Raw genomic sequence first — 60,948 nt, 5'->3', positions numbered from 1 at the left:
GCAAATTGGAGAAAGAGGGAGTGATATGATTGAGACTTACAAACTGCTGAAAGGTTCACAAAAGATTTCAATTCATGGGATTTTTCAATTTATGGAGGGTGGGGAAAGGATGAGAAGGCATCCTTGGAAGCTGAGAATGAAGGCTGCCAAGAAGGGTGTAAGCGACAGATTTTTCTCTCAGAGGGTGGTGCGTGGTTGGAATTGATTTCCCTTGGATGTTCTGAGTGCAAGCAGTGTGAATGAATACAAGAATAATTATGATAGCTGGTGTGTGTGTAGTATGTGGCCTCCCTAGATGAGTCTCTGACTCCCTGGAGGTCTCTGTTAACTATAATAATAATAATAATAATTTTAACGAAACAACAAACAAGTTTCAATGTACTGTGTGTTGTTCGGTTTTTTTTTTTCAGTTGAACATGGAGGTCGTTCTGATATAAAACAGCATTTGACGAAGCCAAAACATTAGAATGATGCAAGAATTAGAAGGTCTCAGTTTAAAAAAAAAAAAATTAGTGTTATCCGGATTAAACTTTCCCATATTTTTGACATGGATATACAATCATTTTGATTCACGTTAGAGCGTTGAAATAACGCCTCAGCACTCTCTTTGAATAGACGTTCGAATTTATAGCGACGTCTTAGTATAGAAGGCGAGTCTTGTACCAGAGAATGTTGTGGCTCGTGTCCCCATGTTACGCCAATCCGGACTTATCGGATTTGTTGTGAAGAATATCGGAAAGTTTAATCCGGATAACACACTAAGTTTTGTTGTTTTTTTTTAATTGAGACCTTCTAATTCTTACATTAGTCTAATGTTATGTTTAATTGAATTTATAAATTAAGATTGTTATATGAAATTGTGAATTAATACCTATAATTTATTCATCACTCTGATGAAATTTACCTCTCTTTAATGCTTAGCAATGTAACATCACGCGGCTCGTTCTACTTTTGAATGATCAATTGTTTGTATTCAATCTTGTAAAAACTGTTCCTACCAAGCCACTGAGGATAGTCTGTTAGTTTCAGACTGAAATATTTGGCAAACATTAAAATATTCTTGTGCTAACGTGTTTATAATTCCTAATTTCATGTCACAAGTGTCTCTGAATAATCAACAAAGGGTTTGAAATGAACATTAGTGCTATTGGCTGTGCTGCTCAGAAGTGTCCCTTTTTTTAATTACTAATTCAAAATGATCCTCCCCCCCCCTTTTTTTTTTGTTTTGAAAATCTGGTCACCCTGCTGTATAATATTAATGATAATAAATGTAGGTGTCATGACGTTTTCTGAATCACGAATCGAAAATTGAATGTGCTTGGTTTTCATAATGCAAGGCGGCGCGATCGTCGGTTTTAGAAAGATGTTTTTGAAATCTCAAAAAAGCAAAACATTTTAACTAAAACATCATAATATGTATTTCTTGTAGAATAGTAAGTTGTATGTTAAATGTGTCTTCAAAACATTTCCTTGAATATGCTCGTTTTGGATGATTATAATGACCGTTGAATGTTGCGAATTTGGAATGGTACGAGGATTACTGAGATATCATTGCAAGAGGTTAAGCAAAGAAGTTAGTTCTGAGCATTGCAGCCATTTGGAAGTAAGAGAATACATAACCAGTAAGAAATACTGCGAATACTGATGTTCCTTAAAACCTACCGAACTGCAAAATGTTGGGTCTCTCTGAGGCAGCAGTATTTATGATACTGATACCCTGAACAAGTAAAATTTTCCTATCACGCAATCCCATCATCAAATTCCTGCCATGTACCTTCAAGGGGTGTACAGGATATGATAGTACTACGTGAAAAATTTACAGCATTACTAACTTCCTATCTACAATTTCCCTCCAAATCAGTCTGTCACTTGTCAAGACTTCGTATCAATCCATCTATATCTTGGTCTTCCTCTGGGTCATTTTCCTGCCAACCTGGTGGAGAACACTTGTTTTACTAATCTTCCCTCGCCCATTCTGTTTAAGTGACCATACCACCTGAGATTAGCTCTGCTAATGCATTCCAGGATGCTGACAATGTCAAGTTCTTTTCTAATATTCTTTTTTAACATGATATTGCCATTGATGCCATCTGTTCATGCCTCTAATCTTTCGCGGGACTCTCATATCTGCAGTCTCTAGTCTTTGGTTAAGTGCTTTACTTCTGACCCAGCTCTCAGATCCATAAGTTAAAACTGATTTGAACACTGTCTTGTATACAGCTCAGCTAATTTAGTGTTCTGATTAATTTCTCTCTTATTCTATATGAATTTATTCAGTTGACTTCCTACTTACCAGCTTTGTTGATTCATGCAATCCCTTACCTCCATTTTTTGAAGGAATGAACTCAAGTAATCCTCCTACCATTTCAAACTCAAAACAATCAGTGCTAATTTTAGTATGATAATAAAATGTAATTAATCGATACAATATATGTTGTCAGTTGTGCAACACATAGTTTGGAGAGACAGGAAATTGAAGTCATGTAACTACTTTCCACAGAGATTTTAATCTCAAACAGGTATGGATTCTAAAACATTTGCTATCACATCAGTTACTTATGTGCCTGCCAGTATGCCATCTTAATCTTCCCCAAACACTAAATTTCTCCTTCATGAAAAACCGATTACAGATGTGTCTTTTCTCTCGAAAATTCAGGTTAAAACTTAGCGTAGTTTCTTTTCTCATGAAGCATTGCTCACACAGCCACTCTTGACATCATGATGTCTGGGATCAAAATAATACCAAGTAGGATGTTCTTGATATTTGCAATTTATTCTCTTGAGTGATTTTTTTCATGTCTTCTGATTGAAACCTTTGCACCAAATTTCTGCATGATATTTAAGTAAATTATGTATTCCTGTCAGCAAACCTTTTTTGTTGTTGATGTGCTTGATAAATCGGGTTAGAAGAACCTAGTCAGTGATTATAAGACTAGGTTGAAAGAACTACTTTGTAGTTCTTTCAACCTAGAGTAGTTCTTTCAACTTGGGAACAATTTGAAGTTTGGAGGTCTTATGTGAGGATTATATGAGGAGTGGGGCTCATTATCCATATTTTCCCATAACAAAATACTTCACCTGAATGCAATGATGTTGGATTTGCATGAATTAATCATAAATTGTGTTTATACTCCATCTGACTTATGAGTGATGTAAAGTTCTATTATATCATTCCACTTTAAATTTTCTTTCTCAGTCTTGGCTCTCCAAAGGGTAGATTCTTGATTCAGCAGTCTATTGCTTGCATTTTGTGGTGAGCTGACTAATATGTTGCATAAGGGAGACTCATATACAGTGATATTCTTGGACTTTTCAAAAGGCTTTTGATAGATGACCAAATAACTTGTACAAACTATGAGGAAGATGATGATGGATAATAGATTGGTTAGATTGCAATATCAGCAAGTTATGTATGATGGGACACCAGAAATTATAGGTGTCCCATCATACATAGGTGTTCTCATTCTCCTTACCATTTCAGTTATTTGTTAACAATATTTCATGTGGATTGACAAATGATCTTCAGTTTTTTGCTGTGATGCAGCATGTTGCAGAGGCAAAATATACAGTATGATGCTGATGTTACTCCGTTAATTTAAATAGACTTTTAGCATGGACAGATGAGTGGGGTTACAGTTTTAATTTTAATGTGTGCTGGGTGTTGCACATTGGCATGTAAATGTATACTGCATTTGTGGAAGATATTTGAGATCTAGGATTGTTTGATAGTGTTTCTTTTATTTTTTATGTAGCTCCCTACCCTCAAGATGTTTTTCATAAATTTTGAAAACTTATAGTATGTTCATACCGTGGGTGAGCTATAATTTTTTTTTTATTGAGTTTACTTATATTTTTGTATTTTTATTCATTTTTCACTTGGTCCAGAAATCCTCCTCTAGAGACCAAACATGGAACTTTCAAGTTACTTCAGGCTTCTAATAAGCAGAGTGGTGGTCTTGAATTTCATTGCACCAGGGGCAATGAAATTCAGCCACCACCTAAAAAGAAATCACAAACATCCATGCCCACAACCTATTGGTTGTAACCACCCAGTCAACCAGGCCAGCTTGAAATTCAGAGGGTGCATTACAAGCACTACAAAGACTGTAAATGCATTGCTGCTGAATAAGAAACATGCACTAACAAGTAGGGATAAGGAAGTGGTTGTGCCACTGTAAAAAAAACACTGATCAGACCACACATAAAATTACTGTGCTTTAATTTGGTTACCTAATTTCTGTTGTGATATGCACATCCTGAAGTGGTCCAGAAGTTACTTTGGTGATTTCGATACTCTGAAATGTTGATTATGGGGAGATTGTGGAGTTTACTGGCAAGGCAAGAAAGATATTATATGATAGAAAAATTTAATTTAATGGGAATATTTTAACCAAATAATACATACTGGAATAATAGATCCATAGACATTTTTTTGAAGTTTTATAAAGGTGATAAAGGGAGTGAAGAGTAGATTTTTACTTGAACAGGGTGAATGAGTAGAATGCATGGCTGGAATGTGTTTGACATTCCAGCCATGTTGCTTCCTGAGTGAGACTTTGTGATGAGTCTGAGTCCATGGAGGTTTGTTGTAATAATGACCAGTATTGAAGGTAAGGCCATTGCTTCCGCATATATATGTCATCCTGCTAAATTATTATTATTATTATTATTACTACAGGCATCTCCAAGGAGTTCTTAGACTCATCAAAGAAGGCCCTAAACATCATGTTAAGAACTTCCAACATTTGTGCAGTATCTATCATAATTTGCTTTGAAGTCATTCACAGTCATGGCAACCATAACAGACTCTTGCAACCTATTCCACTGTTCATATTAGTTAATCATTTGGTTATGCTGACAGAGTGGATTATCTAATATTGAAAATGATTCAATTCATAGAATTTTAATGATTGTTAAAGATTGTCAGACTGTTGTTACTTTGTTAATAATAAAGGTTTCATGAAATGTACTCCAAAATGTCAACACTGTTCAGGCTACCAATCAAAAACACATGATTGATTGGAACATTGATTGCAACTTACTAGATATATTTGATCATTAAAGAAAAGAGATGATCATTTGCAAATGATCATCTCTTTTCTTTAATGTTACACCTCCATATAGAGACTCATTGTAGATACCAGTGAATCTCATTTTTCTAATTTGAATGTTTGTACCTTTGATTGTGCAGTTAAGAACAATACAAACATTGAAGTTGTTATTGATGCAATTAATTATATTTAAGTTATTTCATCATGGGATGAGTTAGATGTGAAATCTTTGACCAGGTTTGAATTATAATCATGCGAGGTTTAGAAATAGTGAGATAAGAAGTTCAAAATCATTCAAAAGAGAACCTGAATTTATAGTTGTCTGAAAGATACATCAAGTTGTATATGCGAGACAACATCTCTGAAAAAGGAAATAAACAGGCAAGCTTGAAATGGAATTAAAGGGATGATAACCAGTGGTTTGCTTCTTACCGTCTGATCTTGGGCCACTACTTTTCAACTTCCTAATACTGCTAACGAATTAACAAGGGATATTTAGTTAATCAGTTATAATTTAAATATAGAGAGTGATGTTGGTATCAAGTGCCAGATTTCATTAGACTTTTATTTTGGCTGTATGAATGTGTTTGCTATGTTATGTTGATACGTACAAGGTTTCTCACTTCAGTGTGTAGAAACACGAGGCTTTGTATGTTATACTGTATTGTTGAGACTCAACTCTGGATAATGGTTGAGATTTCTGATCTCAACCACCACTCAGAGCATGAATTAACAGAGACCTGAAATTCAAAGAGAATAATAATTGAGAAGACCACATGGTGCACTGTTACAAGGATAAAGAGGACACTGACAAGTAAATATAAGGTTATGGTTGTACTGTACAGTGTTCTATCAAGCTATATCTGGTGTGTTGCATTCAAATTTATCATCTGATTTCTGTTGTGATTGGGAAATACTGGCAGGTTCAGAGACAAGTTACTAAGAAAATATTTGGCAACTCTGGAATGCTAAAGAAAACATAAATTATAGAGTTTAGTGGATAGGCAAAGAATAGATAATGTGATAGAGAGTTAAGTTGGTGAGAGATTTTTCTATATTAATACTGTGGTGATTATACATAAACTGGGGGGGGAAATTAAGATGGGGGTAATCCTTGGAAGTTGTGTAAGAGCATGGTAAACAAGGGAGTGAGTAAATTTTATATATGGAGAGGGGTGGGTAAATTGAATGCATTGCAGGAGCCATGAATGGTAATAGTTTGACTAGAATTGCCAGGTTTTGGAAAAACCAAATACGGGACATGGGTGACCCATGTCCAGTATTTGGTTTTCCAAATATGGGACAATTTTGGTGCATCTGAAAATATTATAGGAAAAGTTTGCTGCTGCAATCATTTGAATTAAAAGAATGATGATGCTTTATGCCATAAAATGCCATAATTATTTCAGCAGCAATAATCTTTTTTTTTCATTGCCAGTATTTGGTTTCACAAAATAAGTTTCAATACTTTTGGAACTCAAAATGTTCAATTTGTGTTTCTGAGCATAATATCTGATTGTACCCCATGTGCAATATTAAACATTCCTCTCCAGATTTTGTATTCATCTTCATCATTATGTTTTCCTTTTGCAACAAAATTCCATTCTTTCGGATAATTATCATTAAAAACACACTTTCGTTTTGGCATTGTTAAGGGCTTGCTTAAGAAAAGAAACAAATTTTAATTTACCTTTGTATAATTAATAAAGAAAATTAATTTACCTTTAATTATGTTTTATGTATTAACCAAATATTGCACATTTGAATAAAAGTGAAATATTATTTTTTAATAGTTATTGAAATAACATCCCTGTACCGATACCACACTGCACAATGTCAACATAAAAACTGTTTGTAAATAAGCACATGCAATATCTGTACAGAATTATAAATAAAATGCTTATGCTAAATAAAAAGTGACTGATTAAAGAGGCCTCTGTAAACTCAATTAATTTCCTTGAATTGTCAGTTTTTATGGCTTAGAAATCAATTTAAGTTGGATTATTCGAAAAGAATATTGAAAATTATAATTGCTTAACGTAATATTCATAATTTTATCTTTTCATTAAAGTATGGGACATTAGGCTGTCCCTACAAGTAAAATTACTAGAATCAGATCGACAATGTGAGATGGATAATAGAAAGAGCACAGGAATATCAAAATATCTACCTTTGTTTCCTTGACTATAGTAAGACTTTTGACTCATATGAAACTGTGGAATGTGTTAAGAACAATGGGAGTACCAGAGCATTTCATTATCCTTTTGAGGAATCTTTATTATGAACAAGAAGCTACTGTCCGAACAGATCTTGGAAAAACTGAATATTTCACAATAGGTAAAGGAGTGCGACAAGGATGTATTTTATCTCCATACCTGTTTAACTTGTACAGCAAATACATTTTAAGAATGGCAGGGCTGGAGGAGTCTTCAGTTGAAATTAAACTTGGTGGAGGAAATATTAATAATTTGAGGTATGTTGATGGTACCACTTTGCTAACAGAATATAAAGAAGATTTGGAGGAATTTTTATGAAAGTTAAAGAAGAAAGTGCTAAATATGGCCTTAAACTTAACCTCAAAAAAAAGAAAGATAAAGTTATGGCAACATGTGAACTTAACGATTTTGAAGTAGACGGGGAGAAAAAGGAAGTAGTTAACAATTTTGTGCTCCTAGGATCCCGAATTGATAAAGATGGGTATTGTACTGAAGAAGATTGTTACTCAGAAAGAAAGCAATGACAAATTTAAACAAGATCTCTAAAGATAAAGATATTAGCCTCGCAACAAAAATCAGAATCGTGAAAGCAATGGTATTCTCTGTGGTACTGTATGAATGTGAAATTTGGATCCTGAGAAAGAGTGAAAGTAGGAAGATAGATGCATTTTAATTATGAGTTTGGAGATGCTTACTAAGAATACCATGGACTGCAACAATAAATCAGTGATAGACAAAATAAAGCCAGATTGCTTCCTCGAAGCTATGATCACCAAGCAAAAATTGTCATACTTTGGACATATTATGCAAGCAAATAACAGTCTAGAGAAGATGATGATGATGATGCTTGCTAAAGTTGATGGAAGTAGGAGAAGAGGAAGTCCAAGAATTAGATGGGTGGATGGAGTTAAAGAAGCAACTGGAATGCACCAGGAAATTCTGAACGATATGGCTTGGGACAAATCTGAATGGAAAGTGTATGTTCCTCGAATGGCTCAATGGAACATAACAACAAATAAGTACAATAAGGGACAGCAAAATTTGACATAAAATACGGGACAGTCCCATATATATGGGACATCTATCAAGCCTATAATATACTGATGGTTGAGTATGACTTCCCTCACTGCATTTGGTGGTTCCATGATAACCAGATACAAGTAATAGAACAAGAATATAATTTCTTAGCATTTTAATTTAAATCAGATACAAGTAAATTGTTAATAATAATTAATTTGATATTATCATAATGAGGAGTGATGTTGGATACTATGGAGAAAATTTTTCATAGGTAATTATTATTATTTTTACCTGACACCTCCAAGGAGTCCAAAGACTCATTGAGGGTGGGCACCTTCTCTACACCTCTCCATCTCCACCACTCAATCCACCAACTACAGCGAACTGCATCATCTACTACCCACCACCACTAATATTTTCACAGACAATCACAAATTCATGTCCATGGCAGGATTTGAACCCACAGCCTTTTGACTGGAGAGTGGATATGCTAACCATTTGGTCAACCAGGCCAGCTGGATGGTTGGGGGAGCTGAATGTCAACTTATTAGAGAGAGAGATAACAACAAAATAAGCTTGGTCTGTTATTTGATTTGCAATATGCATAAGATTGTTTGCCACATCGATGTGATTTGTTCTTCGTTGTATTTTTTGTAATTTTCATTATTTTCAGAATTAATAAGAGAAATTGCTTCTAAAGCATTTGATATTCATTGTGTGTCTGTCATTAGGTGTAAAGAACTGGGCATTAATTGAGTTATACTATATTAAGTTTCAGCCTACTTACTTATATATTGAATAAGGATTAAATGCAGCAAATAACAGTAATCTCTAAACATTGGAACAAAATATGAGTTTCATCCATTCTCATTAATAAGCATAATCAGTTGGATGAACACAGAACTAATGAATTTTTCTCTTTTACAGATTTCTTGATGTAAATTCTACATAGCTGTCATCAGAATTTTATTATTGAATGTTGCCAGCATACTGTGAAGCCAGTAATTTCTCTGCATGATGGAATTGTAATATAAAGAAACCTCTGAAGGAAGTGTTAACTGCAAATTCGATTTCTTCTTTTGAGATTATAAAACAAAGTTCATTTCACAATCATGGGAAACAGTTAATGTCCAAAACGTCTGGAAATTCAGTCATGCCAGGAATCTGCAGAGCATCCTGGATTACTTTCTACTATTGAGAAAACTTTTGTCAGATTTGTGGTAAATTATTTTTGCAATTTTGTTATCTTATATATCGCACAAGGGTTCACACTAATATGAAGCATCATCTTTGTAAAACTTGTGGAAAATCATTTTCTCAAGTTGGTATTCTTAAAACACACATGCGAATTCACACTAATGAGAAACCTTTTGTCTGTGAAATGTGTGGGAAATCATTTTCAGACATTTCAAATTTTTATAAACACACAAGAGTTCATAGTAATGAGAAACCTTTTGTTTGTGAAACATGTGGTAAATCTTTTTCGCATCCCAATAATCTTAAAATACATGCAAAACTTCACACCAATGAGACCCCCTTTATGTGTGAAACTTGTGGTAAGTCATTTGCACAAGCTCGCGTTTTTAGAAAACATATAAGAGCTCACACTGCTGAGAAGCATCATACGTGTGAGATTTGTAGTAAATCATTTTCTCAAGTTTCAGATCTTAGACGACACTTAAGGATTCACACCAAAGAAAAACCTTACTGTTGTGAAGTATGTGGTAATTCATTTTCACAAGTGTCAGATCTTAAGAAACACTTAAGGGTTCACACTAAAGAGAAACCTTACACTTGTGAAACTTGTGGCAGATCCTTTTCAGCAGCATCAAATCTTTATCAGCACATAAAAGTTCATACTAAAGAGAAATCTTTTATCTGTGAAACTTGTGGTAAACATTTTTCACGTGCTTACACTCTTAGAATACATATAAGGCTTCACACCAATGAGACATCTTTTATGTGTGAAACTTGTGGGAAATCATTTTCACAAGCATATAGTCTTAAAATACATACAAGAATTCATACTAATGAGAAACCCTTTATTTGTGAAAGTTGTGGTAAATCATTTTCACAACCTTGCAATCTTCAGAAGCACACAAGAATTCATACTAAAGAGAAACCATTTACCTGTGAAATTTGTGGTAAATTGTTCACCTACTCTCATCATCTAACATCACATATCAGAAGAATACACACCACTCAGAAACTGTGAATGCAAAAACCTGATGCTTTTTTAAAATCTCATCTTCTCACAAAGTGGAATCTTTAAATGACATAAAAATTCACAGTAGTTAGTGTATATTCATTCATAAGCATGCTGATAAAATTTGCTTGATTTTACACCAGCAATATTTCCCCTCCCTTTGTGAAATTCACATGAATGTCATACTTGCACAGTAGTATGGTATGCAGATGATAAACTTATGTAAACAAGGAATTAGTGTACAGGAATTGAAATGTCCACCTCATTTATTGACAAAAGGTTATTTCACTGAGAAACTTATGTACTTTTTTTAAAAATGAATGTTTTAATACATGTTGAAAGCTAATTAACAAACTTTTTTGTTCATTTCCAGGTAAAAAGTACATCAAATCACTTAGATTTTTTTTAAAAATATCATTAATGTAGTTCATTTAAAACTAGCATAATGTCTTTGGAAAATGTTATCCTGTCTGAAATATCTGTGAATTTTAAAAAGGCATAAAATTATTAAACTAAAAAATAGTGAGACATGTTACTGATTAATGAAACAATAAGTGAAAATCTATTAAGAATTATGAATACCATAGTTATTTTTCAACATTGCTTGTAGCATGATGCTGGGCATGCATCTATAGTACTGCAGGCTTTTTTAAATCTCAGTTCCACATGTGTGAGATGATGCAGAACTCGTAATACTTCAGTATCAAGTAGGTGAAGGTTAAAGCAGAAGAAATTTTTTTTCTGTTTTTCCCCTTGGGAAGCTGGAAGTTGTTGTTGTAAGGAAACACTTTGTGAGGAAAGCTGTTTCAGAGTAGTGAGGCAGATGAAGTGAGTATCTAGCAGACTTCAAAATATTGTTTGTGTGTGTTTGGGGGGGGGGAATAGTGAAGAAGGTAGTCCAGTTAAGCTTTGTCACTTCTCAATCACTGGGTCTTTGCTGGCTGTTAATGTCTTTCAGTTTGTTAGTTTATGATTTATTTTTGCAAAATGAAGTTTTTCATACATTGCTGAAAAATATTTTGCAGTGCAGAAATATTGCATTCAGTAATTACATTATTATAATAATAAAAATATGAAAATGCTGCTATTTATTTATTTAAGCCTTTTCAACCGAAGTGAATTTAACTGTCTTTGATTGGGACTGGGTTTTACCTTCCATAAATTAATGAAAACAGCTGGTGAACACATAATAATGCAGCTGCTAAATGGTTTGTTATTTCTTTTCATTAATCTCAAACAACTAACTAGCCATCTTATTTTTAATTTACTCTCTGTAGATATATTTACACAATATGAATTATTCCAATAATTTGACAATTTCGTTAAAAAAAAGTGAAGGTCTGCATAAGTGCAGACCTTCACTTTTTTTTTATATTGTATAATGAAGAATGCTGAATTATAGATGTAATAATTTTTTAAATGGAATAAATATGATAAATTAGTGAAAATTCATCTATAGCATATCAAATTAGCAGTGTTTCCAGAGCATTAAAATAACTACCTGCAGGAGCTTTGAACAGGTGATATACTGACCACTACTATTAATACAATTAATCCATGGAGTAAATGTTATAAGTCAGTATCTGCAAGAGTTGAATGGTATAAGATTTAAAATATTTAAATATATCATACAGACTTTCATCAATGAATACTGGTTTGGGCCAGTCCAGTTGGCCAAGAAGAAAGCATTCCACTCTTCAAGTAACAGGATATAGGTTCAAATTCCACTCTAAGCATAGATGTTTGGGAATGTTTTTCACACCAACTTGTTAACAACTCACCTACTCAGATTTTATGCATGTGCACCCATACCATTCTAATCAGTAAGTGTCAAGATGGTTTGCAGTTCAAGAAAAAACTCTTTCATTGTTTGGAACAGAAATTTAGGTGAATCTTCTGTGCTAATACATTGAATGATAAATCTGTTAAGCACTGGTAATTCTAACACTGTGTAGTTGGGTAAGAAAGGACCAATTTCCAGCCACTTCACAGTTGCAACCACACACTGTTAGAATTTTTCTGTGGCATTGCATAAAAGTATACACACCAAAGCTGACTTCAAGAGTTGAAAGACAAAATTAGAATTCTGTAGTTTTAGTTACTTCTCAAACATTGGATTATACGTGGAAGAAATATATAAATAAATCCTCTTATACTCTATATTCCCCAAAGGGAGTAGGCAGGGATCATTTAGCCCTCTAACTATCTGAAGACAACTTGGCAGCCAGTCTTTCCATAGCCTTTGCTGATAGTGAGCCCAAGTTATCAGTAAACTAAGACTAGAGAGAGAGAATTCAGCAGACAATTGCTATCATCATGTAGGCAGCTTGAGTGTTGTGAAGCAAACAAAATTTCTACACCTTCACAAGACTCGTGATATTTTATGGTATCACTTCAGTTCTCTGAAAAATCGTGGAGAACCTAATCAACAACCTCACTAATCCATCTTTGCCACCTGGAGGTTTGTTAATTAGTGAAGTAATATGGATCCCACTACTGCTGATTAGTAGCAGATCTAGCCATCAACGCTCACTTTACCTTTAGACACAAGTCACTCTTGAAATTATTATGTGTTACTTCCATGGAATGCACAAACTTATTGCAGTAGTGCATCTACACAAGACAATTCACCATTCACAGTGCATATAATGTTTACTGGTAGAATTTTTGTCTGTTAATTGTGTGTGTTCTCGCCTGTTGACATGTATTTGGTATAAAAAAACAGTTTCCAGAAGAAAAAATCTGCTCCCTCCATATGAGGTTGATTACCTCACCTTCATTTGAATAAAAAAAAAAGTATCTGTAAAGATTCTTCTCATCATCATCATGAGAATCAAATGCAAATGCCTGCTCTCAAAACTGCCATCTTATGGTCTGACCCTTATCCTGTGCAAATGGTTGTCAGTGAAGTAAATAATGTGTGATGATAGAGTGCAGAAAACATCCACTATGACATTTCTTCACCACAGAGTTTGTACTTTTATCCCACTCTCCTCTACATTAATTTTATCCCATGGATCACTCAAATTGAATGACAGGACAATCTATACCTCTTTTCATTTGACTTGTAGTGCATAATCATTTAAACTTAAGGCTCTTCCATAACTGTGCCTTCAATCTACCATGCTTGGTGAGTTGAAAATCATCTTGTCAACTTCAGTACCACTAAAATGCAGTCATAGCTTATTTTATCAAGAAGGATCTCACTTCATTTCCCTTTATTTTTGTAATACCTAGATTTCCCAGGTGCATAATCATTTGAACTTCATGCTCTTCTATAACTGTGCTTAAATCTACCATGCTTTGATGGGATGAGAATCACTTTGTCAACTTCATTGCTACTAAAATGCAGGCATGGCTTATTCTGTCAAGAAAGATCTCACTTCAGTTTTAGTAATACCCAGATTTCCAAACAAGATTAAATTTCTCTTCTTGGGCTGATTTACCCTCCAGCCTTTATTAACCATGCTACCGGCCAGGATATATATATATACATACACGTCCAAGTTACCATGGATGTGAAGTGCATTTTAAAATTGTAATGCCATTGATATTACATTGAAATATATGACGGATATGAAGCATATCAGGATGCATATTTCATCTATAATGGCCGGTAAGGTGGTGAACACAAATATATCACATCCACAAATATCTCTAAAAAAAAAATTAGCTAACGCCCTGTTATTCCTGTATAGGGAGTAGGCAAGACCATTTAACCCTATCTAACTTTGGAGACTGAGTGGGCAGTTCAATCTCCACTGATACCCAATCAGAGATAGCTGGCCCAAGGCTATCACTAATTAAGCACGCAGTGAAGAGGCAGCTCAACAAGTGCTGCCATCTCATGGGCCCTAACAATATATTTAATACTTGAAATAATGTGGGTTCTATGGTCGATTTTCTTGAGTTTACGGGACGAAAAAGCCAAGTTTCTGGGAGAAAAAACCCGCTTGCCCGTGCCAGAGATCGACTAACTTGGGAACCGGTCGAAGAAAGGCTTAGAAAAATTTCCTCTAGTCACCGACTAGATTCAAAACAAGTCTTCATTCATATGGTCAAGTGCCGTGGTGTGCAAACACCACATTTACTGAGCTGCGTAGGCTATGATCATTAAACAAAAATTCTCATACTTTGGAAGTTAGCCGGTCTTGGGAGTGGACAGTAGGGTTTTTTCCCCCATTTTATCCTGGGGTTTTTCATCCCACAAAGCAGGCAAACTGGCCTTGAGAACTCAACACTACAGACATAGGATGCGTAGGGCTGACCACCTTATTCTGTGAACAGTTTGAGGTCTGATGATTAATAAACCCTCGACACCTCAAGGTAAAAGAGGGAAAGGGAGATGAGATCATACTTGTTACGTATTTTATTTAGTAATTCTTCCAGTGTCTCCACTCCAATATTACTCAATCCATTTCCAACTGAATACACTCGAATTAGTTACTTTTAGTGTGCACTGCATGAGCAAACTGTTGCTTATGTTAGCAAGTTGCAGAGGCATATTTGTTTATCGTATTCACTGTATAGAAGTACAGTCACTTAGCTAGTGCAGACAGTGATGGACTTTTTGTAGCTATGCATATTTCAGTGAATTACTTTAGTGCTTGCAATTTTACAGGTTATAGCTAGATGGAAAAAAAAGGGGCAACATCTGTTCGAGAAATATTATGTTACACACATTGAGTCTGAGAATAGAAACTTGTGCACAGGATTTTTCATGCACATATGGCTGGCAAAAATTAGAGGGAACATTGTGTATAACACTTTCAAAAGTTTGTAGATCTCTACCATATCATCCCCTTTCTCCTGTCTGCTAGCATCTGCAGTCCACACGCACTCTCAATCTCTCTCTCTCTTCATCTACATTTCAGTCCTGATATCTTTAACACTCTCCTTTGCACTGTGTCTCTCTTTCTCTCTACTGTATCAGTATCACTTCAGAAACCAGGAGACCAGATCTGTACACATTATTCCAGATGAGATCATCAAAGCCTTTTAAGGAAGCAAAATACCTTTCTTATTCTTGCATGTCAGTGTTTATTTCATCATTGCAATTATTCTTTGAGTTGTTTGCACTATGGCCCATGAACTTCAATCTCCTATCAAATAAAAACCCAGATCCCCAGACTGATCAGTTTCTTCAAGCATAATCCTGCCGATATAATATATACAATATAGAACTAGACCTGCCATTGCACACATAATACACCATTACATATCTCATTACACCAAAGTGCAGAACTTCACATTTACTAATTCACAATTCAGCATTCAGCATTTTCACATGCCGATAATTCCAACTTATTCAAATCATTCTGCAAGTTCTGCATGTCAGTTGCCTTCCTGATTACCTTGCCTATCTTTCCATTATCATCAAATAGTGTATGACTCCTATAAAATCATTTTCAATAACAGTAGGCCATGTTAAATCTTGCAGACTCACATACCCCATGCACCACATTTTGATGTATATAACTAGTTTATAATCCAGTCCCATATCTTCCAAATTATACAACAGTCTTACATGCTGAATCCTGTTAAGCGCTTTAGCAAAGTCCAAAGGTATTGTGAGTTATCTATTCCACCTGGTCTAACCAAATTATCACATTATTATAAAACATGAGGAAGTTACTCAGACATGACCTTCTGTTTGTAAACAATACTATTCTTTACAAAGTATAGATTCTCTGTCAGCCCATTTCTGTATGCAGAAATGGGTTGACAGAGTTCCAAAATCTTCCTCACCACTCAAAAGATAGATCGATAATTAGACACATCAGTCTTTCCTCCACCCTTTTGCAATGGAATTATATATTCTTTCCATACCTGTGGAACCATCCCTCTCTGAGACTCAAATTTTACACTCATGTCAAAGGCACAGCCAGTTCAGCTGGCTGTGTCTTTGACCATTCTTAGCATCCATGCTGAGATCCTGTCAGTCTCTATTGCCAAATTCTTTAGTTCATGCATCAGCCCTAGTACCTCTGCTTCATACTTCTAAATTTCTTCATCCAGTGCTAATGTTGAATATCCCCCATGTTGAGAGTTTTTACAAAATGGGAACTCATTAGTTGGTCGATCTCTTCTGCATCTACCATCTACATTGATGAGAATTATTCTTGTGTGTTCATTCTTTTGTTTCCTTGCAACGTAACAACAGAATTCTTTTGGGTTTTCTTTAGCATGGAGCCAGTTTCTTTTCATACTTCCACATAGCCTTCTGTACAGTAGGTATTCCTTTAAAGTTAATTTATCCTTGAATATAAATTGTTAATTGTTTCCTGAAAATAAATTCTGTAGTGTATTTGGACTAAATGGCAAAAAAATAGTCACCATATTACTTACAATTATAATAATGGAATTAACTCACATAGAATAGTCTTTATTAGTAGAATTTTCACCTGAGTATCCCAGGCATCATCAGTACAAGTACAAAGGCTAATTAAACAATAACTGATATATTCAGAAGGCGCCACTTAAGTAGCTAAAGTAAGATAACTAAAAACTGTCTTTGAATTTCCTAAACTTATTTAAAAAAAAAAAAATGTGTGTGTGTGTGTGTGTGTGTGTGTGTGTGTGTGTGTACAATTATGAAAGTTAGGAAAGATTAGCTGATTTATAGAGTACTATCTCCCACAAAGGGGATAGACAGACCATCGAATATGTTTAAGTTAGGAGAGTGAAGTAACATTTCACATGTTTCTTTGTAAGGCCTAATTCTGTAAATAAAGTTCCATTATTATAATTGTAAGTAATATGTCTACTCACGGTATTTCCTTACTGAAATAGTCACTATATAACATAGCCAGATGACTGTTTTGACTTTGGCGAAGTTGCATGAAGGCTACGAAGGTTGTTACCACTGTTCCTCTTTTCATTAGGTAGAAAAGAAGAACTGTGGAAAAATGGAAAAGAATAACAGTCATCCTTTGAAGACTTGATTTTTTTTGCTCGTGTAAGCAAAAAATCTCCTCTGCAATGAGTCTGAACTATCAAATGTACAAGTAATAAAAGTGTTTCTGAGTATTCCATCATGTAATTGCAAGGGTTGGAGAACGTATTGTGTAGTATCTTTTATTTTTACGTTCTGTGTGAAATAACCTGCTTGTATGCTTGAATGCTCGTAGAGACTAAATTCAGTTTATTACAAGGTATCTGCTAGAGGAATTGTCATGATTGAAGAAACAGTATACAGGCTTATAATGTGGAAATACTGGAGAAGTGAAGTTTGTTTTTTTGAAATTACTAAATTTTTTTTAGAATTGAAGGTTTCTAGTAAGAGAGCAGAGTATAATTATATAATTGTTTTACAGATCACAGATGTAAATCTGTATCAGTGATCAGTCTTAATAGTATATCTATCATATGCACTTTTGGCAAACCCAAGATAATGGAAGTTACATGACATGGTTGAAGTTCATTTGTGTTCCTCATTGTAGTTCTTACATCATCAGTAATTTATTCATTAATTATCAGATTCCTGATATGTGCCCTTCAAGAAGTGTGTAGAATACTATGATGGTACTACAGGAAAAGTTTGCATTTTATCTAACTTCGTTCAATAGTTTATTAGATTCAATAATTTGATTCTGAGTTTATTATTGTTTTAAAAAATAGTTGCTTTTTAAACCACACCTTAAATTCACTCTTCCTGTACTCATCACACCATCAAGCAATGTATTCCACTAACCACTTGCTAAGCAAAAAAATGGGTCCTTACTTTTTTACTCATGACCCTCTGCTATGTCACTGTAGAATAGCTATGCTTACATACCTACATAAATTATTGATTTTTGTACCTTGAACTGAAATTCCCCTTATGTTCTCTTTATGACACCCATAAAGGAGAGTATATAATAATCTTTCCCAACACATGATAAAAATGCTTAGTCTCCTTGTCTTGTCTTTTGTTGGCTATAACCATTTTCTTGTTTCTCCACATTTTCCCACAACAGTCTCTGCATTATTATTGATATTCTGCAATAGACTCAAGTTCCTGTCAACTCTATAAGATTCAAGTATAGTGCATGCCACTTTTTGATCTGTACTGTTGAATGCTTTCTGAAAAGTCAACAAAGCAGGCATGAATATTTTTATGTAGAGGCTTTCTCAACATTAGTATTTGGTGTGCAGTACTCCTGTGTCTTATGATTATGAATCCTGATTGCTCATTTTCTAGATTTTCTTCTTTTAGTTTCCTTAATTCATTCTGTTAATATAAGTATTTTTCCCACATGACTCTTAGAGCAATGGTTCTATAATTTTTGCAGCCCATTTTGCTTTTGTGAATGGATATTATTTCATCTGTCATCACCCCACCACCATTCTTCAGCATCTCCCTAGTAATTTCATTGTTCCCGAGGTTTTTATGGGTTTTGGGACAATTTACTGCCTTTGCAACCTTAACTCTCAGTATATCTGTTTTTCTTCTGTGCTTTGTTGTGATATTTCCTTTAATTCATTAATTAACTTCTTTTCAATCTCAACATCTCCATGTGTCATATGTAACTCTGAATAGTATATCTTGTCCAGTTGTCTCTTCCATTTGTTGATGATGTTTCTTGTTCTGTATTTACCATAGTATTTATGATATCCTTGTACTGTTCTAATTACCTTGGTTTGTTTCTTCTGCTGCCCTTTTCACTTCAATGCATTTCACTCTGTACTGTTTTCTATTTTCACAGAAATATCTCTAATCTTAATTCCTTTTTTTTTTTTCCCTTGTGAGATCCAACTCTTCTTTTGTCTCTCCTGTCTCTGGGACTGTTTCTTCTAGATTGCAGACACCACTCTGACTCTGAAACTTTGCCTTCATTTGTTGTTTAAGTTTCAACTTAATATTGGCAGTTACTAAGGTATGATTGTGTTCTGTGTGTGTGTGTGTGCTCCTTGAAATGTTCAAACTGCTGGAGTGTATGGCCAATCTTTTGCTTACAAGTATCATGCTAGCATGTTCTTTGTTTTTCCATCAAATGACTGCCACGTCTACTTTCTGCTGTCTTTTTGCATTCTTTCTCTTCCTTAATTGCTTTCACCATATGCATATTTGCCCATTATTCTTTCCCATTCCTCATCCATTCCAATTTTGGCATTCCATCTCCTCCAATAATCAGTATATATATATATATCTTTCTTTGGCATTGATTCCAAGATTACTTCCAATAACTATTTTTTCTTCAGTACTTTCCAAAGTGGATGAATTGCCCCTGGACTACTGTGATGTTCAATGGCCTTGCTGCAAATCTTGCCATTATCATTCTTTCATTTACTGGTTTGTATCTTAATAATGCTTCTCTTCCTCTTTTACTGAGAAATTTAATCCCTACTTCATGTTTTTGTACTATGCCCAGTCTCTTTCATCTCCTGTGGTTCTGCCCAGTGCAAGTCCAAGCTAATTCAAGGATCAAATCAGTATCACTATCTTCGTGAAAAGCAAGTAATTTTCAGGAGTCCATAAAGTATGGACATTCCATGTTCCTACTGATGGCATATCTCTTGCTAGTTTAACTCTTTGCACTTCTTTCAGTAGCTGACTTGTCAATCTAACCACTGTTTGCTCAGTTGGATATGCAGACCTTGTTTATCCAGACAACTACTAGGCTGCCATGTTTGTAGAGGAGGTCAAATACATCTTGGCAAGAGGAGGTTAAATGCATCTTATTTGACCTCCTCTTGCCAAAATGCATGTCTCGCACTTGACAACATTTGAACTACCATCCTTATTCCTATGGAAGCAATCTATTCAAGTTATGTTGTAATAGCATCACATCAGAACTCACTGCTATTGCTTTTCTTAATTTATCATCATCAGCAGCAGCAGCAAACAGTTGAGTATCTCCTCTTGAACCTTGAATTATATCATTGATATGTAAAATAACAGTTATTCATGAAGAGATGCGATCACTATAGTGTACTGTTTGTTGCCCTTCTCTTTCAAGACATTACATTCTTATATTCCGCTGCCTATAACCACATCACCAATGTTCACTTTAATGGAATAATTTACAGCACAAATAAAAATAATTAAACAACAGGTTTAATTGATTTCTGTATTTCATCTCAGTCATACAGACATCATCAGGAATACAATGCTAAAATTGTAATAACACACACAAATTCCTGAATTCCTAATGATGACTCTGTGACTGAAATTGATTAAACCTGTTGTTTGATTATTTTTCCATTAAAGTACAACATAATTGCAAACCAGCATCTAAGCCTAAATACTCGTTTAACCACATCACCAGTTGATTATCTATTCACATTCTTTTCAGTTCTATCAGTTTGTCATGTGGTATTCTATTGAATGGCTTTGCAAAACCTTGGTGTAGAAGAAAGTTTCAGATAAAGAAAAAAAAATCACTGAAAAAAATCTCCAACAAGAATAGCCTTTTCCCCTTTCTTTATATTAACTGCCTCTCTGATTTTCTCTTTGAAAATTTCTTCTACTGTTCTACCCTTCCATGGAACCTTAGGTTTAGATAAGTGTTGTCTAATTTCCATTTTAAAATTTTTAATGGATCCCATCTGTTTTGGTCTTTTGATGGGATCTACTATCCTATTAAGAATGTGTGGTCAGGATGGTGTTGATATTTCTTATGTGAGTATGCTAGTAAATCTAGACAATATGATGGAGAACTTTTTTTTTTTAAAAGAAAGACAGAATCCACTGCTAAAAGTCCCTCTTCTCAGAAGGTTGCACACTATCCCAAATGACAGAAATTATATATGGAATATAAAAAAAGCAGTTCAATTTTCCTCATAATGCATATGTACAGAAGAGAACAAAAAAAAAATAAATAAATAAAAAATAATGTGTTTTTTTTGTAGTCCAACCCACTTTTTTGAAAATCCAAGATGAACTCCAATTTAAACAGTAATGCAGGTTTGCAAAATTTAACTGCATCACAACTATTATATTTTGGTTGAAAAGGATAAAAAAAAAAAAAAAGTAAAGTATTTGTTGCATTAAAATCCCAGAGATATTTAGTTGTAGTCCTAGATTCATCGAGTTGTTAAAATTGCATACCAATTTATGTTTGTTTTTGATAAGTATGCAGAAAAACCATAATAAAGTGTCATAAAAAAGGTAAAGTTTGTTCTACAGTTTCATATATATGAGACATGTTAACAGAGAATGATATGCTTGCTAGGATAGAATGTGATGGATACAATACTGCAGATGACTTATGTTCTTTGCAGATAGCAGTAGTAGAAAAGCAAATAAAGAGGACATTAAAAAATGTCCTGTATTGGAAGAAAATGGTTTGTGACTGGAATAACATTTGAACATAAGCCAGACATCAACCATAACATTTGATAGCACAGACTATACTGGTTTAAAGAACATTGCAAATTGTCTATAAAGTGTATTATTTCATAATATGGAGTGAAAAATCATGCTATACTTCTTTCATGTTAATAGGTAGTGTGGATGTCATAGAAGTTCACAAGTCCATACCAAGTTTTTCTTGGTACAGGTATGAACTTTGTACCTTTGGTCGTGGTGCCTAGACTGCTGAAGTCTATGTGATGCTTCCTATATTGTGCCAGTTTAATAGTATTTTATAGACCTATGTTTCTTTCAACAATATATCACATTAATTTCATATTACTTTCTTGACTTCTTTCACATTATTGTGAAAGAAGTCAAGAAAGTAATATGAAAACAGTTGACTCATTCCCACTCTCAGCTCAGAAATCTTTGGGATGAACTGAGATGCCAGGTACAGACTAGACTAATGCATTGAACTAGTACCTTGACTGGTGATCATGCTCAAGGAACAGCCAAAATATATCTGTATTGTCATGGATCACCCTCTGCCACGTAAGTTGTGGTGTTAGGAACTGTCCAGTAGAACAACAATGGGCCCTTACCCCGCAGGTCATCAGTTAGTACATGTGACATCATTCTCTACAACACGTTCACCTCTCACAACATCACTTTCTGCATTCTCACAGGATTATGGTGGAGGCATGCCTTCACAGTCTTCACAAGCTGTTACGTCCTCATGCAGCATAGTCAGATATGTATTCTGTATAGTTATAATGGTTAATAGTCCAATACACAAACATCCTACTGATTCCAAGTGATTTTAGCATGTTCAAAATAACAGGTGGCTGTATTCCAAACTTCTGAAATGCTATTACAGCTACATAATTTCCTCACTACATGCTAAGTGCAGCTAGACAACTCTCTCTCTACTGATAAACACACAGATGTTGGCTGTGCACAGTGCCGCTAATGGAAACCGAGCTCTCGCAATTCTGTGGGCAGTATGAGGGTGTGTGCAGAAGTTGTAACAGCATTAATGGCAAGACTGTGTACAATCAACCCAATTAAACATACAGGTGTTTCATTGAATTGAGTTCTGATGAATTTGCCAGTCATTTAAAATAGGTGATGTCCTACATGTATTCCTGTGTGTACATGTTTAACAGGTATAGGGTTGTAGTGTATGCTGCTGTAACCTGTGTCATGGTGTAGTATGACATTTGTTGTCTTTACACAATAAAACCACAAATCAATCTAGCGGTTTTAGAGTAACAGGTTCAAATCTCACCTTGGGCATGGAATGTCCTTAGATGGGAGATGAATTTATCATCCATAGAGAGAGAGAGAGTGTGTGTGTGTGTGTATGTATATAACCACTATCTTGCTTATTGGTAGGTGGCTGAAAAAAGTTTTCTATTTGGTCCTTGGATTATGTAAAAAATATAAAAAAAAGAATAATAAAAAAAAAAGCCAACTTTGCTTTTCTTGCCTACCAGCAGTATTACTGTATCATAGGTTTACAGTCATTCATAGGCAGGAGTCATCAATCAGCGCTCACATGTTTTATTATGATATCACGTGTCAAATACACCCATGAGCATCCACTTTCTGTTCCATTCTGTAGTTTTATCAGTGGGAGGTTGTTTCACCTGTCTTGCATTATTCTGTTTATAATCATGAGTTGTACACAACAAACAAAGTTGGTTGCATTGGTGATGGATGCACCTGACATGTATGTCTATTTTTTTTTTTTTTTTTTTTTTTTTTTTTTTTTTTTTTTTTTTTTTTAACTCCAGTATCTTGTCTTGTGACTTTAACACACTTATTTACCAACCATAGACTATGCTGTGTTATACAGTGATTGCAATTCAGACTTCCATTACAGTTGTGTACTGGATATGTATTATATTTAGCAAAGTTTCAATAAAAGAGGCATCACTAATAATCATCAATTTTAATATATATCAATATTCTATTGTTAATTAATTGGGTAAACACTGAACTAATGATTTTTTCATTTTCAGGTTATGTGGTGTAAATGCTACCTAGCTCTCATCCAATTTTTACTGCTGAATAATTCCAATATAATGTTGATGCCTCTAAATTTTGGCTGTCTCCACATGACGGAAACATAATATGGAGAAATATTTTCAGAAAGAGTTAACTACAAATTCAGTTTCTCCTTTTGGGAATGCAAAACAATGTTCATTTCAGAGTCATGAAAAACTGTTCTCTTCTGAAAAGTCATTCCCACATAAGGAATCTACAAAGCAACCAGAATTACTTTTCACTGCAGAAAAAACTTTAGTATGTGAAATGTGTGGTAAATTATTTTCAAAGGTTGGAACTCTTAAAATCCATATGCGGGTTCACACTAATGAGAAACCTTTTACTTGTGAAACTTGTGGACGATCGTTTTCACAAGTTGGAACTCTTACAAAACATGTAAGAATTCACACTAATGAAAAACCATTTGTTTGTGAAACCTGTGGTAAATCATTTGCAGAAGTGTCAAATTTTTATAGGCACACCAGAGTTCATACTAATGAGAAACCTTTTATCTGTGAAACTTGTGGTAAATCATTTTCACATTCTCATAATCTTAAAACACATGCAAGACTTCACACTCATGAGACACCTTTCATGTGTGAAACTTGTGGAAAATCTTTTTCATTCTCCCAAAATCTTAAAAGACATGTAAGACTTCACACCAGTGAGGCACCATTTATGTGTGTGACCTGTGGTAAGTCATTTTCACAAGTTGAGCTGCTAACAAAACACACAAAAACTCACACTAATGAGAATTGTTATACCTGTGAAACTTGTGGAAAATCTTTTTCATTCTCCCAAAATCTTCAACGACATCTAAGACTAAGACTTCACACCAGTGAGGCACCATTTATGTGTGTCACATGTGGAAAGTCATTTTCACAAGTTGAACTGCTTACAAAACACACAAAAACTCACACTAATGAGAAATGTTATAACTGTGAAATTTGTGGTAAATCATTTTCACGATTTTCAGATGTTAGAAGACATCAGACAGTCCACACTAAAGAGAAGCCTTATACTTGTGAAACATGTGGAAAATCATTTTCACAAATTGGAACTCTCACAAAACACACTAGAGTGCACACTAGTGAGAATCCTTTTGTCTCTAAAATTTGTGGTAAATCATTTTCAGAAGCTTCTAGTCTTTTATAAGTATGCTTTCATCCTAATGAGAATGTTCATTGTGTAATATCACAATAATTTACACTAATCATGATTTTGCACTGACCTGACTTTTTTCTGCGAATCTGAAAGGAATAGCAAATATTTTAAAAACAGTAACCAAGTATTAATACAAAATCGTGTATTGAACATTATATTATGGAAGCATAATAATCATTACAGTAAGCAATTCTCGCACTACAGTAGGCCAACAAAATTTTAAGTTGGACTTGATTATGTTGTTGCTTGGACACTCAAGAATGTATTTGAAATAACTGGTATCCTGTGAACAAATATTCTATTGAGAAACATTTGTGATCTCTCACTCTCTTTTATAGACTTTATAGATAAGAATGCTCTAAATTATATCAAAGTTAAAAGTTTTTTGCTCCCATAGGTAAAACATTCTATGTTTGAATTCATTTTGACATATTCAGAAATCTTTGAAATCATTAAAGTGCCTCACTTAAAAGTAATATAATCTGTCTTCTATAAAATGTCATAATGCAAAATTCTGTCATATCCACATTGATATCTGTGAATTTCAGTAAAACATTTTGCTAGTTATGAAATCATGAAATTGATTTGAAATTGTTACTAGTTGTCAATAATTTGAAAAGGAGAGACCTGTAAAACTTCATCTAAGGTCTCATCTTGCATTTAATATGCTTGTTGATAGTTACATTTTTTAAAAAAATAATTAGTACATTCAGTTTATACATTTTAACATATGACTTAAATTTAACTGTTAATTCTGAACAACCATCCAGCCATGTATCTTATTACATTTTTATTTCATCTATTTTTTAAATGAGAGACAGTTACCTAAAAACGGAGTATTGTAGAAGGGAGTTTGAGTATTGCATTTGGTGATAGCATCAGAAAATTTATCCATAACCATTTTGCATTCATTTAATAAATTATCAGCCTTCACCTGAGAGGTGGCTTATCATGTGGAATTTTCAATGAAGGGGTATATCAAAAACTATAAAGCTGGTGATTATAACACACTTAGGAATCCGCATGCAGTAGTACATGAAAAATGGTCAAGAGATATTTATGGAATATATCATATCATATTACTAACCAAAGATCAGGAAGATTAATTAGGTGGAAGTTAAGCAGATGTATATCATCATTAAGAAGGAAATATGAAGGAGAAAAGTGATTAGCAGGCCTAGATTTTGCTTTAACAGTGACTGACACTGTTAAAGCAAAATCCAGGTTATCAGTGGAAATTAACTAATCAGGGGAAAGGAAATCTCAGCGTTTTGAAAATCCATGCAGAAATTATTTCTGCTTGGATTTTCAAATAGTAGCCTAGCTGGGAAGATGCATCACATTAAAACTTTCTCATATTAAAACAAGGATTAAAACAAGAATATAATTTCTTGTCAAGTATAATTTGTTCCAGGTTATTTCTATATTTCACTAGGTTTTGTATCAAATAGTGGTGTAAACATGATAATAAATAATAGAAATAATGCAAATTAGAAATAAGCATTTCTTTGCATAGCATAAGATATGACAAAAAAAAACCTTGATAGCTAATATTTGGCTAGTATTTTAACTTAAACTATCACAGATTAGTACACCTATATGAACTATTTGAAAACAAGTTATGCCAACTCTCTCTAACTGGTTTGAGTTAAGTGAAATAGATGAGCTGGATTAAAGAAAAGGAAAATTTATTTTGAAGGAGATATATAAGTGGGTCCAGCAGGGCTTAGTACTGCGACCTGTATTGTATAACCTTGATATCAATGACATTGTCAGTGGATTGCAGGGAGATATTCAGTTGTTTACAGATGAAAAGCTGTGAAGTGTTATTAGTAATAGTGCAGAGGTGGTGGTAGCCTTGCAAGAAGATTTAAATGAACTGGACAGGTGGTCTTGAAGTTTGGGATACATCGATGGGAGGCTGTACTCTGCAGGAGAAGCTGTACTGGAGGAAGTAGGAGAAGACAAGAAATCTGGGTAATGATTGCTAGAAACAGGAAAGGAATGGAATTACCTGAGATCAAGAGGAAGCAGTTGCACTTGAAGAGGATTCTCAAATGAATAAGCACAAAGGGAAATGGCTCCAGTTGAGCATGGAGAAATCACATCAAATGTGATTTCTCCATGATATCAGTCAAACTAGCTGTAGATCCCGGAATGAGCTGTTGTGTTTGTATACAAATGCTAGAAGTGTAAGAAACGAGGCAGATGAAATGGTTGCATTAATTGAATCTATTCACCCAAAAATTGTTGGAATAAGTGAGACGAGGATGACATCATGACAGGAATAGAGATGGAAGGATATGATGTGTTTTGTGAAGATAGTAAGGGTAAAAAGGGAGGGGGAGTGCTATTGATGATAGAGAAAGAGTTATGTCCTTACAAAGTAGAGATGTAAGAGGGAAATAGGGTTAAGGTGTTGGAGAAGCTTGTGAGAACTGGGATGACGACAGTGGTATTATCTTTGATAGACAGCATTGATTTGCTAAAGGGAGATCATGTTTTAGTAATCTACTAAAAGTTGCCCAGTCCTGAAGATACGTCAAGTGCAAATTTTGTTTGCTTACACTTGGATAAAGGATTAAACTAAATATATAATTTTTAGTTTAACCAAGTGGAAAAAACTTCCAACATCTTTCTCTAATCCAAAGTAATTTAATAATAAAGAGACACCTTTTGGCAACTGGCATATGGAAATATGAGTTCTGCATTGCTTCAACCTTGGTATCACCCCTGGGTCTTGCTCCCACTGAAGAGACTTCAATAAAGGTCAAAACCAGTCTGGGTAGTGACACCATAATGCACACATCTTGCAGACATTATACATGTCTGCAAGATGTGCTTTACATTATGGGATGCTAAGGAAAGTGATGAGGTTCACCTTTGCACGAGTTGCCCCAATTCTGAAGGTACGGTGGAACCTCGGTTGTCGAACAACTTGCATCTCAAACAATCAATTCCCAAACAAAAAATGCACTGTTTCCCAAACCGGCAACGACGAGCTCTGTGGGCTAAGATGTAAGGTGTAGAGCATCAGCCTCTGCTCAGTGCAGACACCTGCTTGAATTTGAAGTGCCTTTTCTTGATTTTCTTTGTGTTTTGTTGTTTTTTCATTAATCATTATGAAATGAGCCACCATGGGGCCGACGAAGGATGGTGATAGCAAAATGAAAAGAAAGATTAGAACCATGATAGAGATGAGAAAAGAAATCATATCAAACATAAATTTTCACATGGTATATTCCAGTAATTGGACCACATTTTTTTTAATAAGCTATATAAAACAATGAATTAATAAAAGACCCGACAAGTTTCGTAAGTCGTTTGACTTACATCATCAGGGGTAACAGGTAACTTAAAGTTTAAAACACAAAGAGATTCTTTGTGTTTTAAACTTTATCACATATAAACACATTGAGTCTGGTTGGGTAAACACTGACAATAGAGAAGTAACTTGGAGAAACTCAAGTGGTTGCTCTTGATCTTGAAATCATTACTTGGAAGCTTGTCATTTACTAAGTGAACACTGGATTCTGCCAGTCTTCCTCCACAATATATTATGTTATGTGACACCTCCAGGGAGTCCACACCTTTAGAAACAGGTGGTGAAGGTAATAGATTGCAAGGATTTTATCCTGTCTGGCATCAAGGCTTCATACCATGCTACCAACATATTATTCCTTTTATTTTTGTGAGCAGATTGCCAGCTTCCTCTCAAACCATTCATTGCATATCATATTGGATAGTTTCCTTTCATCAGATTTTTCAATGCAAAAGTACTCCAGGGCACTGCATTTTCATATACACTTCCTTGTGTACATCAATGATCCACTCCTATTCATGGTTTTTCTGAGGACAGTCCTACCCATCATTCTTTTCCAACATGAAAACCTAGCATTGCTTGAGAGATTTAAGATACTCTATAATTGATCCTTTAAACATCAATCTATCCCATTTGCAAGTGGAAGAAGAATAACCAGGTGAGTTTTAACCAACAGGACACAGTTCTGTCTCATTTCTCAGAAGGAGAAACGTGTTTCACTCTTCCTCACTGTTGGCAATAGTTTGCTGCCATGATCAGGTATCTCTTTTTGGGTTGACACATCTAGCCTATTCTGGCACATACACATCATGACCATAGCTTCTTCAATCTCCAAAGAGCTCGGTACTCATCTGCAAAACATCTGACAATTTATAAATTTCACGGAGCCCAACCTGAGAATATTGTTCTCACATATGGGGTTGTGTACTTACAACCACCATCAGAATGCTTCATTACATTCAAAAGAGTTATTGCTTAAGGGAGTCTGAACGAGATGGGGGGGGTTCACTTTCCTATAGATGCTCTACTGCTTTCGAATGGCTTCTCTATAATTATTTCCATATATGTGCCATGACACCCAGTTGGTCACTATCATCCTTTCACCTTCCTTAAATGGCTTCAAACCCTGAGTTGTTTGGCCATAAATCTAAATAAACCAAACTAAACCTTCCTTAAATTTAGAAATATTAGTGTTGTGCTGGTCAACATCCATGTACAATTCAGCTAAAAATTTTTTGAACCAACTTCCTATAAAGAGCAAAGACATTTCCCTATCCTTTTTCTCGTGATACTTAATCCCGCACCCAAGATGTGTGCTTATACATCATCATGGAACTACTACTGTTGATATAAACGATCAAGAACAAAATTGGCATTTCCAAATAAGTGAAGCATTTGGAATTGTCTTTTACTATATCATGATTAATCTGAATGGGTGTGAAAACTCATGTAGTAAAGAATCAAAAACTAATGTTCGTTGTCTTCACATAATCCATAATCCTGGTACTTTCAGGAGGTTAAGCGTCAACAAATTCAACAGTGGTAAGAGTAGACTGCTTATTTTATCTGAACATCTTGATGCATCGAACAGAGGATACACTATCTATTCCCATCTGCGTTAATGAAGGTAACTCAATCTGAAGTACTGTATTTTCTCCTGGTTGTAATTCATTCACTATTACAGAACTGCATGCACGAAATAATTTCTCAGCTTACAAATGAACGGGGAACGGGAGATTAAGCGATAGGTAGTGAGAATTCTGGTGGTCTATTGTGATCGGCATTGCCTCCTCCGATTACCTATGATGTGACAATCTGTCTAATTCTTTTCTCAGCCTGTTCCTATATATATATATTTACGATTTAAGATGCAAAGAAATCTTCCACGAAGTTTCGCTTGCTTAATTGTAGCAGTTCTGCTGTTCGTTATTTTTGTTGAAATCAAGTAAGAGGCAAAGCCTCTGCCACTAAGCTATCAACACATTCTTTTTGCAGATGAGACTGAGTGTAAGCTAATCCAGCACTTGCAAGTTTGAGAAGTTTATATGTAATTAGAATTAACGAAACATCTCGATGTAGTTATTGGAAGGTACGGAAACGCGATATGTTATGAAGAATAAGCTATTAACTTAGGTAAGCCAATTTCTGTTACTACATTTTTACCACGTTGCAATTCCTCTATCCCATGACTGAATTATGCAAAGACTAGCTCAGCCCGCACACTTCGCCAAGCTGAACTTCACGACAGCTGACTCAAGAACCTGCAACTATCATTGGCTGTGTTAATTCTAAACGCATTTATTTAAGTGTCTGTCCTTGGGATTTATTATTTGTCATTGCATAGCTTTCAATTTTTTATTTATTTATTTTTTTTTTTTACATTTTAAATTTCATCATCATTATCATCATGCATATCAATGATTTAGGCCTAGAGTGGCCTGTTCCAGCCTTAGAAGTCATCGTTTAAGAGGACGTCCTGGTTTCGTTTTTCCTAATGGCTTGTACTTTAAGGCTTGTTTTGGTAATCTTTTTATTTTCATTCTTTGAACGTGTTCCATCCATTTATGTTTATATTTTAAAATTTTTTCTATTAGTGATTCTTGGTTTAATTCTTTCATAATTTCTTCGTTTCTTTTGTGATCAAATAGAGTATACTTTGCAGTTTTTCTCTTATGTATGGAAGTGAAATCTGGGCAATAAAACAAAAAGACAAACAAAGAATAATAACATCATTTTAATATTTCATTTCAGTAATATTTGAGGTATAATATTTGAACCTTGGGCCTTAACGTCATTACATAGTTTTCCTTGCTTTCATTTTTTTTTTTTGTTTTTTACATTTTAATGTTTTATTTTAGTAATATCTGCGGTATAATATTTGACCCCTTTCACTTTCAACACAATCAGTTATTCTTAACAAAATGTTAAGTAGCTGTCCAACTTCTCTGGTGCTTTCGTGGTGCACAATTGTGAACATTACAACACTCCTTTCTAAACAGAATTTTCATCATCATCATCGACAAAAATAATTAAATTCCCAGGCCTAATTATTTAACTCGAGAACATAATACATATAACTGCCAGTATCCGAAACATTCACTTCTTAAATCTAAACCTGCATATCAAAAGTTCTATCTTGGGATTTCATTAACGCCATTGCAAATTGGAAATTGTAACTGTTTGAATGCAAATGGAGAGTCTGAAAAAATGAGGGCGGTATCCAAGCAATGAAGACACTTTCTCCGAAACCAAAACCACTTTTTAGAAAAGTATCGCTGATAACTTTAAATAAATTAAAAAAAGGGTTACAGCCGAAACACTATTAACAAAATTCTCTACAAGACCTTAAAAAAAAGAAAAAAAGATAACCAGACTACAATAAAACTATAACCATTCCTTACATTAAAGGGACATTAGATAAAATAAACAGAATACTACAGAAATACAACCTCAAAGCCACCTTTGAACCTCCTGCAAAATTAAAAAGCTTATTGAACTCATCCAAAGACCCACTCCTTCCTTTTTCTGTTATTAATTTTGTATCTAAAGGAACATAAGCGACACATTAAATATAACTACTGTGAAGCTGTCCTTTCTGATCATGCCCTGAACACTTTACATAGAATTGACTGGAAAAGCACTAGTTGTTTACATCACACCAAAGCATGGTATGAACGCAAATTTAAGGAATCCTATGAGAAATCCTATGAGATTCTTATCAACCATCCTAGTCTGAATAATAATGATGGTCTGAAAAAATCCCAAGTATATGGAAGGCATATATTCTACCCATGGAACCTTCCTCCCTGAGAGTTAACTATAAACAGGACTGTAGATAATTCTGAATCCTAAATCTAATATAACAATTGTGATGTCAAAAATAGGACATCATTGTTACTGTTAGAAAACTATCTATAAGAAAATGTTTCTTTAATGTTATCTTAAATAGAATTTAACTTTGATGTAGTTTCTAAATAATCAATTAATTTGTAATTTTATCTGTATTTATTTTTCGCACCAGACGTCATGCCAGTAGAATAACCGGTGATCAAATCATTGTTTCTTTAGCTTATGTCTGACTCAGCTTGTCCCTGTATATATATGTATATATGTCCTCCAGAAGATGACCTTCATATTGAAGGTCGAAACGTCGGGAAATGAATATAGTTATTTAGAATACGATTTTAAAATCCATAATTTCTAAATGAATACTGATCACCATGCAACACTAAAAGAAAGGATTGAATAACTACTCCTTTTCCCTGATTGTTATTTCCTTAATATAGCATTTTTTTAATTGATTAATCAGAGAGATCTCACCAGTTTTTTTCATTTTTTTTTGTTTCAGTCACTACTATTATGTTGATCTGGTACTTATCCAATTCCTCATCTAGTTCCATTTCTTTATCATTCAGGCTTCTTATGTTGATGGTACTGATCTTGAACTCTGGTGATGTTCAGATGAGGTTTGTTTCATTATTTGTTCCAGTAGCTGACTTTTCTTTGTTAGCCCTGGTTCCCTGGCAAAAACAACGGGGACCTTGTTTAATCGGGCGAAGCCCAAGCCGGCATGTGTACCATCATTTTACATTGTGGTTTAAGCTAATAAGAATACAGTTTGTTGACTAAATCCTAAATTGCCAGTCCATCCACTTTCATTCAGTGTCCGGGTAGATAACTAACAGGGTACACATTGAGAAGGTGAGGTTTGGACATTAGGTTAGAAGCCCAGCTCAGTTTCCTCATTCCTTTATAGGCTATGTGGGATCTCCTCTCAGTTATACAGCTTTGACCCTTGAGCACCCTTGTCGAAAATCAAAAGCATAAAAGAACAGTTATTCCACCCCACTCCTGTAACAGTGCCATGGCTTGAGAATTTACAAGGAAATAATGTCAGTTGTGCATGCAAGTGGTCAGAGATTGCTTAAGGTCAGCAGTATCAGATGCATACCCAATGTTAGGGGGATAAACCAAGTTGGAATTAAATGGATGAGTAGGGATATAAAGCAAGAGCTGCAAAAAAAACTTGTGGAGGAAATAGAAAGAAAAAAGTGATCAGCATACTCATGAGCAGTACGAAGTGCTTATAATATGGAGAGGAAGGAAAAATCAGAATATGAGAGAGAATTAGCCAAAGTAAACTCGAAAGAGCTTTTTCGTTATGTAGCAAGTACGAGGGAAAATGGCTGTGGTAGAATGACTAAGCAGTGCTCATGGTAGAAGGTGACTGAACCAAAAGTAATAGTTGAGTTGCTGAGTGATCATTTTGCAAAGGTATATCATCCAGGTGGTGATTTTACATTTGCTAATGTTACAGATGTTACAGAGATGAATTGAGGTAGATGAACAGGAGGTGTTCAGCATATTAAAAAATATGAAAGTAGACATGGCAGTGGGAGTGAATGGCATATCAGCCCATGTACTACAGGAATGTGCAAGAAAACTGGCATTGCCTCTGACGTTGTTCAGTCTAAGTCTCATTTCTGGCAGGGTTCAAAGACAGTGGAAAGAGGGTAAGATAGTACAATTGCATAAAGGTGGCCACAAGACAGGTAGCAAACTACAGAATAATTAATATATTGGGAATGATTGTTAAAGTATTGGAAAATTTGGTGAAAGTAAAATACAGCATTGGATGGATAGGAATGCAATGCTCCATAGTGAGCAGCATGGTTTTGTAGTCTTAGTAACTTATTCACATTTTATAATAAAGTGACAGCAGAATTCGATGAAGGTAATGGCTACACCATGACACTGCTCGACTTTGCCAAGGCACTTGACAGAATACCACATGGAAAACTATTATAAAACCTGGAGAAGATGGGAATGGATATGGGGCTGGTAGCATGAATAGGGGGATGGCTGACAGACACCAGAGTATGGTGGAGTGTGGTCTAGGAGATGGTGACTAGTGGAGTACCTTAGGATTCGGTACTGGGGCCACTACTCTTTAATTTTTATATCAGTGACAGAGAGAAAGAATTAGGTGAGGATATTCTGTTGTTTGCTAACGATGCAAAAATGGGGAGAGCAATATTTGATATAGCTGATGTAGATATCCTGCAGGATGATATAAATAAATTTACATTGTGGGCAAGGGATGATGAGTCAATTTAGTGTTGCAGAATGTAAGGTTATACACTTGAGATTGAAAAGGTTGCACATGGTGTATCATATTGATGGTATTTTTTTGCAGGAAATTGATGAATCTAGGGACTTGGGGATAATGAAGGACAAATAGAGTTCAGAGGACATATTGAAAAAGTTACTAAAATAGCCCAACGAATTACTTGGATGTTAAAAAACGCGCTAAAAAGTGAAGATAAGGAAGATGTTATCGCTATTCATAATGAGAATCTTCATAATGGTATGATTCGGCCACATCTTGACTACTGCACACAGATTTGATCACCTGGTTGTTTTGAGGACTAACAGATGGTAGAAAAAATTCAGATATGAGTGATCAAGGTGGTGACAATCTGTGGAATACTCTCTACGAGGATAGGTTGAGGGTTTGTGGGTAGGTTGATAGGTGGAAAAGAGGGGACATGAATCTTTTAAGATATTAAAGGGATTTTATATAATTGATGAAAGTGAAATTTTTCATATATGAAAACAGTTAGAAAACCAGGCGCTATCTGTGGAAGTTGTGTAAGATTGTGATTAGTAGGGTGTGAGGACCTGCTTTTTGTTTTTGCATGGAGAGTGGTGAGTGAGTATAACCGATTGCCAGAATTGGGTGTGAGTTCACTGACAGTTAATGGATTGAAGGAGAGGTGCATGATAGGATTTGTGTATGTGATGATCGATTTGGGTTTCCTGCAGTTAGTCCCCGGACTCCATGGAAATGCCATAAGAATACCATAAGATACCTTAAGAATACCTTACAACATCTTAAGAAAAATGATTTTTGTAAGTCGACCATAGCGATAGATGGTCATTCATGTTGCAGTGATCCAACATTACAGAGAACAAAAGTTCCAAAAATGACAGTGATGTTGAAATTATTGCATCGCCAAGAAAACCGGACCAGTGAAAATCATCTTCTATCAAATTCAAAGCCTTAAATGCATCCTGGTATGGATGCATGTAAGGCTTTGATAGCAGCTTTTGATAGCATCGGATGTACTACACCATTTACTGTTCTTATCTGGCTGAATGATTTTGGTCTTTTCACATGCATCAATAGCATTTGTAAAAAAAAAAAAAGCAATCAGCATTATTGGGATGTACACTAAAATCACGACCTAGGGCATCCCTCTTTTTTTTTCCACCAGGATAACCATCCACGTTGGCACCCTCTCTTCTTCGTTCAAATTTGTTTTGATGCCAGGTGTAGTATGCAGGTACCTCGTCTTAGTTCAGAGTTTTGACAAAATTATAAAAAAAAAAAAAAAAAAATTATATTCGATGCATATCTCAGAAAAGGCTGTTAATTTTGTGTCCTTTGGTTCATCCACTATGTTGAGTGCGTTATTTGCTGTAAAGTATACTCTGACCATTTTCAAAATGAACTGTGAGATGATGGTGGTGCTCATGAATATCAAAAGATAAAATCACCCAAACGGTTTCAGAGGTACTGATGTATCGATCTACTTCGCTACATTCATTTTGCAAACAAAATGTTTAGGTCTGAGCTCTTGTTGATATTTTTGCATACATATTTGATGGATTTCACAGAACTGCAAATGTAAACATTTATGTGTGCATTAAAGGATCGTAAAACACTGGATTTTAATGCACTATATGGCGATTATCAATTTCAAAAGTTCATTGGCTATTATGTAGGTTGCAATTCGGCCACTATCAGAAGGAGTATGTCAACGATACAGTGAGTATCGATTCTCACTTGTTTACGTTTCGTTAATAAATGATCATGGATATATATTCGTGCACTTTCTTGACATCGGGAATGGCGAGTTTGGATGAACAGGCTAGCATGAACTGTGCACTATATGTTTCGTTATGATAACGAGCAGTTTGTCATATTGAGAAGAATGTATCTTTGCGCTTATAATGGAATCGATTTCATGTCTCCTGATTTCATTTTTGAACCAAATCAATATGGGAGGTTGTGGCATTTCCCTTTTCTGCCATTCTACTGAATACATATAGCACCTCCACTCTCGAAAAATCTTGTGCTTTGGGATAAGATTCATTAATTTCATCAACTTTTCCTGAAAACTCTTGCAATGATGACGTGACTGTCATACGTCTTATCACTGAGTAGCAAATTTTCAAAACCTCTGGCCACCGTTACATGTGGAGGTAATGAAAAGGTCAGTGGCACCATATGCCCCAACAAAGACCATTGCATCCTAGGTCTTTTCGTGGAAATAATGGGGCTTCTCACGAAAAAAAGAAGGCAATATTTGAATTTGGCCAATGTTTAGAGCATTTTCATCAGCGCGCAATGCATCGCGGAGATGTATATAATTTTCTACCCGACGTTTACTTTGGTTTAAACGTATGTATCTGAGACGCTCGGACTCAATTTTAGCATAATGTCAACCCAGTATTGATTAATGAGCTGACCATATCTATGTAGTGCATTGATATGGTCAGTATCAATGCACTACATAGATTTCCATCCGTAGCATCATGCGATACGCGTAAAAATTCATTGCTGAAACGGAGGAAGCCAAAATAGTAACAAGATTTGCCATACACTCACAAGTGTAGAGAAAATCAGACTCGTCTGTAAACAATACCGTACAAGCCTGATTTGCTCTACAAAGCGATCCTAGACGTACTCTGATCTGTAGAGAACAAGAGACACCATCGTCCTTTTAATACTTATGAAATGTAACTCAGAAAATAATTGATCTGCTGAAATGTACGGAAAGCTAAATCAGAGTATGGAAAGAAACTGGCTCTGCAAGTTAAAGCCAACCCTAGAGAACGCTATCGATATGCTGCAAGTAAAAGAATGGATAAATTAAAAAAAATAACTCTACTGAATGCAGATGGTGTGAGAGGGACAAAAGCAGAAGAGGTTGTTCAACTAATGAGTGCCCATTTTGCTAAAAGATATCAACCTGGTGTATGGAGCATTGAGCTCACTGTTACCTATTCACTCGATGAAGAAACTCTAGGGCAGAGTTTCTCAAACTGTGTTCTACGGAAAGTTAGTGTTCTGCGGAAGATGAATAGGTGTTCCGCGAGAGGTTCTGGAATTCGTCATTTTAGTTTTCTAGGCATTTTTCCTGAATAAATATTTTATAGTAGAAATATTCTGAGGAGAATAATATTCGTGAATATGTCGACAAGCTCAGACCCAGAACGCCTAATAACATCTGTGTATCATTAATTTTCACACGTCAAAATCTTTCAACAATCGGGAAAGAGAATACCGGCGTTTATGACTGATCATAAAAATTGCCTGTAAGCCGATTACAACAATGGGCGGCATGTTCTCAAAACTGAACAAAATAACATCTGTGTTGAAAATGTCAGTGACCAATCAGCAAGGAAGTAAAAAGAAAATTTTTCCACTGAAATTGAAGATCAAGGTAGTCTGTATCTGGTTCTCAAATCTAGTAATACTGAATACTTTCTTCGCAAGTTCGTATTACAGTGTGTAAGTGCTTGTTCTGAAACCAGAGTGCCGTGATTTTTTAAAAATAATAGGAATACAGATTTAATTTCTAATATGAATAAGAGACAAGGCGCTTTGTTTAATTTTGGTGTTAAGAAATCTCTTATTGAAGGTGTTTGTGACGGAACAGATTAGTGAGTCATCAAGTCTACAAAAATCTCCAGGATGTACAAAAGGAGGGGAAAAGCACACGTAAGTACTTATAATAATATTATAAATATATTTGGTGATCAGAATAGGATATATCAATGAAAATCAGCACAAAATAATTTAATGATGGCTTATTGACTTTTATTAATTTAATAATGGTTTATTGACTCTTATTTGGTTTATTCATTGATTTAATTAATGGTTTATTAATTAAATCAAATCAATTAAATTAACCAGATATTAAATTAAACTTTAATTGATGGTTAATTACGAATTGATAATTATTTAAGTAATTATTAATAGGTAAGTATTTATTAATTAATAAGTACTTAGCAAATATTAATTAATAAGTACTTAGCAAATATTAATTAATAAGTACTTAGCAAATATTAATTAATAATTAATTATCAATTATTAATTAATAATTAAATATCAATTATTAATTAACAATTAATTATCGATTATTAATTAATAATTACTTATTAACTAATATTTAATAATTAATTATCAATTAATATTAATTATCAATTAATAATTGATAATAAAATCAGCTAAATTACCAATTATTTATTAAATACAAAATAACCGAGGGGTTCTATGAAAATTTCAGGATTTGTGAAGTGTTCTATCGTAGAAAAAGTTTGAGAAACCCTGCTCTAGGGTATGAGGGAGAAGTAGTAGAGCTGTTGCACACACTGTATAATCAACAACTGGTTAGCCCTTTGACTAGGCTATAATATTTCAGCATCAGAACAGGAAATATTCATCCAGAATGGAAACAATGTATGGTAATCCCATTGCACAAGCAAAAACTGTGCAAAACCGGTGCAAAGACCAATGCATCCAACTATCGACTAATCAGTATCTCAGGAGTGGGGGGGAATTTGGAAAAGTTGGTCAGGGCTCACATTCAGAAATGGATTGACAGAGAATGTCTACTTTGTAATGAACAGCATGGCTTTACTAAGGGAACGTGATATTTTAGCAGCTTGCTCTCATTCTATAATAATGTGTTCCTGTTGGTTTATGGTGAAGCTGCTGTAGAAGTTGATTAGAATAAGAGGTAGAGCTCTGAAATAAAATTGTCCATTTATTGAACTGTTTTTATTGTGGGTTTATAGTGATGGTTTTGTAGAAAACTTAGGATAAGAATATAAAATTTGACTCGTAACACGCTGAATCTTCCTGATTTATTCCTCCCAGAAATTCGGGTTTTTTGTCCCTTAAACTCAATATTATTGATTAGACCGTAGTACCAACATTATTTCAGACAGTAACTTATCCTGTTAGGGTTAGGTACCAAGAGATGCTCAAACGTTCTGTGAGTATCGAGACAAAGAAAAGAATGATAACAATATGAGTGGGCCAATTTTCACATATGGAAGTGAGACCTGGATATTCAAGAAGAGATTAAGGCAACAGATAATGGCCTTTGAAATGTGGTGCTATAGGAGATCTCTGAAAATCCCATGGACAGAACATGTGACAAATACAGATGTCCTACAGAGAATGAGAACACAGAGATCTTTATTACAGGAAATGATCCAGAGAAAGATGAGATTGGCAGGACATGTACTGAGAGGTTCAGCAGGACAGAGGATACTATCAGTTTTGAAGGAAAAATTATGGGAAAAGGATCAAGAGGCAAAAAACGAAGGACATGGTTTGAAGATCATGGACAGGATCACATGGCTATGCAGAAACAAAAAGGAAAGCCACCAACACAGAGAACTGGAAAGACATAGTGCTGCACCCTCTCACTGAGGAAGCTACATGAAGAAGTAGAAGACCAAGAGATGGCAGCATTTGTTTGCCAGCCTCTTCATCGCTAGCTGCCTATAATTAGTGATGGACATGGGGAAGCTATCTCTGATTGGCTACCGGTGGGGATTGAACTGCCCACTCAGTCTCCAAACGCTAAACAGGGTATAGAGGCATCGCTTACTCCCTATAAGGGAATAAAAGGCGTTAGCTGATTTATTTTTTATTTTATTTATAAAATGTAATCGAATACATTTTACAAAGGTAACCATAGCATTGTATGGGAGCAAAACAAGTCTGTAATACACTCGCCACCGCTTAAGGAACAAAGAGAAAATCACAATAACTTTTGAGGGAAACAAATAAAACTCATCAAAGTCACGTATACTATGTAAAAAGTGACACTGAGTAAGGTTAAAATAAAAAATTGATTGATGTCATTTTCCCTCTTTATCTAGGCGTTGATTTAAGTATACATTTCTAATTGAGATTATTGGGAAATGAAGAATATTGGGAAACCTTCCACAAATAATAAGCATGATTTTAGGGCTGTGGAATTTGGGTAAGAGCCATAGTCAAGGAATTAGTGCATAACATGACTGTGTGCAGCATGATGAGATGGTTTTATAATAAAATCCTCTTTTGTTTAGCGATGTAGAACAGAGGATGCAAGCGTCACTTCCACTGTGCTACACATGCAGTACTAACAAAAGAACTTTTATTGATATTATTGTAGTACTGCCAGTATAGCACAGTGGAAGTGACGCTTGCATCCTCTGAAAGGCTTCGAAAGGGCTTCCTCTCAAAGAAAGGCTTCGAAAGGGTTTTTCGACCATAAGCTCTAGAAAATCGACTGTAGAACCCATACTGTATCAGAAAATAACGTACTGAGTTGGGAACCATGAGATAGCAACACTTTTTAGTCATTTCTTCATCGAATGCCTCTTATTACTGTTAATAGTTTTAGGCCAGCCTCTGATTGGCTACTGGTGGATATTGAACTGTCCACTCAGTTTCCAAACGTTAGACATGGGTAAAAAAAGGTCTTGCCTACTCCCTATAAGGGAATAAAAGGATTTTGATGATTTTATTATTTTTAGTATTAGATAATACCAGGAATTCGAAGACTCATCAAGAGAGGTTATACATCACCTACTCAAGTTCTCATATCTTCTCTTAAACTCATTTACATTTGATTTACACCTAAACAAACAAATAAACAAATCCACTCACTCACTCACTGCTCCACTACTATGGGAGAGAGGAATCCAGCTGTCATTCCTTTCTTAACCATATATAAGCTTAAATTCCGTGTGTATGTCCTTGTACTCTTCTCACATTCCATATATCCAAAAATTTCTTCTACTGATATATATCACCATTTGAATAGTTTATAGACATGTCACTGCACTTCATCCTATTTAAAAGTGTCGGCAGACCACATGCTCTGAATTTGAACTCGTAGCGTACATTCCATAAAATGATATCATCTTTGTAACTATTCTTTGAATGTTTTCTACTCTTTATTCCGTTGGAATTCAGGAGACGAATTCTGCCAAACAAATATTTCAAATACAGTCGCATGGAGGCCTTTAACCACTGCCCGGGCAAGACGTTTATAGATGTCAAGGTTATCATGGATGCGAAGTCGTATTAAAATTGTAATGCCATTGATATTGCATTGAAATATATGGTGGATACGAAGCGTATGAGGATGCGTATTTTATCCATAATGGCCGGATAGGTGGTTACGAGGAAAATAAGCTTCCCTTATACGTTAACGTTCATTTTAGCAGGGCAATTATCTCCTGAGTTGCATATGCAAGCTTTGTTATGTGACCTTAAAACTTCAAATTCCTCTAGCACTAGTTAAAAATCTCTAATCTCCTCGGTTTCTTCATGGATAATCCAACTAATGTAATATGTAGGAAATGTCTTCATGCCAAAGTGCATAACTCTATGCTTACTATCATCCAATGGATAGCCATTATCGTTTTCTCGCAGTTCTACATAGCTTTGGATAATCAGCAAACATTTCAACATCTCCTCTCATCATCTCTCTTTAATATTTAAATTGAACAAGAATAGTCCAAAGACTGATACCTGGGGTACACCCCTTGTTAATTTAAATCTGGTAAATTCGCCTGAAGTATATTACTTTCGGATAGATGCTGTCAGCTGCCCACTTCTCCAAGTCAATAGTTTATATATCAATCTCACACACACACACACACACACCTCACTGTCTCCGCTGTAATTAATTCTCCAACTACACAAAGATAATGCTACCATCAACACAAAGCACTATTTACTGCTCATCCATCAGTATCATCAAGAGTATTTTTCGTCTGTAAATAGTATTATCTTGGCCGATTTTCTGAATAAGGGATGAAATTCCGATAGTTGGGAACCAGAAGGAAAGAAAGAAAGAAAACAAAACATATTGGCCAATTAACCTTCAATTGAAAAAGACGATATAAAGATTCCTGTCGTCACGACGAGAATCGAACTCAGATGCTTTCCAATCGAAGGGTACGATCTCCCATTATTATTCCAATGGAAACATTAGTATAAAATGTGAGCAAAATATTTGGACATGACCCTTCCTTTAATAAAACTATGCCGTTCATTCCAAAGTATATAGCTTTCCTGTCAAACAATTCTGTATGCAAGTTCTTTCAACATCTCTAAAATCTTTGCCACTACTCCAGAATTACTGATAAGTCGGTAGTTAAACACATCCGTTTTTTGCACGACCCTAAACGGGGTCCATTTCATTGGAATCTTTCTTGAGATGAGACTCAAATTATCCAAACATGTTAAGGGCCTATCCATTTCGGTTAAATGGATAGGCCCTTTTAACGAATTCCTAAACCTTGTTATGCAACCGCATTTAAACCTCAATGTCATGCTCCTCTTAGTCATTTTCCAGTGACGACTTAGCACACTGCTCAATGTTGCATACATACTGTGACAGATTTTGGTAAAATCTGCGTTCATTCTCGAACAATCGAATCAGCTTCTGATGATAGGGTCGGTCAGCATTCATTAATGTTTTCCCCCATTCATTCTTTTACTTGAAGCGTGACGATACAATTCTTTTTGAGATGATTTAGCCTGCATAACCAATTTCATTTCATTTTCCGACTTAGCTTTTCTTACAATATCCGTAATTTTTCTGGCTTGCTCGTCATATATTGCAATGATCTATATAAGAAGGAATATTGTCATTCTGACAGTATTCCTTCCCCATCGTCTTCTTCTTTGGGATCTCTTGCTTAATTATCACTCGCACAGTAATTGTTCTGCGAACTGAAGAAACATACTCAGCTACTTCATTATTTAATCATCTTTTTAAAGCTTCCCGTGCACTGCTGATATTCTTCCAATTCAAGTATTAGATATCTGATCTCCTATAGGTCCTTATCTCTGTCGTATGTGCGATAAAATATATATAAAAAATCTACATACTTTGCTATTTTCTAGGTCAGTATTATCTAATCACTCGCCGCACAAACTGGCGGCAAAACAGTCACATCATTAACTCAGACCTCTCGTGAAGACAGGCTTAAAATCTAACACTCTTCCACTTCAAGTTCCAGCTTTCTCATGCTGCTTGAGAAAGATCTTCCCACAGCTCAGTAAATTCTCCTACATTGTTATCACGAGTGTCTCTGCTACTCGATCAATATTTGGATAATTTAAGCCACCCATAATGATTACTAGTAAAAACACACCACTAGAGTATCTTGGTTGGATAGTTTGGGGGTGCATTTCATTTCCCAAGAAACTGAATCCTACTTCTGTAGCTAGCTTAGTAATTGTAGACGGTATAGTATTTGTACTCGATTAACCCTTTAAAATCGAAATAGTATTTGCTTCTTATACTTGATTTCAGTTACTACGCGTGACTCTCAGAGCCAGCTTTTACTAATGCCAAATAGCTTAGGCTACAACGCCTTCACTGAATAAATAAACTCAACCCCTCTGTTCCTAATGTTCCTGGCATTTGTTTATACATATAATAAGCTACCATCTGCAGTCTGCTGGGGCCATTTGGGCAACTTTATCTTTTCTGTCGCTGTGTACACATTTACAAAGTCCGAACCGAAAGTGCACAGCGCCATCTTCCACTCCGCTAACGCTCTTATTTCCCTACAGTGAGTACGTGATGTCGATTTTATCCTGTGTAACTTTTTGGAGCCTGAGGTGGTAGTTTATTCTTTGTCGTATTTTGTCGACCTCTGGTGGGTTGAGGAGCTGGAGTTACTGCTACTGGTTTTTGTAGACTAGTAGAGGAGGCAGATCGTCTGTTTTTTGAGTGTCGCATATATCCTTTGTAGTTTGCTGGATGAGAGTAGATTTTGGCTTGGTGCAGGTGTTTGTGGGGCGGCTCTCACCGCATTTTAAGCATTTATATTCTGCTTTACATGACCAGCGCTACGAGATCGGCGGCTATCTTCTGTAGGTATGTCCTCTGATACTCCTCTGATAAGGTTTCACTAGTCTCTCACCAATTTTAATCATCTAGTAAAGTGAGATAGACAAGTGCCGTCATCTCGTGATTCCTAACAATATGTATATATATATATATATATATATGTGTGTGTGTGTGTGTGTGTGTGTGTGTGTGTAAATAAATGTGTCATCGTGAGAGGCGTAGCTATGGAAGGACAAAGGAAGCAGTCTGCCCTGGGCGGTGCTTTGAACATTTTTGAACTTTTGCAATTAATTCTAAAATACAGCCTCGAGAACTCGTTCCCAAACATTATAATACTACTGCGAATTTTCCTCACAGTTATTGTAAGTGTTGTTAGTTGTGAGAGAAGTTTTTCTAAATAAAACTGATTAACAATTATCTACATTACTATGAAATAGACTTTGTCAATGTCATCGACGTTTTTTTGCTAACAGAAAAGCAAGAAAAATAACATTAAAAAAACCAGCAGATAACGCCTTTTTATTCCCGTATATAGGGAGTAAGTGAGGCGTTTCATCCCTATCTAACTTTTGGAGACTGAGTGTGCAATTCAATCTCCACTGGTACCCATTCAGAAGTAGATGGCCCAAGGCTATCACTAATTAAGCGACACGCAATGAAGGGAGACGGGGCAACAAGTGCCGCCATCTCGTGGTCCCTAACCCTAACATTTGCATTTGATATCTGAAATAATGTGGGTTCCACGGACGATTTTCTTTAGTTTACGGGACAAAAAAACCGAGTTTGCGGGAGAAATAACCCATTTTCCCTTGCCAGAGATCGACTAACTCCGGAACCGCTCGAAAAAAGGCTTAGAAATATTTCGTCTGGTCGTTGACTAGATTCGAAACCAAGAAATCTTCCTTCGTGCGGTCAAGTGCTGTGGTATGCAAACGCCACATCTACTTAGCTACACATTTTAGAATGTTGAAATTAAAGTTTTACTTCAAAAATAAACATAGAGTTTTAATTTATTTCCCTATACGTCGTTTTGACTTTTTGTAGTATTTTTGGTGTTTATTGAGAGGGACGGCAAACTCAGGGATCGCCAGGGGCGACAACAGCTCTAGCTATACTACTGGTCATCGTTGTAAAATAATGATCATCCTTAATTTAATGATCATTATTATTGTTCTGTTATCATTCTCTTCTAAATAATAATAATAATAATAATAATAATAATAATAATAATAATAATAATAATAATAACATACCTGAACAATATTTTAATGATCCACGGATCTATTAATAGAACATAATTTTTACTATTCTGTTTATTTGATTTATTTTATTTTTTTATAGATAAGAGTATTTATGACATTGATATCTATTAACGATGGCTGCTGATCCCTGGATCAACTAGTAATAATATCTGGCTAAATAGCGATTTGGCATGTGTCCGTACAAATATCCCATCCTTAAGATTTTCTGCCTTTTGATTTTCATCACTTATAATTCACTCTAATTTCAGGGATTTCAGTAAATAGGTGGCAGTTTGGAATTTGTTGCACACAGCGCAAACAGACATAGTACTTCGGTTTGTTAGGGATATTATGTAGTAATTAGAAAAAATTGAATTGCGTGTGTTGTATGCCCTTTTAAGTAATAATAGAAGCAGCTTAGTGTATCTTACTGTGAAGAAATAGAATACATCTGGTAAGAAAATATTTTTAGCACAATACAGTCTTCCGTAAAACTAGCAGGCAGTTTTTGTGTTTTCTTTTGCAATTCTCCCTCAATGAGTCTTTGTACTCCCTGGAGGTGTCAAATAATAATAATTATAAATTTTGAAAGTGGTTGACAGAATAGGAAAAGACTGCCTTTTGGAATAAGATGTTTCAGTGATATATACATATTGGATAGATAATGATACCGGAACAGACCAATATGGTCTATATCCGTAATTAGCGTTATGATGTGGGTGTTTCAATGTTTAAATTTGTTTAAGAATTTCACTGAGACGTCTGACAGCTGTTCTGATTCATTTTCATCTCTTGACAGAAGTCCAGAGAAAATTGCAGTTTCTTAGTTACTAAATTATGGCACCGAAAGTATAAAGCACTTTCTACGTGTTTGAAAGAAAAAAAAAAAATCATAAATTCAGAAGCAAGGAATTGTTACGTTTTTTCTCGTTTCATATATGAAACTAAAATGAGAAACAAGAACAATGTTTGCCAATTTATTAAAACAACAATAAGGTGTCTCATATGAATTAAATAAAAACAAGGACAATCGTTTTGGTTTTAAAGAACTGGATTTGAATCCTGCCTAGGATGTACAGACCTATTAAAGGCTTTTCAAGCAATGATGAGGTAACCAACATAATGATTTTTTTTCCTTCTCTCCCCATAACTAGTTTTTCATTCCTGAAAGACAAACAGCTCAGTCAGAGAATACATGCTGTTTGCAGACAAAGGGATCACTGATAACTTTAAGAACATTGTGTATTAATTGTTGTATTGGGCATTTGAGTCTGTATGTTGTGGGAAGATGAGATATATTTATCATCCTCAGGCCTCCATGGAGTCAGACTCATCACGGGAGGTCTACTGCTAACACAGGTTTTCTAAACTAAAAATACATCATAAATTTTATAATGCATTTTTATACCATTTTGGAAATTAGTAAGAAGGTATGTATTAGATCACATAACCTACTATAGTCAAGAAACTTGACTTTATCTAAAATTAGTAGTTACTGGCACAGGTCAGTTAATTCTTTCTCCATATTCGTTTATATCTTTCAGATGCAAGCTTTATTGTTTGGGTTTTTTATTTTTATTTTTTCAAGCTGTGACTAACTAACTCATTTGCAGTTGATATATACACATAAATGTTTCCTGTGTACATACTACACTATCTACCAATAATTGTCCAGACACTTCAATTTACAATTGATACTGGCAGGTAAACAATAATATCAGGTATATCCAACTTTGACTTTCATCACCTCCTGCACCCTTTGAGGAAGGCTTTTCACCAATATGCAGCAGACATCAGGTGGAATTTATCTCTATTCCTCTATTAAAGCAGCACTGAGTTCAGCAACATATTGAGGATGGGCTGTACTGGACTTCAATCCCCACTCCAATTCATCTCACAGGTGTTCGATGGGGTTGAGGTCATGACTTTGCATAGGCCTGGGAAGTCGTTTAACACCCGTCTCTTCATACCATTCCTGATTCAAGCACCTGATTGTCCAGAATATCATGGTTTGAACCCTACCTTCATGGAAGAGCTGAATGCACTCCACACCATTACTCCACCACCACCACCAAACTTTACTGTGGGTACAACACACTGTGGTAACAAGCATTCACCAGGCTCCCTCCACACCCATACCCTGCCATCAGACTGGAAACAGGTGAAGCTTGATTCATCACTCCAGAGTACCATTTTTCAATGGTCAGTTGTTCAGTTCACATGCTCTTTGCACCAGGCCAGACAAGCCACCTTGTTTGTTGTTGAGAAGTTCAGCTTGCACACTGCTGCTCTTCTGTGGAAACCCAGTAAATAGTATGTAAACAGTAAATGTAGCCAGTGTTTGTCTACTGCCTGTTTTAACAACCTCCTGTCCCTGTTAGTCATTTTCGGCAGCTGCCCTTGGTGTTTTCCTGCACTAGCAATACCAAAATATTTCAATTTCTTGATCACATCGCCAACAATTGATTTTGGATTCTTCAGTTGAGCAGCAATGGAACATATGGACATGAGTTCATTTCATGTTGCCATAAACCTGTATTCAACTTCTATGATGAAATACTGTACACCTGTTATGTCATTAACAAACCTGGAATGTTCCATAACTTCAAATAACAAGGAGTCTGGACAATTATTGATAGATAGTGTATATGAATTCAAGCCTTCCCAACCAAAGATATACGTGTCTAAAATTTCTGTTTTTTTTTTTTTTGTTGTTTTGTTTTTTTTAATGGTTGTGCTGCAGAAGGTGCACCTCAACTAGAATTTTAACATCAACAGATAACAACATTTCGTGAATACTAGACAGACAAAATATATTGGATGTTTTATACTACAGTATTATTCTTTGTAATTTTTTTTTTTTTTTTTTTAATAAAAGAGGCTCCCATAATAATATTAGATTTGTGATATTGTCATAAAATATTATGAAATGTGAAAAAGGTCTTGCTAATATTTTATTTTTAATAAGTTTTTCTAATATTTTCTTATATATGTAATATGTTCATTGAACTAATGTTTTTTCCCCTCCTATTTTCAGCTAACCATCTCATAGGTTACTTGTGGTAAATTCTACTAATCCTCATCCAATTTTTCTGCTGAATATTTCCAGTTTATTTCTGCAGACTACACATGATGAAAAAGTAATATGGAAGAACAGTTTGAAAAGGGATTACTCGAAAATACAGTTTTGACCTCAGAGAATATGAAACATTTAATTCAGAATGAGAAACGCTTCACATGGAAAGCATCTCAAAATTCACTGACATATTTGGAATCTGCAAAGCATCCTGAATCACTCTCTGTGTCGCAGAAAAGTTTTATATGTGAAATTTGTGGTAAATCATTTTCAAAAGATAGATTTCTTAAAACACATACAAGGGTTCACAGCAATGAGAAATGCCTTACTTGTGAAACCTGTGGCAGATTATGTTCAGACATTGGAGCTCTTACAAAACATATACGTATTCATACTAATGAGAAACCTTTTGTTTGTGATACATGTGGCAAATCATTCTCACAAGCTGGTAATCTGAAAACTCATACAAGAATTCACACTAAAGAGAAACCTTTTGTCTGTGAAAACTGTGGTAAATCATTTTCACACCTTTCAATTCTTAATAAGCACATAAGTGTTCACACTAACGAGAAACCTTTTTCCTGTGACACTTGTGGAAAATCATTTCCACATGTTTATAATCTTAAAGTACATATGAGGATTCACACTAATGAGAAGCCATTTTCTTGCGATAGTTGTGGTAAATCATTTTCACAGCTTTCAAGTCTTCATAAGCATATTAGAGTTCACACCAATGAGAAACCTTTTAGCTGTGAAATTTGTGGCAAATCATTTCTAGATGCATGTAATCTTAAAGTGCATACAAGAATTCATACTAATGAAAAGCCTTTTGCATGTGAATTCTGTGGTAAATCATTTTCACAACTTTCAACTCTTAATAAGCACAAGAGACTTCACACTAATGAGAAACCTTTTGCCTGTGAAACTTGTGGTAAATCATTCATTCAATCTCACCATCTTAAATCACACAGAAGAATTCACACCAGTGAGCTAGCATTTGTCTGTGAAACTTGTGGTAAATCATTTTTCCAGCTTTCGAATCTTAGTAGGCACACAAGACTTCACACTAATGCAAAACAATTTATTTGTGAAATTTGTGGGAAACTATTTTCACAAGCATATAACCTTAAAGTGCACAAAAGAGCTCATACTAATGAGAAGCCTTTTATCTGTGAAACTTGTGGTAAATCATTTTCAGCAGTTTCAGTTCTTAGTAAGCACATAAGCGTTCATGCTAATGAGAAACCTTATGTGGGAAAATGAGGGAAATGATTTTCATGTTTGTGATGTTAAAGTGTGTACATTAGAATTCACATTAATGAGAACATTTTATGTGTGAAATCAAGCAGTTTGTTTTCACAAGTTTCATATCTTGGTATGCAAACAAGAATTCACACTATTGAAAAATTGTGATGAGTTATTTTCGCAAGAAAACTGAAGTATTTTATCTATTAACTTATGGTAAATTGCTTTCTCATTTTTCTGTTTTGTTGTGACTTCTTTGGTAACTCATTTTTTCACAAGTGAGAGTTCTTAAAAGACAAGCATTTATCATAAATTTAGTTTAATCCTTTATCCAAGTGTGTGCAAACAAAGTTTTCACCTGAAAGTATCTTCAGGACTGGGGTAAAGTGATACAACACCAGGCAACTCCTTGCAAAGGTGGAGCAAGCTACCAACACTCCTATCTCAGTATCTCCCATAATGCAAAACACATCTCCTTGCAGATATGTATAATGTTATGCATTAAGGGAAGGGCCACTACCCAGTTAGTTTCGAACTTTATTGAGTTCTCTTCAGTGGGAGCCAGGCCTAAATGGAGATACCAGACAGAAGCATTAGCAAGGTCATCTTGTCCTATAGGAGCTGCCAAATGGTGTGCCACCTTTTTATTAAATTACTCTGGATTTAGAGAAAGATGTTGAAAGTTTATTTTTCACTTGGTCAGACTATAATAATGCTTCTGCCTGGTATCTCCACTTAGGCCTAGCCCCCACTGAATAGACCTCAATAAAGGTCAAAACTAGTCTGGGTAGTTGCCCTTCCCTTAATGCATAACATTATACATATCTGCAAGGAGATGTGTTTTGCATTATGGGAGATACTGAGATAGGAGTGTTGGTAGCTTGCTCCACCTTTGCAATGAGTTGCCCGGTGTTGTACCATTTTACCCCAGTCCTGAAGATACTTTCAGGCGCAAACTTTGTTTGTGCACACTTGGATAAAGGATTAAACTAAATTTATTATAGTCTGACCAAGTGAAAAATAAACTTTCAACAAGCATTTATCCTGATTAAACTTCTATGCTTGTTCAATCATTTCAAAAGCCTGGGAAATGATTTAAAATTAATAAATCATTTTAAAATATTTCAGGAAATGTACATGATTTTGCATTAATATTTCCTGACCTTTTCCTTCTGCAGAATATAATGAATGGGCATATTTTTATATGACAATTAACCACATGATTTCTGTTATATTGGACACACTAATATTGAATAAAAATCATCACAAACTCCTTTTGGCAAGCTGCTACAGTTTTTCCAGTTGAATTATGTCATTCTGTTTGTTGGGTATTAATGAAAAATATATTTGATATCCTTGGGTAGAAAATATCATTCCAGAGAAAAATTTTAAATTTTTTACATTTCTTTCTTTCTTTTTTTTTAATCATTTATTTAATACGAACATTTTAAATATAGTCGAGTCATTACTGAATCATAGTGCTTCTACCTCCCCTCTTCTCCCTCAAAAGCAGTTACTCTCACAGTAAAAAACATTCATATAGCAAAATACTATATACTCCTGACCAATGTTCCATAACATGAATACCATTCTAAAGGAAATTCATTTTAATGAAACTTTAGCTGTTGAAACAGTTGTTTTTGCTCCTATGATCACCCTATAATCAGTATTGAGTGTAATTGCATGAAGTTATTTAATATATTTTTTAAATCTGAATAGTGCCTCATTTAAAAATAAATACAATCATGTTTTACAAAATGTTATTTATACTGTCTGCTTGACATCAGTGGCTCATAGTAAACTGGTTTTATAATTAAAAGAGAACAACTTCTAATTACTTTATGTAATGTATGAAGAATGTAAATTTATTTCATATTTCCAGTCTCATTCACAAGTGATTATGAAATTATAGCATGTTAGTAAAATTTGTGAGCTATAAGTTAGATGATTCAGGATCACTACTATAGAAACCAAACATGGTACTTTTTCAAGATGTTAAGCAAATTGGTACATGAAAATCATCTGCTACCTTAAAGACATATAACAAACACATATACTACAGAGATATTTGAACCCACTGCCTATAAAATGAAAGCAGAAACAGTATCTACTTGGCCAAGCAGGCCAGGAAAGTGTGTATGCATACTACAATTGGTATAATGATAATACGAGATGCCTTGTGGCATTCATCTGTATATGCACTATCTGTTGATGTGAAGCTTCACTATATTGTAATGCACTAGGTTGATAGTAATTGTCACAATACATTTTGTATTTTTGAAAAACCAACAGTGAAGAAAGAGCATAGAAAGCTGTAATCTAGTAGTAGAAAATTACTTAATAAAAGGATATTATGAATCTTCATTGTTTCCAAACCAAATATAACTTCAAGGATTTTATTTTGCTCAACATTTCATTTAACAATATGTGTTGATTACATCATAATATCACCGAAATTAATAAGCCATTTACCAGATTATCTAGCCTTTCTGTCATAGTTACATGGTGATCATTCATTATAGTAAATTATGGAGGTAGCTACTGACTTAAAGTAATAATTTTAACATCAACAAAATAATTACCAATGTTTGACCTTCATATTAAGGTCATCATCTAGAGTACACAGTTATTAGTCCTCCTCAGACACAAAACACATTGCAGGGATACCCCTTTCCCAATCACCTACACACACAGCTCCTCATACCATTAACTGTCTTCACATTCATCATGCTTTTGGGCAATGTATTCCAACTACCCCACTCTCTGTGTAAAAAACCTCTTCATCCATTGCTCACACCTCCTTATATAGCTTCCAGGGTTCACCTCTTGCTCTTCTGTTGTCCCCACCTGTTTTATGAGAAATCTCATCTGCAGTAATCTACTAATAACCTCTCACCAAGTATTTGTATGTTTCAATTATGTCTCCCCCCCCTCACCTCCTATCTACTAAACTGTGAAAATTACATTCTGTCAATCTGTCTTTATATTCACCATTCAAGAGACTAGAAAGAACCTTAGTAGTTGTCTCTGAACCCTTTCCAACATTTCATCCTTTTGGAAACCATGTGACCAAATTTGTACAAAGCAATCTACATGCATTCTGATAAGCCTTCTATGATGAAGTCATAACATCCTTACTTCTATGTGTTAGTGCCAATTATGTACTTTACATCTCATCTTTGCCTTCTGAATTTTAAAACCTTACACTTTGCCAATTTAACTAGTATTCCCACTCATTTGCCCAATGTATTCAAATCTGCTTACAAGGCTATGACATCTGTTCACTCCTCTTCCCAACTTTGCATCATCTGCAAACAACTGGATATTGCCATTCAAGGCTTTCTCAATACCATTCACATACAGATTAAGCAGAATCATCTCCAAAATACAGAGTCGTTGCCAGATTAGATTGTGCCCTGAGGCAAACAAATATCTCCCCTGATGGATTATAAGACAAAAATATAAGAAAATCTCCGATTGCTATTTTGTTTTTATTGCAAGAGAAACATTAATGCAAAATGATTACATAATAATATTAATTAAATGTTTGCTCTATGGGGATATCTCGCAATAAAATGGTTTATAAGCTCTTCTAAATTTAAATTATAAGCTATGTCCGCCTTTATTCGATACAGTTGCTAGATCAACCCATCTTTCTTGGGTCATTGCTGTTCGCAAATAATTTTTAATCAGTTTAAGCTCGGAAAAATGTCTTTCCGCACTTGCTATGCTAGCAATTCCTGTTAGCGTAGTGAAGGCACCTATGGCAATATAGCTGAACGAGTGCCCTTATTAAGCAGCGCCGTGAGGCAGGCTGTCTCTATGCTACACCCTGTCGACAGTACTGAAAACAGACTCTTGGTGCACAATAGTAGTGACTTTGGAATATCACACCCTCATATACTTGTTGATACCTATCAGACAACCAGTCTCCAATCCAGTGCACTGAGCTACTATCCAATCCCATCTGTTCCAGTTTAATTGCCAGCCTTGTTCTTTGGCAGTCTGTCAAAAGCTTTCACAAAATTTAAATATACCACTGCACAAATGCATAGTATTTGCAAATGCATTTGTTACCTTGCTATAATAAGTAAACAGATTGTCAAAACACCATATTCCTTTAGCTAACTCAAACTGTCCACCAAAGATAATGCTGCTTTTGACAACCCAATTCTGAATTCTGATCCTCATCAACTTCTAATATCTTGAAGTCAACTCCATACAAACAAATTGGCCTATAATTTGAAACCATAGTCCCATCATCCTCTTCTTGAATTGGAACAGTTTTACTCTCTTTCCACTGCATTACAGCTTAGCCCAATCTAGGACTCAAGTTATAGAGTTGTGTTAATGCTGTTTTCAACTCCCAGGAACATTTCCTCAACACTTATGGTGATATGTCATGTAGTCTTAGTCTTATTGACATCATGTTTTCTACTTCATTCCTCCTGCTTGCTTACATCAATGGCTTCTTTTTCCTTTCCACTTTTCTGAATTTCTTCCTGATGTTACACTGACAAGGATGAAATACTTTTATGAATTTCTCATTTAACATTTCTACTATATCCTTCTCGGTAGTTATTGTTGTATCATTTTCACTAACCAATATCATCAATCTATAATCATTCCTTCTCCTGCCACGTGTTAGAAAAATTCCCTAGGATTTCTTTTGGCCTTGTTAACTAACTGCTACTCATATTGCACTTTTTTCTATCCTTACCAAGCAGCTTCATACTCATGGAACTGACTATTACCACTCATCTTGTGCCACCTCTATAATGCCTCCTCCTTTCCATATTACATGCCTCATCTCTGCATTCACTCATCCATTTCACACCTATCTTTGATTCAGGAACATATTCAGACATTGACTCTGCCAGCATGTTCCAAGGAACATTGATCTCCTTTCCATCCAATTCCTCATTCATGATATAACTGCAAGCTGTCTCTTCAACCTGTCATAATCAAGTCTTATAGTTCCATGTATATCCTTTTCTCACAGAAGTACGTATTTGGCTGGTCACCACCTAAGTAATCACTTCATGGACACGTTCAATAATGGAAGGAAGATTTATTAACATTATTATTATGCGACCCTTTCAAAGACACAATGCGGGAGGGCACTCTACTCCACACATCTCACCATTTCTCCCTATTGTTTAATTCTCCCACTACACACTGTACAACTATCATCGACAACACCATCTACCATCCATCACCTCCATCAACAGTATTTTTTGTCTGTAAATTGTGTGTTTTCCGATGACCAATTTGGCTGTATGCAGAATGAAAACCCTGAGTCTCAGGGAGAAAAACCCTACTGCCTCCATATGACATTGGCTAACTCACCTTCAAATGAAAATGCCCCTATGAAGATTTCCCTTGTCATAACGAGAATCAAATTCAGGCCTTTTCCAATTGAAGGACGCAATGTGCTGTCCACTTGTGCTATGGAAGCTCTTGACATCTTGATTTGCATTAACATCTTCTGAGGAGCTAATCAGATCTGAGACCTTTGATCCTTGCATACTCTCTGTTACGTGAAGTTGACCCTCAAAAACTCAGTCATTCTCTTTGTCCTGATGCTGTTTCTTCATTCCAATCTTTCATTCATTCATCTTCAAGGCCCACCTTTCCTAACTGGGTTGTGGGGTCAACAGCTGCAAGATGAACTTCCAATGGTCATGATCCTCTACCCCCAAGCTCAGGTGTTCTGGTGGGACTCCCAAACATGTCCACCCAAGGTTTTGGATATAATCTATCCAGCAAGTCCTTTGCCTTCCACATGGCCTCCCACGCTCTGGCTTGGCAGGAGGACCTGCTGGGGGAAGCCTCTCTTGTGGCATTCTAACCAGGTGCCCAAACCAATGTAACTGTGATCTCTCAATACGGAGAAGCAACAGTTGAGTATTGAGGGTTCCCCAAATTGCAGAGTCACTTGTGACTCTGTTGAGTCTTGTAGGCCTGCAACCTTTCAAAGGAACCTCATTTCAGCTGCTTGGATTTGTGTCCACATTCTTTCGGTCATTACCTAACTCTCATGACCATAGGTGAGGATGGGGACATAGACTGTATTGAAGACAGCCAGCTTTGCCATCTGGCTTAACTCCTGCTTCAATACTACTGAAAGGCCAAGCTTCCACAATATTGCACTTGCTGAGCCAATCCGAGTATCTAGCTCTACGTCCCACTTCCAGTTGGACTACTTCCAATCTATATTACCTTAATTAAAATCACCTATGCTGACACCCTTTTCTTATTAGCTAGACCAATTTGCTTATACATTTTCTTCTCGCTGCTCTCAGGTCTATAGGATGCCAGCCTGGCTGGCCGAGTGCTTAGCGTATCCGCTCTCCAGCCAAAAGGCTGTGGGTTCGAATCCCACCATGGGCATGGATGTCTGTGATTGTGGAAATACCAGTGGTGGTGGTTGGTGGTAGATGGCATTGATGTAGTTGTGGTCAGCTGGTGGAGACAGAGCTGTAGAGCAGGTGTCTATGATGAGTCTATGGGCTCCCTGGAGGTGTTAAATAATATTTTGTCAGCCTGGTTGGCCAAGTGGTTAACGTATCCACTCTCCAGCCATGAGGCTGCAGGTTCGAATCCCGCCATGGACATGGATGTTTGTGATTGTCTGTGGAAATACTAATGGTGGTGGTGGTCGGCGGTAGATGGCATTAGTGGATTGAGGCGTGAGTGGAGACAGAGTTGTAGAGTAGGTGCCCTCCCTCAAGGTGTCATGTAATAATAATAATAATAGGATGAAGGGAATCCTTATATGGCTTTTTATAATTGAAAATGAGTTAGCTGATCTCATATGGTGGTAGCAGGGTTTTTCGTCCCACTTACAAACAAATCAGCTTTCAGAACACATGCAATTTACAGATTAAAAAAAATGTTGGTGATGATGGGTAGTAGATGGTGTTGATGGTAGTAGTGTCAAAGTTGGAGAATTAAGCAGTAGTGGAGAGGATGAGATGTATTTAGCAAAGTAGAGTAGTGTGCCCTCCCACAATGAGTCCTTGGACTCCCTGGAGCTGTCACATAATAATAATAGCACCCCAACTAGATATTGCATCCTGTTCACATCCACTTCAACTATACTGCTTGAAAACCACTGCTCCTTTCATCTCCACGTGGGCATAATTCTTCTGCTACCATATACAGTACTCCTCCCCCGAATGCAATTCTCATCCAACAATATTTCACTTATTCTGACAATTTTTGGATGAATGAATGAACTCTATCAACACTACAATTCCATTCCCTGTATTTTGATTACTTCTGACAGTTGTAAACATATGTACCAGCTCATGTCTAATTCTATAATTAGCTTCATCGATCCTACATCTCAGATAAGACTCCTCTATTCCTCCCTTCCCCCACTATTCCTTTCTCTTAACCTAAATGTTGCCCTTACATTCTTGGTCATCTCAATCCTTGCACATGCACACATCCACTCTTTTATCTATCATCCATACTTCTCACAATGTCTCCCTCTTGAACCTGATTCTCTCATTTCCTTGTCTGCCTGTCTTGTGTCCCTTCTATTTCATTCTCTTCATTCATGCCACTCACTTCTCCATTCATAAGCTCTACTGACCTACTCTCCTGCTCTTCCACATCACATCACAACTACTATCTCTTCTTTCCTCAGGTATTCTATACACTTCCTTTATTATCTTTCTTGTAGCAACAGTTTTTCCAGTTAACTCACACCAGATCTGTTTAAATATAACTCATCTCTTTTATTCAGCTCCATCTATATGTCATATTCATCCCACACATTTACAAAATGAATTCCTTTCTTCTCACATAACTCCATTAGCATATCATTCATAATCTTTGCTCACTGTCTCAACTTATCAGTATCATACCTGGGCAACTCACTATGTGAAGAGAGAGAGAGACAAGCTACATTACTAGTGGCACATCCAGGGAAAAAGAAAAAAGAAAAAAACATTAGAAAATTTTCTAAAAATCTTTTCCTAATTAAAATTCATTTTTTTAAATTTATGTTGCATCGTGTCTTCTTTTTCTATACTACTTATGAATTAGCAGTCACATAAAGGGTGGAATAACCTATAGCTCTTGGGAAGCATGGCAGCTGTGAATGCAAGGTGGACCAAGCACTACTTCGTTTTCCCGAGCCGGGCCAATGGAGATCACGGGTATCATGTATTGCCGATCACTGTAGATGTTCAGTCATAGGTTGTATGTAGTGTAGTGTTTATTCTCAAATCGTCTACTCAACTGCCTCCCCCCCCCTCAAGATTAAATCCTGAGTGTGCCACTGTACATTACAATCCATGCAATATCACCCATTTGGTCAATCTGACCAAATAAGTGATACTGAACCTTTTTTTTTTCTACCAAAGGTTAAGCGAGTAGTCTTAATGGTTGACCAAATTTGTGACACAGTGGATTGTAGTCCAGGCTGTCTGTGTGTGTGTGTGTACACATATGTACATAAATCATGACTTTAATATGCACACACACTTGTATGAGTACACCAATGATGAAGATTGAAATGTTGGGTAATTATCTCGGTTTATATTAAAATTATTACTTTGACATAGTAGTAGTATGCATAATTTGATGATCGTTTTGCTGGTAAATAAGAACTGGACTAAACAAAAAAAAAAAAATTAAATTAAAAATTTCAAGAATCACTAGACACATCTTAGTGGATTACTCAGATATATTTAACTTGTTACTAAAAGGATAGATCTTGCCAGGAACACTCAGTAAGGAAATACCTTTGTAATTCTCACATTCAGTTTTATTTCCCTTTTTCTATATGGGTACTATGAGAGCTCTACTCCAATCATCGGGAATTTGTCCCTCTGTCCAGGCTTTCTGAGCTATGCAGTGCAGCCACTGTAAGACTTTTATACCACCATACTTCAACATTTCTGGTCGAATATCATCTACTCCAGCTGCCTTTACGCATTTCAAGCCTTTTATGGCTTTTTCTACTTCAAGTATGGATATGTATTCCTGCCTGCATGCCTGTCAGTGTTTTTTACCACTGTGCTGTGATCACTGCTTGTTTCATTTAGCAGTTTTTCAAAGTAATTACTCCATACTTCAAGGATATCTTTTTCTCCAGTTTTCATGTCACCTTTATCATCTCTAACTCCTTTTACAGCACTCTTTCCTCCATTCCTAAGCTTCTTCAACAACCTCCAGAATATTTTGCCACCTTCTTGATATTTATTTTCTATATTCTTGCCAAAGTCCTCCCATGACTTTTGTTTAGCTAGTTTTACACAGTGTTTAGCATTCTTGCATTTATCTCTATATTCTCTAAGAGCACAAGCTGACTTATTTGCCAGGAACTTTTGATATGCTTTCTTCTATTTCTTCGCTGCCTCTTTAATTTCCTGTGTCCACCAGGGAATTCTGATTATTTTATCCTTGCAGACAACCTCACCACATACCTCTCTGCAGAATCAATCAATGTTTTCTTCAGCGTTTGCCACTGAATCTACAAGCTTTGATTCCTGTTCTCAAACTCTTTCATTTTTTCTTCAATAATCTTTGTGTATTTTAGTCTACAGTTCACATCTGAGAGCTGCTCAACTTTTATTCGCTTTAAAACTTTCTTACATGTTATTCTTTTCAATATGAAATTCAATCTTATCCTGCTCAAGACTAAATAGTGATCTCTTCCAATTTCAAATCCTTTGTACACTCTGGTGTCCTGTACCAGGGAGAAAACATCACTATCAACAATAACATAGTCAATGAGACTTCTTATTCCTAGCCTCTTCTCTCCATGTGAATTTGTGCACATTTTTATGTTGGAACATGGTGTTAGTAATAACCAGTCCATGTCCTGAGCAGAAATCCAACAGATATTTGCCATTATTATTAGCTTTGCTCTTTTCTCCAAATTTTCCCAAAATATTTTTGTATGTCTGACAATCATTTCCTACTCTGCTATTTAGATCCCCAACAAGGACCAACTTTTCCTTTTTCATTGTGTCAGTTGCTTTTTCTAAAGCCTCAAAAAATTCCTCCACTTCTACCTTAGTAGAACCTTCTGTGGAACCATAGGCACAAATAAGTCTCATTGTCCAGTTCCCCATTCTCATATTTGTCCACATTACCCCACTTGAGACTGACTGCCATTCAAGAAGATTAGCCTCGTATTTTGTGTTGAATACTATGGCTACTCCTTCTTTTCCTTGATTGTCATTGCCTGAATATAACATTTTGTATTTATTGCTCAGAAAGATCTCACCAATTTTGGTCTTTTTTGTTTCAGTCACTCCTATTATGTCGATCTGGTACTTATCTAATTCCTCAGCTTCCATTTCTTTGCCATTCAGGCTTCTTATGTTGATAGTACCAATCTTTAACTCTGGTGATGTTGAGTTGGGGTTTGTTTTCAGATTTGTTCCAGTAGCTGGCTTTTCACTGTTCGCCTATTCCCTGGCGAAAACAACTGGGGCCTTGTTTAACCGGGTGACGCCCCAGCTGGCATGAAATTTTGTCATGTTGTACCATCATTTTTTATTTTGGTTTAACCAATAAGAATACAATTTGGTCAGCTAAATCCCAAATTGCCAGCCCATCCTCGTTTGTTCAGTATCTAAGTAGATACCCAACAGGGTGCACCACGAGAAGGTGAGGATTGGACATTAGGTCAGAAGCACTGGTCGGTTCTCCGTTTCCTTTAAAGGCTATGTGGAGGTCTCCTCTCAGTTATACAGCTTTGTAGAACAGCAAATAATTCGAATTATGTTATAATAATAGTGTCAAATTTCCAATTTTGCCATGCTGTGGTACAATCTTTATGCTCGTTCATTGGTATGCTTTGTAACAAATGGCTACAACTGACAGCTGTTTTTATTGACTAGTTTGACCTGTGACCAATTTGTAAGAAGAAGAAGAAGCCCAAATGGGTGTCAGAAGATGCCATCAAAACTGCTGAGGAACGGGAAAAAATGAAGGCCAGAAATTTGCAAGAAGTATGGTATTTGAATGCAGAGTTTCAATGACAAGCCAGAAGAGACAAGGAAAAATACTTGAACCAGGAATGCCAACAAATAGAAGACCAAAACAAGGAAGGAAAAACGAGATCTTTTCAATAAGATTAGAGAACTAACAGGGAACTTTAGT

The 60,948-nt window shown here is 35.5% G+C and overlaps 2 protein-coding genes across 3 annotated transcripts; both read left to right on the top strand.

Annotated features, from left to right (window-relative positions):
• Window positions 1–1,321: 1,321 nt before the first annotated feature.
• On the top strand, window positions 1,322–26,095 carry LOC150099179 (uncharacterized). 2 transcript variants are annotated; one of them, XM_090403423.1, is made up of 3 exons: window positions 1,322–1,433; window positions 9,215–9,507; window positions 23,796–26,095. In XM_090403423.1, the coding sequence occupies exon 3, from the start codon at window positions 23,908–23,910 to the stop codon at window positions 24,973–24,975; it is 1,068 nt and encodes a 355-aa protein (XP_090259549.1). In that variant the 5' UTR covers window positions 1,322–1,433; window positions 9,215–9,507; window positions 23,796–23,907; the 3' UTR covers window positions 24,976–26,095. The 2 variants fall into 2 exon arrangements, with proteins under 2 accessions (XP_090259549.1, XP_090259548.1); XM_090403422.1 differs by having other exon boundaries at window positions 1,347–2,519.
• A 19,721-nt stretch (window positions 26,096–45,816) lies between these two features.
• On the top strand, window positions 45,817–50,181 carry LOC150099178 (uncharacterized). Its single transcript, XM_090404107.1, has 2 exons — window positions 45,817–45,951; window positions 48,535–50,181. The coding sequence occupies exon 2, from the start codon at window positions 48,643–48,645 to the stop codon at window positions 49,834–49,836; it is 1,194 nt and encodes a 397-aa protein (XP_090260233.1). The 5' UTR covers window positions 45,817–45,951; window positions 48,535–48,642; the 3' UTR covers window positions 49,837–50,181.
• The last annotated feature ends 10,767 nt before the right edge of the window (window positions 50,182–60,948 follow it).

This window comes from Typopeltis vanoorti, chromosome 14 (assembly GCF_054136105.1).
Source record: "Typopeltis vanoorti isolate ZY-2024b chromosome 14, IOZ_Tvanoo_1.0, whole genome shotgun sequence".
Classification (NCBI taxonomy): Eukaryota; Metazoa; Arthropoda; class Arachnida; order Uropygi; family Thelyphonidae; genus Typopeltis; species Typopeltis vanoorti.
The sequence above is the reverse complement of the archived record's forward strand: the minus strand, read 5'-3'. Positions and strand labels throughout refer to the sequence as shown.

Excerpts from the sequence above, each read along its gene's own strand:
- LOC150099178 (XM_090404107.1), top strand. The coding sequence starts at position 48,643 with ATGGAAGAACAGTTTGAAAAGGGATTACTCGAAAATACAGTTTTGACC.
- LOC150099179 (XM_090403423.1), top strand. The coding sequence starts at position 23,908 with ATGGAGAAATATTTTCAGAAAGAGTTAACTACAAATTCAGTTTCTCCT.